At 42.9% G+C, this 60,948-nt stretch overlaps 2 protein-coding genes across 2 annotated transcripts; both read left to right on the plus strand.

Moving 5' to 3' along the window:
* Positions 1-19,533: 19,533 nt before the first annotated feature.
* On the plus strand, positions 19,534-29,303 carry LOC117272048 (armadillo repeat-containing protein 1-like). The gene is made up of 7 exons (XM_033650762.2): positions 19,534-19,797; positions 22,472-22,665; positions 22,750-22,841; positions 25,062-25,251; positions 25,502-25,618; positions 26,089-26,163; positions 28,435-29,303. The coding sequence occupies exons 2-7, from the start codon at positions 22,504-22,506 to the stop codon at positions 28,624-28,626; spliced, it is 828 nt and encodes a 275-aa protein (XP_033506653.1). The 5' UTR covers positions 19,534-19,797; positions 22,472-22,503; the 3' UTR covers positions 28,627-29,303.
* Positions 29,304-43,187: 13,884 nt separating this feature from the next.
* Positions 43,188-60,454, plus strand: cyp7b1 (cytochrome P450, family 7, subfamily B, polypeptide 1). The gene is made up of 6 exons (XM_033651449.2): positions 43,188-43,681; positions 53,007-53,143; positions 54,273-54,884; positions 55,314-55,520; positions 55,636-55,814; positions 57,551-60,454. Exons 1-6 carry the CDS (start codon positions 43,611-43,613, stop codon positions 57,842-57,844), a joined length of 1,500 nt encoding a protein of 499 aa, XP_033507340.1. The 5' UTR covers positions 43,188-43,610; the 3' UTR covers positions 57,845-60,454.
* Positions 60,455-60,948: the final 494 nt, after the last annotated feature.

Below are 60,948 nucleotides of genomic sequence, written 5' to 3' on the forward strand. Positions count from 1 at the left end.
GTATCTGTAGGACAGAGTAACAGTGCTGCCTTCTAAACTGTACTCTTCATTCTTGACTGGAGTGAGTTCTTCACAGCTGACACCTAAAGGAAGAGATAACTCTGTTATAACATGTTGTAAAAGTCATAATAAGTGAATGACATTCAGAAACGTTGACAGTGATCTTTTTGAAATGCAGAATGTAACATACCTGTTAGAATGTAAAGAAACAGCAGAGAAAAGACACAATACTGCAGTGACAGCATGTTGAATAAAGGTAATGTTGATGGTTTGTGTATTGAACTCTGTTGAATATACAAGTTTCTCTCTCTTCTATAGTTCAGTAACATCTTAGCTCCTCCCTGAGTCTCTCCGTCTCCTCTTAGATCTGTATTTTCACTTCTCTCACTTACACTTCCTCCTGGTTAACAGACTGGGAGCAGCATTGTGTACCAGCTGGAGGTGGGAAGTTGTTTCTCTTTTTTTCTTCTTCTGCTGATTCTTTTATAAATTAATTTTAAAAAAGCTAGAACATCAGCACTTCACAAACCACCTGCCATAATTACTTTTATTTGAATGAAATATATAATTATATATCTTGTCAGCCAAACAATGGAAATTAATGTTTTGCTTCAACATAATTTTCTCCAAAAGCAACAGGTAAATATAAAATGAGAGGACCTAGGATTGAACCCTGTGGTACACCACAAGAAATCACAGCCTGACAGAACAACAGAGAAACTTCTTTTATAAAGATCAGAAGAAAATCAAAACCTGAGTCTGTGATGACAGCCAGTTTATGAAGATACTTGATTGAAAATGTTTCAGTTGTCAGTGATGGAGCTACAGTAACAAGGTGGGCCAAGGCAGTTTCCCTCGGTAAACAGGGACAGTGGACACAATGGGAGAGTGTGGAGAGAAGGAGGTTCAGCTGGAGCGATTTGTGGAGCATGGAAGCGAAGCAACTCAGCTTTATCATCAGAGCTACGTATGATGTCCTTCCAACACCTAGCAATCTTCATCAGTGGTTTGGTGAAGATCCACAATGTGCCCTCTGCTCCAGACCAGCTTCCCTCAAACACATATTGACAGGGTGTAAAGTCAGCCTAACTCAGGGACGTTACACCTGGCGTCATAACCAAGTCCTTAAGGGCCTTGCCTCCACCTGGAAAATAAACAAACCGCTTCCAACTCCTTACCATCAGCAGCACTTAAACCCCCGCAGGTCACGTTTGTCCGTGAGGGGGCTAAAGTAGCCAGGAGCAGCCCCACACCCTTGGAGCATGACCAGCTTCAAGCAGCCTGCAACTGGAAGATGCTGGTGGACGTTGGCTGGCGGCTTGCTTTTCCTCCAGAGATAGCAACCACTACCCTCAGACCTGACATGGTACTCTGGTCCCCATCTCCGAAGAAGGTCTTCATCATTGAACTCACTGTACCTTGGGAGGACTCAGTGGATGAAGCTTATGAGCGGAAACGGCTACGCTATGCTGAGCTAGCTGCTGAAGCACAACATTGTGGCTGGAGCACTGAAGTCCATCCGGTGGAGGTGGGGTGCAGAGTGTTCGTGGCAGCATCTACCATCAGGCGACTAAGAGATCTGGGAATCAAAGGCCAGAGCTTGCGCCAAGCTATTAAGGCAGTGTCAGAGGCAGCTGAGAGAAGCAGTCAGTAGCTGTGGATGAAGAGGCAAGACTCCTGCTGGGCCCCCGGTTGAGAGGGTGATCTGGGAGACACACTGTGGGGACTTGATCACCCCCGTGGGGCCTTCCTCAGCCGAGGGTGTCTAGTAGTAATGGCCAGAACACCCAATGAGATCTGAAGATGTGTACCCTGGATCACCCTCCACAGGAGAGAGCCCACCGGAAAACTCCACTGTGTCAACATTGTCAAGTGTGTTCTCTGGGTACGTGCTCGCACTTAAAGGACTGTTTACATCTCGTCCTGTGTTTTGGAAACATAGTGAAACACTGTGACATATGATAATCACATAAATATACACTTCCAGTGTGTTGGTTGCATTTTTGAATTAGTCTCAGAATTAGACAGTTGTTCATATGTAAGAGCATTACTCATAAATAACTGACTTCTATAAGATTGAAGGGGATTTGCTGACACAATCAATTATAATGATTTATTGCTAATGTAAATATTATCCCTCAACACACATAATTATCATCAGTTAGTGCTGAAAACAACAACGCATTTGCTCAGACTGTTTAATCTTTAGTGCTTTATTTTGTGTTGTTTTTATCACCACTACAAATCATCTAAACTGCATCATCACAAACTACTGAAGTCTAACAGTGTGTGACTCCCTCTAGTGGATGTTGTGAAGTATTGTGTTGTCTTTGCTCATAATGTTTTTGTACAGAGTTTTGGTGTTTCCTGTCACTGTGGGCTGCAGAGCACAGTAGTACACAGCAGAGTCTGTCACTGCAGCAGAGGAGATGTTCATATTGATTTGTTCGCCCTCCACTTTAATCGTCAGTCTGGGGATTTGTTTATTTCCTTCTGTTCCTGTGTGTGAGTGTGAGATGATGAACTCTGGTGGTTTTCCTGGATATTGTCGATACCAGAAGAAATAATCTAGGTTCGTTGCTTGTTTGGAGTATCTGTAGGACAGAGTAACAGTGCTGCCTTCTAAACTGTACTCTTCATTCTTGACTGGAGTGAGTTCTTCACAGCTGACACCTAAAGGAAGAGATAACTCTGTTATAACATGTTGTAAAAGTCATAATAAGTGAATGACATTCAGAAACGTTGACAGTGATCTTTTTGAAATGCAGAATGTAACATACCTGTTAGAATGTAAAGAAACAGCAGAGAAAAGACACAATACTGCAGTGACAGCATGTTGAATAAAGGTAATGTTGATGGTTTGTGTATTGAACTCTGTTGAATATACAAGTTTCTCTCTCTTCTATAGTTCAGTAACATCTTAGCTCCTCCCTGAGTCTCTCCGTCTCCTCTTAGATCTGTATTTTCACTTCTCTCACTTACACTTCCTCCTGGTTAACAGACTGGGAGCAGCATTGTGTACCAGCTGGAGGTGGGAAGGAAATGGAATATCAAATCACAGATTGTCAGCAAAACAATGGAAACCAATATTGTGTTTAAAGTAATTTGCTCTACAGGCACCATGTCATAAAAATGAGAGGACCTAGGATTGAACCCTGTGGTACACCTCAGTAAAATCACAGCCTGAGAGACTCCAGTCACAAACACAGTGTTCGTTAGTAGACATACTTCTCTACATGGGTGAACATCATTTTACCAGCTGGACATTTTTAAATATCAGACCAACAATGATGTGTTTATTCATTTAAAAATCAGTGAGGAACACAGTCAGCATACAGAGAAACATGTTATGTGTCAATAAAATCAATTAGTGATCCATATTTTAATCATTATTTGTCCAAACTGTCAGGTTGTGTGAACCAGTTTCAGCTTTAAGGATCAGTGTTGGAGCCTCTCTGTTAGCATGTCTGAGGATTTTCTCTGTGAAACTCTCATTAATTTAAACTTCTCATTATCATAAAAGACACAAACACATATTTGATGCAGTAGATTCAGTCTTCTGTGTTTTGTGGCTTTGTTGTAAGTAGTAAGACTGTTGTAACTGACTTGTTGTAAGACTGGAGACTTTATTTGGACCTCCTGTTAAAGTCTAACAGTGTGTGACTCCCTCTAGTGGATGTTGTGGAGTATTGTGTTGTCTTTGCTCATAATGTTTTTGTACAGAGTTTTGGTGTTTCCTGTCACTGTGGGCTGCACAGCACAGTAGTACACAGCAGAGTCAGACAGCTGAAGCTTCTGGATCTTCAGAGGAACTGATGTCTTGTTGAGTGTTGCATCAAATCTGTCTTCCTGAGAAACTTCAGCATCTTTTGCTCTAGAGTAGCCTCGTAGCATAAACTTTGGGTAATCATTTAGATCCTGTTTGTACCAGAACAAAGTGGGACCAGCTCTAGTTGTCTCAAATGTACAGCCAAGTGTAACTGTGTGTCCTTCAGTAGCGATGACATCTCCTGTTGGCTGGATCACTCTGTCTTCTCCTTTACACTCTGGGGAAGAAGAGAACATGCAGAGGAAGAGATGAATCAATAAAGATGATTGATTAAAGAAGAACAATCAGTAGGTTTAAAGAGTTACCTAGACAGAGAGTCAGAATCAGGATGTTTCTCAGCCAGTGTTTCATGTCTGCAGTGAGAGGGGAGGAGACAGAGGAAGAACATTGATACTCTGATGGATCTGGGCCTTCACATCATTGGTCCTTCATCTTCATCATCTGCTGAGGAACTCTCAACACTGACATCTCATCAGCCACCCTGGTACGATCATGAAATCAATGATGCTTGAGTCACAGCGCTGTTGTTGAATAAAAGGAGAAGCTGAAGTGTGTAAATGTTGAGTGAGGAGCTGTCAGGTTTTTGTACAGAGTTTTGGTGTTTCCTGTTACTGTGGGCCTCACAGCACAGTAGTACACAGCAGAGGAGATGTGCAGGTCATTGCCTTGATTTCATCCAGACAGTTTACATGGAAAGCTGGTGTCTAATCTCTGTGAGACTCTGTTGGTTCTGTACCGCTGAGCTGGAGGAGCTCAGGTGGTTTTTCAACAACACCAGAGGATCAATAATCACCACCAGTTGCTTGTTTGGAGTATCTGTAGGACAGAGTAACAGTGCTGCCTTCTAAACTGTACTCTTCATTCTTGACTGGAGTGAGTTCTTCACAGCTGACACCAGAAGTGATTCCTTCACTGCTGCAGACTTCTTTTTGTCAGCATTCTGGACCAGTTGCTCATGTGTCACATGTCATGTTGACCAACTCAAAATCAGTAATCAATGACTTGTCGTGTTCCATCACTTGTTTCCTTGCTTTCAGTACTCACCACAGCTACGTCCTTCAAACAACTCTAAATCCTCCACAGTCCACACGTCACGTCTTCAGTGTTGAACATATGTAGAAACAGACCTCAGCTGAAGGTTCACACACCCTCCTCCTCCTCAGTGGTGAAAGGTAGTTTTGAAGGGCCCCAGTACACACTAACACATATCATCTCACATGATCAGAGATCTGACGGTGGATAACATCAACACATGCATTACCCAGCAATCATCACTGTATATACTGCATGTATGTAACCAAAGACATAAGAATTAACAATTTTAATACTTTGTTTACAGTGAAAGAATAAGTATATAACTTTATTAAAGATGTCAATCAGTATTTCATAAAAAAAGAAAAATGAACATGATGGAGATGTGTTTCTCTTTTTCAACGGCAGTTACAGCCAATGTTTTTAATTTAATGAGAGTTCTTCTTTGAACACAGAAGGGCCCATTCTGCAGCCAATACATTGCCAGAGGGCCAACTCTCTCTATGGGCCCCCACCCAAAAATGAATAATGTAATACAGTGCAGGGAGAGGCAAAAACCCCACAGGCCTTGTTTAAAACCTCCTTCAAATAAAATGTTTACAAAGTTATTAAGAATTCAATCAATCAATCAATCAATCAGTTTTATTTATAAAGCCCAATATCACAAATCACAATTTGCCTCACAGGGCTTTACAGCATACGACATCCCTCTGTCCTTATGACCCTCACAGCTGATCAGGAAAAACTCTCCAAAAAACCCTTTAACGGGGAAAAAAACGGTAGAAACCTCAGGAAGAGCAACTGAGGAGGGATCCCTCTTCCAGGACGGACAGACGTGCAATAGATGTCGTACAGAACAGATCAACATAATAAATTAACAGTAATCTGTATGACACAATGAGACAGAGAGAGAGAGAGAGAGAGAGAGAGAGAGAGACAGAGAGAGAGACAGAGAGAGAGAGAGAGAGAGACGTATTATAGGGGGTCCTCCGGCAGACTAGGCCTAAGTCAGCCTAACTAGGGGCTGGTACAGGGCAAGCCTGAGCCAGCCCTAACTGAAGAATGAAGAAAGACCCCAAGCATGGGGAAGCTTAAACATTTATACCTGAGGATCGCCTCTTATGGTATGTTTCACACCCTTCTGTCTGCGGCAGGAAGCGGTGCCCCTACCCATTGTTTTCACACTCTTTCGTCTGCTGCAAGTATTGGCTCCGACCCCGTAGGGTGTGTTTCACACTTGGCGTATCCTGCAGGATTTTTCTATCTAGGTGGGAGGTTAAGAGGTCTAGACATCTGAGGTATTTGAAAACACAAAGAATACACAAAGAAAATGAAATTACAATTACAATTCCCCTCTTTTGATTATTGATTAATCACTAAAACAAAAAAAAAAGAAAAGCGAAAAATATGTATGCAAAAATTGAAGGAAAAGGAGAGAGAGAAATGACAAAAAAAAAGCAAAAACAAAAAAAAGAAAACATTATTTACAAAATGTCATCATCAGAGTCAGAGGCTGAGCTGGGGTAATGATGGGCATCAGGAATGTGAAATGAGGCTGAATTTTGATCGGCATTGTTAACATTCACATGAACATATGTGGAAGATTAGATTACCTTCTTAGTGAGTACGTTGGACAGCCATTTCAACACACACGGAATTAAGGTGCTGAGCAAAAAGAAAATAATTACAACTGGGATTATCATTGTTACAAACCATGATGACCATTGTTGGCCCCAAGACTTTAGCCAGGAGGCCCATGAGTCATTTGCTACTGGTGGGGGTCGAATGGCATCTTGCATATCTTTGATGATGTCGGTGATGTTCTCGTATTCATCAGGGACATAAAAACAAGAAACATTAAGTATTTTGCAAATACCTCCTTTTTCAGCTAAAATAATGTCGAGAGCAAGTCTGTGTTGGATAACTGCTGTTCTAATTGCAAACATTTCAGTATTGATTAAGGTAAGAGCCGCTTCAGTTTGGTTTGCTAAGGAAAGAACAGACCAAGCCAGTCCATTAATCTTGTTCAGGGCTGCAGCCGTTCCACCTCCTAGAAATAGAGACCAGCCAACATTGGTGTTGGGAGAAGTCCAGGGGTCAGCTAGTACATAACCATCATATTTGGAGGGAACACCAGTAATATCTCTGTGAACTCGAAAATGCGTGGTGGATTGAATGTTGGTGGTAGGAGCCTTCTTATGGAAGACTTTTGTATCAGTTGTAACAATTGATGAATGGCAACAACCAGACCACTGAAATAGAGGTGGCAAATCATGATAGGCCTTTCTACCGCAAGACCACATTATTTCTGGTTGGGATGAAAGCCGTTTGAATGGGCAGGCAAATCTTGTCAGGGTGTTATTAGGCCATCTGTGAGAACAACTGGTTGATGTTGTAGTATTCACAAATACTCTAGTTTCACAATTTGATCGGCCTAGGTAAGGACCTGATGATGATGTTCAACAAACACAAGTCTCTGCATGCTGTAGAGGAACTTCAAATGCCATGTTACTAGGGGTTGAATGGGAATCAATGCAGGTAATATTGGGATGTGGAGCAACTGAGACATTACTCCTGATTTGTTGGCCAGCAATCAGTAACATCATCATTCCCAGGGGGACACTGCATTTACCATGATCTTTCCTGCCCCAAGATTCTTTCACGTGGCCTTGTAACACAACATTTGCTGTCAGAGGTTTTGCTTGCCATCTAGCTGCTAAAGCATGACAAACCCAACAGTCACCAGGAATCTTCAACTCTTTTTTGTGTAAAAGAGCTAGAGCCACGGGCGATTCTAGGACCAGAGGTTTCGGGGTGCTGAGCACCCAGACAGCTGCCCGGCCAGCCAAGATAAATTTCACTGTTTTGTACATTTTAACTCAATTTCATTCCCACATTTGTGAAAGAAAAACACTTTTTGAGAACGTCTGTGACTAAACCATCAAATCTGATAAAGGTTATTTAAATGTTGAGCCACAGCAAAAGAGGAATGGAGTGGAATCATAAAAGAAACATATCGTAACCCTGATTTCTGGAGGAAGACAACTCATTTTGATACAGCAGCTCCTCAACATACACATAAACAGTATGTATGTTTCTGGGGTAAAGCAGCGCCCTATAGTGAGGACCAAAAATACCAAAAATGGACCTTGGACTTATTTTTTGGACTTCTATTTGAAATGCAATGCACAACATGTAACATTAACACATTAACAGTTATTGACTTTTTCAATGTTTGTCTCTGCCTTTTTCCTTCTTGTCTGTATTATATAATACAAATACATAAATAAAAACACACTTCAAAAAAGAAAAGTGCTTGAAATCTACAAAATAATAATAATAAATACACACAATAGGAGTTATAATGTTAATGGGCATCCAGTCAGTTAGCTAGTCAGTAGCACCTTGGCTTTAATATTAACACATGCACATGACACAACAGCTAATTCAAACAGAGGACAGTGGTACTGACCACCTGTAACGTTTCCTAGCTAGTAAAAACGTCAGCTAACTCCTACCTGAGAACATAAACAGTGACCTATGATTAAATGCAGCAAAAATGAGGACTGGTAATGATAATAATGTGTTGGTATGATAATAATGTGTTGGTATGATAATAATGTGTTGGTAATGATAATAATGTGTTGGTAATGATAATAATGTGTTGGTATGGTAATAATGTGTTGGTAATGATAATAATGTGTTGGTATGATAATAATGTGTTGGTATGATAATAATGTGTTGGTAATGATAATAATGTGTTGGTATGATAATAATGTGTTGGTAATGATAATAATGTGTTGGTATGATAATAATGTGTTGGTATGATAATAATGTGTTGGTAATGATAATAATGTGTTGGTATGATAATAATGTGTTGGTATGATAATAATGTGTTGGTAATGATAATAATGTGTTGGTATGATAATAATGTGTTGGTATGATAATAATGTGTTGGTATGATAATAATGTGTTGGTATGATAATAATGTGTTGGTAATGATAATAATGTGTTGGTAATGATAATAATGTGTTGGTATGATAATAATGTGTTGGTATGATAATAATGTGTTGGTAATGATAATAATGTGTTGGTATGATAATAATGTGTTGGTAATGATAATAATGTGTTGGTAATGATAATAATGTGTTGGTATGATAATAATGTGTTGGTAATGATAATAATGTGTTGGTATGATAATAATGTGTTGGTATGATAATAATGTGTTGGTATGATAATAATGTGTTGGTAATGATAATAATGTGTTGGTAATGATAATAATGTGTTGGTATGATAATAATGTGTTGGTATTGAGTGGTAGAAGTTAAGAAATGTGCCACATGTCACCCACTCTGGAAGGCAGCGCATTGCTCTGTGCAGGAAAGGTGGGAGGGATGGGGTGGATCAAACCATTTTTGAGGCAAGGGGGGGTGCTGTATTTTTGTTGTTAAAATATTACGTTTCAACCAAGTCCTGTATGGTTTTGACACTTTTCTAACTTGTTAAAAAGGGACATACAGTAATAATAATAATAAAAAAAAAATTTCTCAAATTTTAGGGGTGCTGGGATTCAATTTAGGGGTGCTTCAGCACCCCCAAAAACGGGCTAGAAACGCCTATGGCTAGAGCACATGCACTGTTGTCATTGCATTGTCTGAGGGCTTGTTGCACTGTGTCGCCTTTGTGATCAGCGATGTTTAAGTTGTCGAGGTGGTTGTCTTCTATCTCAGAGGTCGGCGAGGCAGTCTTAACATCTGACAGCATGTTAAGTGGGGCGTCATATGGGTCTGGTGGCCCATTGACTATGACTGTGAGTTGTCTGTACATATCAGAGCTTGGATATTCAATTCCACACCAATATGTGCCTGCATTGATTGATTGATTGATTGATTGATTGATTGAAGGCATTTACAAACAGCAATTGAGTTTGGGAGCAAAATGGAACAAAGGTATGCGCATTGGAGAGTCATCAATCAATCAATCAATCAATTTTATTTATAAAGCCCAATATCACAAATCACAATTTGCCTCACAGGGCTTTACAGCATTCGACATCCCTCTGTCCTTATGACCCTCACAGCGGATCAGGAAAAACTCCCCAAAAAAACCTTTAACGGGGAAAAAAAACGGTAGAAACCTCAGGAAGAGCAACTGAGGAGGGATCCCTCTTCCAGGACGGACAGACGTGCAATAGATGTCGTACAGAACAGATCAGCATAATAAATTAACAGTAATCCGTATGACACAATGAGACAGAGAGAGAGAGAGAGAGAGAGAGAGAGAGAAGGAGAGAAGGTGCCCGGTGTATTATAGGGGGGTCCTCCGGCAGACTAGGCCTAAGTCAGCTTAACTAGGGGCTGGTACAGGGCAAGCCTGAGCCAGCCCTAACTATAAGCTTTATCAAAGAGGAAAGTCTTAAGTCTAGTCTTAAATGTGGAGACGGTGTCTGCCTCCCGGACCGTAACAGGAAGATGATTCCACAGGAGAGGAGCCTGATAGCTGAAGGCTCTGGCTCCTGATCTACTTTTGGAGACTTTAGGGACCACGAGTAACCCTGCGTTCTCAGAGCGCAGTGTTCTGGTGGGGATGATTGTTCGACGGATCCCACTTCTGACACCAAATTGTTGTGGAAATTCTCTGCTGCTGGTGAATAATGAAATAGAGACTTCTGCCGGCCGACAAGGTTTTTATTTTCTTTGCAAAGAAAAGGTCAGTCATCACACGAGCAGTCAGAATGAAGAAAGACCCCAAGCATGGGGAAGCTTTAACATTTATACCTGAGGATCGCTTCTTAAGGTGTGTTTCACACCCTTCTGTCTGCGGCAGGGAGCGGCGCCCCTACCCATTGTTTTCACACTCTTTCGTCTGCTGCAAGTATTGGCTCCGACCCCGTAGGGTGTGTTTCACACCTGGTGTATCCTGCAGGATTTTTCTATCTAGGTGGGAGGTTAAGAGGTCTAGACATCTGAGGTATTTGAAAACACAAAGAATACACAAAGAAAATGAAATTACAATTACAACAGTAGGATTTTAAATTCAATTCTGGATTTTACAGGGAGCCAGTGTAGAGAACCTAAAACAGGAGAAATATGATGAATGAATGAATGAATGAATGAATGAATGAATGGTCTTACTAGAGCTACCTGATAATAGAGAGTTACAGTAATCCAGCCTAGAGGTAACAAAAGCGTGGACCAATTTTTCTGCATCTTTTCGGGTCAGGATAGGCCTAATTTTCACAATATTACGCAGAGAGAGTGAACTGGTCAGGCTCTGTCATATCTTAGAGAGCTCATAGTGCCATGTTATCCCACCACTGTACATTAATCTGAACAGCTGTTTGGTACAGCTCAGTTTGAGTCACTATATCTTAATGAAAAATGTGTTGAACTCAGCCTGATTTAATCGATGAAGATGATAATTATTGATTATTTACTCCATCGCTGTGTCATGATAAAAATATCCACTAGATGTCGCTGTGTCTTTAAACAATCTGCTGTTCCAGTCACTCCAGACACGAGAGCTGACTCAACAGATTTACTTTACACAAAATAATAATCATCATAATAATAATAATAACTAGAAAGGTCGAATAATGATTACAAAACATGCTCTACTAAATGCTTCATTTGTCATTTTATGGTAAAGGTAGTGAAGCTAATCTTACGTCACATTCCTTGTTAAACGATTTATGTAATGTTATCCAACACATATATACTGGAATAATTTTGTAAGTGTAATCTTTTACCAAACAGTTGACTTGTCTTTTTTCCAGTAAAGGTAGTGATGCTGAGATAATACATTTAGTTTTTATGAAATCAAAAAAGATGAATATTCACTGTTCTTAAATGTTATTTCACTTTATATTTGATGAAAATAAAAACTAGTATAATTCTTGACCTTTTCTGAGATGTTGTCAAAGTACAGTGATGATAAATATCTAGAGACATGGAAATAATTATTGTGCTGATAACACTACTGACTCCATGATGACATGTTGCTATGCTAACAGCATTATATCAGGATATGGTTTGTAATCTAGATTTTTATTTCCTTCTGTTTTTACCACTGACCATCTGCACCGTTTGGGAGATGCGTAAAGTTAAAAACAAACAAATAAACAAACAACACTGATTTTTGTTTATTGCCCAAAGGAAAAATACAAAGAAACTGTTCCCCATAGGTTTTTTTAAAGTGTGGACATTAAAGGGTTAAGTAGCCTGAAGTACTTGAGTAAATCGAGGGCTTGGAGCCAGAGGGGTGTAAGTGGCATTTTGGGCGAATATGGGTTCAATATATCAAAATAAAGGTCTCGATGAGCTCTATCCAATGGTGCCAAAAAGACCTATCTGAGATCAAACTGTATTGAATAAAGCAACAAAACAATAAAGACCTAACACAAAAGTGTGAGTAATGTTTGGAGCCAGAAGGGCGTAAGTCCACTTACACCCTTCTGGCTCTGAAAAATACATGTAGGACCCACATGTTTCAGAGCCAGAAGGGCCTAAGTGTAGTTGGTGCCCTTAAACAGCATTCAAAATGGCTGACACGGACATGGAACTGTCTGAGGCAGAAAAGATTTTGATTAATATTATGAAACAAACTGATGAATTCTATATTGAAGAAGTTGAAGGTGAGTCAGAGTGGCTTTTGAATGTATTTCCTCACAAGAGTGATGACAGTAAGACATTATCATGCTTTGAGAGCCTTACCTTGTTAGCCTAGCCTAGCATGGCTAATGTTAATCCCATTGTTTTGGTCTGATCTGGTTAACCGTGCCTGCTAGCTAGCCTAGTGTTCTGACAGAATATTCTTTTGAACTTTCTCATAATCTACTTTACCCTAGCTTCGAACTAATAGATTCAGGGCACTCATGTAGGATGTTATATTAATAAATATTAATGTGTTAATCATTAAGTGACACAGCCACATGAGGTGAGGAAGAGAGATCAACTTGAGGGACACATGGAGACAGCACAAGATGGAGGAAGTGAGTTCTGACTTGCATAGAAAATAAGTTTGAACATTCACCTTATCTAATCCTTACCCTGAATTATTAGTATCAGGGCATTCATGTAGGATATTAATAAATATTAATGATATCATTTAGGAACACAGCATGAGATGAGGGAGAGAGATGAGGAGATGGAAGAGAGAGAGGGACACATGGAGACAGCAGAAGATGGAGGAAGAGAGACAGACAGGGAGACAGATCATGCAATTGATGAGGGACACATGGAGACAGAAGAGGATCGAGGGACTGAGACAGTAGACATGAGGCCCGTTTCCACCGCAGGAACTTCGGGGTAATTTTACGGGGCCGGGGCCGTTGGTGCGTGTCTCCACCGCAGGAACCACCCCCGAAGGACAGAGTTCTGGAACTTTTACAGGGGCTAAACAAGTCCCTGCCTCGGGGTAGGTACTCAGAACGGCCCCGAAAGACTCCCGGCTGGGGCTTGGGGATTACTTGGTGCTGATTGGATATACTGAAGGCGGGATGTGACGTCAACAGAAAGCAACAAAATAGCCGGCATTTTTAAAACTCAGCAGACGAGAGGAGGCGGGAAGATGGCGGACTGAGCGGTCGTGTTAGTGAGCTACTCCTACTTAAACTTCCTCAAACAAGTGTTTTAACTTCTTATCCCCACCGTAAGACTATTCTAGAAGTTAATTAAGTACTTTTCCTCAAAATACACAACAAAATGAGCCAGTCTCGTCTGAAAAATAACAAGCGAGGGGGTGAACACGACTATGCTCGACAGGATCTTGTGGAGATGGAGACCGATTGCTCTGGCGAAAAGCAGGGTCTGGATGAAATATGTCAGTCAGCCCCATCAACACCATCCAAAGGAGAACATACCCGCAAGGTAGTGAAAGTTACTGACGATGAAGTGACAAATTCTACCATTCTAGCCGCTATTAACATGCTGGCTACGAGATTTGACCTGCAAGAAAAGAAGCTAGAAGACCTTAGCGTACAGATGAAGCAGAACTGTGCCCTGATAGCTAACCTCACTAAGGCATCTGAGTTCAACGCTATGGAGGTGAAGGACTGTAAAACTAAGGTATCGGTGATGGAGAAAGAGCTAAGTAGCCTGCGGGCAGAATATGTGGCTCTGAAGGAGAGGTCCAGAGAACAAGACCGATACAAACGCAGGTGGAACGTAAGGATTAAAGGAATGCCGGAAAAAATCAGTGAAGATACGAGAGGTGAAGTCATTCGCCTCCTCAGTAAGATAGCACCACACTGGGAGCAGAAAATGGATGATATCGTCGACACAGTGCATCGGATTGGACAAAGAACTGAGAACAGAACACGCTACATCATCATCCAATTCACACGGAGGCAGCATCGTGATGCATTTTGGAAGCTGACAAAGGACTCGAGAGTGTGCCAGGAAGCCGGAGTGAAGTTTGTGGAGGATCTCACACGCTGTGGCCACGGATCAGCCAGGCAAAGAAGGCGGGCGAGAAGGCTTATTTCAGAGGCCCATTTGCTTTCATTAACGGTCGCCGTATCCAAGAATGATTTGATTGTTGTTTGAAAGATGTGTCATTCTATTGGACACATACATATCTGAAAAGGTACGTGGGGGAATGTTTACAGAGGAAGTCTCTACTCGTTTTTTTCAGAGTAAAAGAAAAAAAAAACTCTTTTTCACTCTTTCCTTTATAACTGTTTGATTGTTGTTTGCTGCGAGGTTAACCAGCGAATGAATGTTTTGAAAGCCAATTTATCTTTTATTTCACTGAATACAAGGGGTCTCAAGGACAATGTAAAAAGAAAAGCTATTTTTTTATGCTGCAAAGGACAAAAAGCTCATTGTGTCTTCCTGCAAGAAACGCATTCATGTGCTTCTGACACCACCTTCTGGACGAGTCAGTGGGGAGACATGGTGCTGTTCAGTCATGGTTCCAACAAATCTGCAGGTGTTGCCATTTGTTTTAATAGATGTCCTGGAAACGTAATTACACATAAAGCTGATGAAAATGGTCATTGGTTGGCAGTTGTTTTAAACATTGAAGGTTCGTTTGTTATTCTAATTAACATTTATGGTTATAGTACCCTCAATCTAAATAAGCTTATGTTATCAGAAATCTCTGATATTCTCACTGAATACAGAAATGTTTACAGCACAAACCTGATCTTGTTCGGAGGAGATTTTAATTTAGCTCCTGATGACTGGCTTGATAGATGTCCATCTAAATTCAGTGATAATCATTATAATACAACTCTACTTGATTTCTGTAATACTCATGCACTTATTGACATATGGAGAAGTAGGAATATGAATATCAGTCAATTTTCATGGATAAAACCGAATGGAAATGCCAGATCTCGAATTGACTTATGGTTATCAACACTTGAACTAGTAGATTTTGTTTCAGATGTATCAATGTCAAGTGCACCCCTAACTGATCATTGCCTTTTATCTCTTGTGCTACAACCTTCACTACACAATAACAAAAGAAAAACACACTGGAAATTTAATGGTGACCTTCTGAAATGTGATGAATATTGTAATTTAATTAAAGATTTGATATTAGAGATAAAATTTGACTCAACAATAGGTAGCTATTGTAATAGGTGGGAGTTTTTTAAGTACAGGGTCAGACAAATCTCAATCAAATTTGGGAAAAAAAGAAGCAAAGCTCTCGGGGACCAGGAATTTAAGCTAGTACAAGATATTGATAACTGCTGTAAAAAGACACCTATGTCAGAGTCAGACAAAAATATATTCATAAACCTCCAATCGAAACTAGATGAAATGTACTTGAGGAAAGCACGAGGGGCTTATGTAAGATCCAGGGCCAAATGGTTAGAAGAGGGGGAGAAAAATACTGCGTACTTCTGTGGCTTAGAAAAAAAAAGACAAGAAAGAAATGCAATTAATGTGCTTATGATGAATGATGTCGAATGCACGGACTCTAAACAGCTGTCTAATGAAGTCCATAGATTTTACAAAGATTTATATTCCTCGTCTCATTCTAAAGAGAAATCTGATGCCCTTTTCCAAAGTATTAAACATCACATCCCCAAAATCAGCACTGATTTCAAGGAACTATGTGATGCTGAAATTGAAATGTATGAATTGGATAATGCAATCAAAAAACTTAGTTTAGGGAAAGCACCTGGACAAGATGGGTTATCGTCAAATTTTTATAAATTTTTTTGGAATGAAATAAAAGAACTGTTATTTTTTGCTATTTGTGAATGCTTCACGAACAAGTCCCTAATGCCCACAATGAAGCAAGGATTAACAACCCTTATCCCCAAACCTGGCAAGGATAAAAAATACTTGGAGAATCTGAGACCTATTACACTACTTAATGTCGATTATAAATTGTTTGCCCATGTTATTGCTGACAGATTAAAAGAAGGTATGGCACAAATTATCAGTGAAACACAATCTGGCTTCCTTAAAGAACGCTCCATCCATAACAATATCAGGCTAGTGTTGGATTTACTTGATTATAGTGACAGAATTGAGGATGATGGTTTTATTTTATTTTTAGATTTTTGCAAGGCATTCGATAGAGTGGAACACCCTTTTATTTTGGACACTTTGCAACACTTCGGTTTTGGTGATGGCTTCAGAGAGATCATCAATATGCTTTATAATGACATAAATAGTTCAGTATCAATACCATTTGGCACCTTCAGCAGATTTGAGGTGAGAAGGGGTATCCGTCAAGGTTGCCCTGCCTCTCCTCTACTCTTTATTATGGCGGCGGAGATTTTAGCTATTATGTTAAAAAATAGTGAGGATGTCAAGCAGCTAAATGTTATGGGTTGTCCCTTAGTTGTAAGCCAACTAGCGGACGATACAACTTTATTTCTAAAAAATGCCGCTCAAATACCGAAAGCTCTAAAAATTATCTCCTCCTTCTCAGAAGCTTCTGGTCTTAAGTTGAATTTAAATAAATGTGAATTGATGGCGATTCATGACCAACCTCTAACATCTATTGAAGGCATTCCAATCAAAAAAGAAGTCAAATATTTAGGAATTACAGTGTCTAAGGATTTGAAAGATAGAGAGAGGGCTAACTTTGAGAACATTCTGAAAAAAAGTAAAACAATTTTGAATACATGGTTACAAAGGGACCTATCTATTTTCGGAAGAATTTTGCTTTCAAAAATGGAAGGTCTATCGAGATTGATTTACCCAGCGTACTCTTTGAACGTCCCTGATCATATAATTAAGATTATTAATCAAAACAATTTTAATTTTATTTGGAAAAATAGACATCATTATATTAGGAAGAATGATGTCATTAAATCTTTGGAAGAAGGAGGTTTGAATGCAATTGATTTCGATCCCATGAATGGCTCACTAAAGCTGAAGTGGTTGCAGAGTTTTATCAAACAGTATGAAAATTTTTGGTTTAATCTTCCTACGAAGTTGTTTCTGGATTTTGGGGGTGTGGAATTTTTATTGAAGTGTGATTTTGAAATAAGTAAACTGCCAGTCAAACTTTCCAAATTTCACCAACAGGTCCTCCATTATTGGAAATTAATATTCAAACATAATTTCTCCCCCCACAATACTCCAATATGGAATAATAGATATATTTTGATAAAAAAGAAGTCCTTTTACTTCAAAGAATGGTCAGACCAGGGAATCTGGTCTATCCTACATTTATTGGATGACAGAGGCAATATATTGGAATTTACAGAATTCAGGAACAAGTACAACTTAAACTGTACCAGAGAATTATTTAGTGATGTGATTAAAGCAATACCTCAAGCTCTTATAGCTACAATCAAAGGATATTTATTTTATGAATCAACAATACCTCGAATGTACCCTTTATTCATTCAAGACTGTCTTTTTTCAGCTGATAAATGTAGCAAAAATCAATTTCTAAGATCTTTACTTTCCAAAGGATGTTTCCCATCGCCCTTAAAAAGAAGATCCATATTAGAAAGATACACTACTGCTGCATCCACCACTAAGAGAATTAGATGTAACTATTTGAAATTTTCTATTCCACCGAAAGCTAAAGAAGTGCACTTTAAGACAATGAATGAGATTTATCCATGTAAAGAACTATTGCGCCTTAGATTTAATGTTGATGTTAATGAATGTACATTCTGTGAAAATAACATTGAAACTCAGGAACACCTTTTCTTCTCATGTAACATCTCTGATAGGTTTTGGAAAGATCTTTATCAGTGGTTCTTGGAAAATAACTTGTCTTTGTCACCCCTAAGTTATGAAAATATTCAATTTGGTCTTGTCTTGGAGGACGCAAAAACTGAGTTTCTATTAAACAATATCATTATACTTGCAAAATACTTTATACATAAATGTAAATTCATGTCTGTCACACCTCATTTTCATGTTCTGTTGAAGGAGCTTGCTATCTTTTTGGACTCTTTGAAAGAAGTTGGATCTAAGAATGCTGAATGCCTTTACAGTGTGTTATCTGCTTTGTCTTTCAATCTGACCCCAGAAAGTGATAATTGAAATGTTTTTATTTTATTTTTATTTATTTATTTACTTATTTTTTACCCTTTAATTTTATGGCTTTCTCTTGTTATTTGGTTATGGTTTCCTAGTTATCTGTTTATGTTACACTCGTTTACGCTCAGTCTAAAACGTAACTGTGCATGTTCACTGCTTATCAGATTTGTTTTAACTAAAAAAGAAAAAAATTACAATGACCTCTGAGAAGGAATTTTATTGTTGTATTGAAATATCTGTATATTACTTATTGAAAGGTCATGTAATCTTTGGAATTTAAATAAAGTTAAGAAAAAAAATAAAAAAACTCAGCAGACGAGGGTTAGCTCGTTCATATAGCTTCCCCCGCCATGTAAAAAAAATCTCACTAAATGGCCTGTGAAAAAAATATTCCTTCCAGCGGATATCTTAGTTAGCTCAATCATGTTGTAACTAAGACATCCGCTGGAAAAAATATTTTTTTCACAGGCCATTTAGTGAGTTATTACAGACACCGCTATCGGCTAACGGCGCACACATCTTCTTCTTCTTCTTCTTCTTCTTCTTTTTGGTGTTTTTGGCGGGTGGCAACCAACGTTGAGGTGCATTACCGCCACCTACTGTGTTGGAGTGTGGACCAGAGTTATCGCTCTAAATTACATCCAGAGGCAGCCCGTAACTTTACAGGAACCTTCCTCCTACTCCACTCAGTGGAGACACTGGAGATCTGCATTGTTCAGCAGATAGGCCCCATATGTCCATAGAAGACTTGGAAATGTTTGGTGCCAAAAAGGCGTATCTGACATTTTTGCCATATTTTTTTTTTTATTTTAAAATGTTTTAGAACATGTTCATTGTGTTAATATGCCATAAGTTTATTACTTAAATACTCATTCATGTAAGTATGTCTGTGGTTGCAATGTTGTGGTTTAAGGTTAATAGATACAGTTGATTGAAGTGTGGTCAAAATTTTGTTTTGTCTCTCCTGTAAAGTTTGTCAAAAGCCACTTACGCCCCTCTGGCTCCAAGCCCTCGAAATGTACTTCGTTACTTTCCACGGCTGTTTGTTGTCTCCACCACTAAAACTGATCCTGCATCAGTTCTCCAGCACCCACAGGGCGTGGGCCCTTTAACTCTTAGAACACTGCAGCTGATTGGTCAGCAGAATCAGGTGGCGGCTCGCCATCCAATCACAGAGCTCAACATTGATACGTGTCCGCGCTGGGTTCTTTTCAGCAGGAAGAATCGCCTTCGTTTATTTACCGTCACAGTGAGCAGCACCTGACACACAACGTGTCTTTATTTAATTCACATATAAATGTTATAAATATTAACCTGTGAATGACGTCAGTCAGCTGCCGCCTCGGAGCCGTGACGTGTTTCCTGCTGTTCATGTCTGTTCACCGTGAGACTGACGGAGGAGAAGCTAACGCGACTGCTAGCCGCTAACGTTAGCCGTTAGCCGCTCGGAGCCGGTGACCGTCAGAGGTGAGCACTGTTAGCATTAGCATTCATCCACAGCCGGCGGGTCACACAGCTGCTCTGACCCCAAATACACCGCCTGAGAGCCGGACTGGCAGGGTGACAACACCCGCTCCCGGCGGCACATCACCGTGTGTGCGGTCTGTGAGGACACGCCGAACATAACGATGGACTCTGACGAGTTAACGAGTTTCTGTGAACCAGGACGAGTTCACGCGCCCCACAGACATGACGGGATATAAATCAGAGAATATTCTGGTGAACTCGACTTATGCTTCATCCACCAGGGAACAACAATGATAATAACAATAATAATAACAATAATAATAATACTAATAATGTTTGAAGTGTGTGTGTTTTAGTGTCATGGCTGTGCTGATAGCAGGTTGATCTATAACAGGCTCACACTTACATTATACTGAACTGGATGTCTGCAGAGGTGATCAGTGGCAGAGGCACTCAGGGGTTTGAAGTTAAAGTAGTGATAACCTGTAAAATACACAGATTCATACACGAGCATCAAACTGTATTTAAAGAAGCAAAACTAAAGGAAGTCAACAGTCTGTGTGTTCATGTGTGATCTGTAAATAAACAACAACCTCCACAAACACAAAACAAGATTTGGAAACTTACAGTTTTGTAAATTATAGAACAGACCTGCAGAAACACTAATAATGCCACACATTAAAACTAAAACTACAAATAAATAAGAAGTGTTTGTAGATGTTTTAGTGACATTTACAACTTTTAAACATTTGTTTGTGAATCCAGGTTTTAATTTTATTTTTGAATATTTGTTTTGCATTTTACTGAGTATAGCAGATTATTTATTATTGGGTATATTTTAAATAAAAACCTGACTGTGCAGATGAACCAGTGACTAAAGCTTTTAGAGTAAATGCAGTGCAGCAGAAGTTTGATGTGTGAGTGAGGGTTCTGTGTTATATTCCACCTCTGGGGTTATTATGGGCTGTCTCTGCTGTGAGAGACCTCCTCAGGTAACAGACACATGGCGCACACAGTGACGTTAACCTGACAGATTATTGGTTGAAGTTCAGTAAGGCAGAGTTTCATAAACAGTTTTCATGTTTGTTCTTTACAGTGAACACAGTAAGTAAACAACCACAGAGACAGTCACACACTGATCATTTATCAAAGCCACAGTACGTCACTGAAGATATGACAAGTTATTTTACATAGCTGACACTGTGTCCTGATCCTCCTCTGCCTCCTCACACTGCTCCTGATGGCATCTGCAAGGATCACATAATAACCAATCAGAGCTCAGGAGCCATGTTGGTCACTGCTGCTGAGCTGCAGTCAAACGTGGCAGCGCCGATCAAATCTGAATCACAAACATGTTTTAGTGAGTGTTCAGCTTCAGGACGTCCCAGTCAGGTCTCAAGGATCAATATGGGGACCGATCAAAGCATTTTTTAACTGATTGGTGCGTCACCTCAGCTGTCACACAGATGTTTTTACTGGCGAAGCTTTCATGCACAGAGACACGATCATATATATATATATATATATATATATATATATATATATATATATATATAATATATATATATATATATATATATATATTATATATATATATATATAATGTTATATGAGCTCTGTTCTCAGCTCAGTGTGAGACGCTCTTCTTTGCTGATGTCACTGACGCGTGATGTTTCAGTGCAGGCGTGCGAGCTGAGAGGTCTGCTGATATGTGGCCTTATACACCAGAGTCAGGCTGTGAATGTCTGTGACATCATCACCTCCTGAAGTCCAGTTCAGACCAAAGATTCACGACGAGATGAAACCGTTTTAGAACGTCACAGAGAAAAGTGTCAGCGGTGTGAACTGGCCGGTCTGAGCTCGACTCAAGCCGGCTGATGGTGTCACCTGACACTCAGCTGGTCAGATGGCCGGCGGCTGGTTTTAAAGCACGTCACCTGTTTCAACAGCCAATCAGCTTGTAGTGAAGTCAGCTGGTCAAGTCAAAATGACCACAGACGGCGTGTTGGCTTGCTGCAGCAGGTGCTCCGTCCCCACAGAGCCCTCTGTTTCTGTCCTCACGGTGTGCCGGTGTCAGACGGTGGGTCGCTGCTGCTGCTGGCTGTATGTGCTTATGCCCCGCCCACACACACACATACTCATTGGCGTATTGATTATGAATACAGTCCAACTGATGCTGGTTTTGTTTCATCACTGTAGCCAGTATCTCACTATCACTATCCTCATTCAGATTTTAAGAAGCTACAAATTATATTCAGCCACAAAATAAGTCTGAAAAGCTGCAAAGTCTGTGCGTCTCGTGTCTCGTGCGCTCTAGGCGCCTTGGCGTGTTTGCCGGAGTGCTCTGAACCCCTTGAGTTGAAAAACCTTCAGCTCAGAGCCTCACAGCGCCCCGCACCATCTTTGCTTTTTTCCCATTGTCCAATGGGATGATTTGAGGGGTGGGGTTTCTGTGGTGGTCACGACAAGAAGTTTACTGTTGGTATTATTTAATATTTGAGAAAGTTGGGCGCCGCCATGTTGGATCTCGCCTTGTACAGTAACGTCACATGGTACTCAGCGTGTGTTTGAGGCTGATGTTGGAGAGAACAGACGCACAGCAGAGACCCTGAACCTGTCGGAGCCTCGCACTCGTATCAGAGTTTGACTGAATGTTTGCTGCTGCCGTCCTCAGTTGGTCGTTGCATGGGTGAGTGACAGTCAACCATGAGTGCGGAGCCGGACGCCCTGGCCGTGGTCAACCAGCTGAGAGACCTGGCCGCCGACCCCATGAACCGCAGGGCCATCGTCCAGGACCAGGGCTGCCTGCCGGGACTCATCCTGTTCCTGGACAACCCCAACCCTCAGGTGGTCTACTCCGCCCTACTGGTGAGTGTGTTAGTGATGAGTACAGCTGGTTGGTGCCATCAACCTGCTGTCGTCAGTCTAACTGTGATTGGTTGTTGTTCCCAGGCGATCCGGTACCTGGCAGAATGCCGAGCCAACAGGGAGAAGCTGAAGGGGGAGCTGGGGATGATGCTGAGCCTCCAGAACGTCGTACAGAAGTGAGTCTGACGCAGCCGTACAGTCCGGATCTCTCGTTTGAATCCGGTGTAATGTTTGTTCCACAACGTGTCATCTGTGATCCAGCTGCAGACTGACACTGCTCATCTGGGATGTTTCTCATATAATAATGGAGGGTCTATGACGTGTTCCAAGATAAGATTAAGTGTCCCTGAGTCCAAGATCATGTCCTCACGTGTTTCATTTTGTCCGACCAAATGTCCAAAATAAAGAGATTCACTTTGATATTAAACAGAGAAAAAAAAAATCCTCAGAGGGACAGCAGTGACTGTTTTTCATTCATCGCTGACTCTAATCGATGTCTCCTCACACATCACCTTACAGAACAAAAGGACAGTGTGTTTGGTGTCATGTCTCCAGAGGCATTTTCAGAAACATATGCAGGTATTTTTGTAAACAGATATTTTTCCCCTCTGTTAAAAAAAAAGTTCTGTCCACATGACCTCCTTTTACAAAATGTCTCCGTCTGCACTAGAACGCCTCCAAACATTGACATGTGCAGCGTTCACACAGACAGTGTTGCTGCTGCTGTAACTTCTGTATTTCCACAGCTCTGCACAGATTATGGAGCCGTGCAGCTGCTGCATCATCACCAACATGCTCCTGCAAATATTTCACAATAAAAGCCTGGTGTTCACAAGTGAGGGGATTCTGTCTTCAGAAGCGTTGTTTGGGGACTTTTATTTTGAAACGGAAAAAGGAAGTGTTGAGTTGAAAGTAAATACTTTTTTTATGACTGACAGATATAAACATTGAAACTGTAGGTATGATGTCATGTGATCATTAAAACAACATTGTCACTTCCTGTCTGTTGCTGAAAATGCATCATGTGAAAAAAAGAACAGGCGAGCTGCGAGACTCCTCTTCTCTAGACGTGCTGGGCAGCGTTACCTGCGGCCGGGCGTTAGTGTTCAGGCTGATGTTACCCTCTTTAAAACGTTTGATTCGTTCAGTTCAGAGACGAAGGAGCTCACTGAAACACACGATTGACGCTCTGAAAGTTTCCCTTCCACTCCTCATCAACAACAGTCCCAGTCTGGAAAGTGTCCCACCGTCTGCTGGTTCCACTGGTCCTGATCCAAAACTGTCAGTTCAGGTGGACTTTAAACCGCAGACGCCTCTGTTCATCTGTGAAGTGTTGAGTTTAAAGTCGTCATTAGACCAGGCGGTGCCGACACAACGTTAGCTCATCACACAAAGCATCAATGGGCATGTGTGATTTGAAAAGATGACATCATCATTTTCCAAATGCTGCATTTAAAATGTCCACACAGAACAACAGTAACCTCAGAGGGCGTTCTCTGTTTTAGTGAGCTGAAACTGTCTGTGTGGACGAGAGCCCCAAACACAGAGCAAAACATCTGTTTATAAAATCATCTGCAGATAGAACCTTTGTTTGAAGATGTGCCTTGTGTCACTGCAGAGGGACAGCTGACCCACATGTTGGTGACAGAAGAGCATCACGCTAACGTCAAGTAGAGCTCAGTTTGTCCCCAGAGGGACAGTTGGTCCTACAGCATTGACACAGTAAAACACACACGAGACAGTAAAGGTTCGAAACAGAGAGGAAAGAATATTAAGTTTACAGAGTGTGGTTGGTCAAATGAAGTTACAGGGTTCATGGCTGGAGTCCTCCACGTCAGTGACCAATGTGACCACGGGGTCAAAGGTTACACTTGGGTCACTGGCTTTCAAAATAAAAGAAACTGTCAGAATATTACACAGATACTGCACATCTGTTTACTGCGTTTTATTCTGAAAAATAAAAAAAGACTGTTCTCACCTGGAGTTCATTTTTACCTGTGAGTTTCTACATAAACATATTTTTACCCGTCACACAGCTGTTTGCGAGGTACCTGTTGGGTACCTGACCCGGTGCAGGACCCTCAGCTGCACTAACGTAACAGAAGCTAGCAGCAGTGGCACATAGGGCCAAAAAAACCTGGAGCGCTTGAGACCATCAGTGTCGTGGCACGTTTAGATGCACATAAAACACATCTGAAGTAAAGTCACAGTGATTGGACTAAATAGCAGGGTCGCTCAGAATCCACAGGGATTGGCTGAACTGCGTCACTCTTTGTGATGGCAGCGTTCTGCAGAGTGCGTGTCCGTGCTGCACTGACAGGGACTATAAACTCTACATTAAACATCAGAGGTCGTTGTTGGTTCATTAAGAGTTTCTTCTTGTTCTGTCATCATAGAGCGACGACTCCTGGAGAGACGAAGCTGCTGGCGTCTGAGATCTACGAGCTCCTGCAGGCGTCCAGCAGCGCCGACTCTGAGCCGGCCGAGGAGGCCGTCAGCAGCCGCCGCAAAGCCCAGTTCTTCCTGGGCTCCAGCAACAAGAGGGCCAAGACCGTCATCCTCCACATCGACGGACTGGACGACTCGGTGAGCAGGAAGCCCTCGATGATGACATCATTCATTCATTCATTCATCAGTGTGTCACTGTCTGAAAGTTACAGGCTGAGAAATCAAAGACAGAACAGACCTTTCAGATCAGCTGAAAAACTTTAGAGTCTCTTCATCTCCAAATGTTCCTCACTGTGTTCGCTCCAGTTCACCACAGCTGAGGGCGACCAGTACGTAAGGAATATTCAAACAGTAATCATCATCATCTTCTTCTTCTCCTGTCGCTCAGAGTCGGAGGAGTCTGTGTGAGGAGGCTCTGCTGAAGATCAGAGGAGTCATCAGCTTCACCTTCCAGATGACCGTGAAGAGATGCATCGTCCGAATCCGATCAGACCTGAAGGCCGAGGTGAGACGACGCCCAGCGCTCCTCTTCATCAACACTCTGAAAACAGGATGTTGTTTCTGTTCAAATCATCACCTCTCTGTGATCAAATAATTCAGTCTATAAATGAGACGTAACAAGTTTTTCCGTCTGACCACCTGCTCACAGTAACAGTCTGACTGCTCTGTGTGCTGTCGTTCAAACTATCATCATACATCATATTTAACAAGCTCGTCTCATGAATCTGTCAGATTAATGTCCAGGAGACACAGTACAGCATCACCCTCTGACGTGTACTGTAAAAAAAACAGTCATTCCCAGGAATCCTGGAAAACCTGGAATTCTTTAAAACACCCGGCAAGTAGACGAACATATCCTGTTACCATGGTAACTGGTAACTTAACACCATGTGTGTTTATTTGTGGTATTTAACAGACCTGGTCAGTGAATGCAACAGAACATGTGATGGCTGACTGTAACTGATCCTTTTTCAGGCTCTGGCGTCTGCGATCGCCTCCACTCAGGTGATGAAGGCTCAGCAGGTGGTGAAAGGAGAGAACGGAGACGAGGTCAGTTTCAGTTTTCACGTTTGATTTGACTCCACACGTTTGTCGGGGTGAATTTAAATCTAGCTGAAGGTGTAAAACATGTCGATTTATGGAGTTTGTGCCTCACTGAAAAACCTGCCAGATAAACGATGAAGAACAGAAGCTCTGCTCCTTCACCAGGAAGTTAATCGTGTCAAACACTCGGTTTCCTGCATTCTGGTGATTACTGATGCACCAAGTTATGGTGGAAACGTCTGTTATTTATGTTCAGAAAATACAAAATTCAGGCGACGATTCAAAATATTAAAATCATTTATCAGTATAAAAAAAGATAAATGACTGCTAACACTGTGATGGAGTGTTCAGTGTTTGTCAACATTTATAACCCTATGAAAACATTTTATATCATCACAGTTGTGTTTTTTATTCTTATTATTATATTATTGTTTGATTAATGATCTGTTTCTCTTCAGTGTGTCCACAGGAGGACGTAGAGATGTTAACTAAGACTTTAACACTTCAGTCTGCTCACAGCTGCATTATAAGCCCTTTTTAGACAGGAGTTGTGCAAATTAGCAGGAAAGCCCAGTCAGTCTTTTTTCAGCATTGGCAGTATAAAAACAAACTCGGGGGGTGCAGCAAAATGCCGCCTACCTACTTTTGTTTATACAGAATGTGCCTTTTTTCGGGGCAATGGGAGGCGTGAGCAAGTAACAAAACGTGTAGCTCAGCGTGTGACGTAAACAGTGACTAAAAGGGTTCCTCCAATATATCTACCCTACGAGGCAGAAAATTGGGCACCTCGGATCAACTCGCCAATCCGGCTCTGTGTGTCTAAACGCTCGCAGCTTGCCAGCAAAATGACCCAACATTCGCCGAAAATCTGGCAGTGTAAAAGGGGCTATAGTCTGTTATAAACCATTTATCACTTACACACATTCCTGTTTCCAACGAAGGCGACCGTCCTCTCAGCCTCCACTTCCTAAAATGTTTGGATCCAATATGAACACATGGCTGATGTATCTGTTGGGGTTAAATGAGGTTAAGTCTTTACACCAGGAGGGGGCAGCAGAGTCAAAGTGACCCTGAATGAAGAGTCCATTGTTCTCAGCTAAATGTTTGTCTTTGTTTATTTTGGAAATAACTTTAAAAGCCGTCGACTCACAGCAACCACCTCACCGCCCTGATGAGATACACTGATTCACACTGTGTTCCAGATTATTATGTGAGTGACACATCAGCAGGATTTCAGTTTCACACTTAAGTTGTAGTTTGGTCTTCATAAAAGCGAAACTTACTGAAAGAGGCCATCCCACATTATAAAGCTCGTCACACTAGAACCAGTTAGAACCACCCACAACTTTTCACTGTGGGAACAGACAAAGAGCGCACTGTACTGCACCAAACTAAACTGCTTGGTGAAAACAGCTAAAATGACCTCCATAAAATATGTAGAATTCCTAACTGATCATTTCCTGCCATGGTTGCTGTGGGCAAAAGGTGAGAAAAATAATGGTGTGGCCCCGATCACAACCTGACCCCAACCCCACTGAGACCCTGCAGAACCTCCTTAACAGAAGGTCTGTGAGTGTGGGTGGCAGGAACCTCAAAACAGCAGCTCTGAGAGGCAAAAGTGTCATCCTCAAATAAAATACAGTCAAACTAAACATGGTCCTACAGGGTCGATGTAAGAGAGTCAGTAAAGTGATGTCAAATATTAATGTATAACTTTATCTGTAAGCATGTTGTTTTTGGTGTTTCAAAAAAACAATTTGACCATGTGTTTAGAATTCATTTTGAATGTTCTTAGACTGCGTCATAATTTGGAACAGTGTATTTTGAATACTTTTATATTAATATTAAAAAAGCTGTTGTCATCATCAGTAGTTTTACTTGTAATAACATTCACATTATAATCTAATTGTTGAGGATAAAAAAACAACCTTCATTCTATTGAATGTTTGGGAAAAATGAACAGAAACAGTTTGTGCAGAATCATTTGGAACACAGTTTACCAGTTTTAATTAAGATGTCTGTCTGAGTCCAGACTTAGAAAAGCAGAGCTTCTGTTCACCTGTGGTATCATCCAACACATTCTAATTTTCTGACACGTTAGTAAAGAACAGTTGTCTCCATAAAAAGGACGGCAGTAGAGCAGGAAAGCCTCCGACCATTGGGAAACGCTATAAACAAAGGAGGACCCAGCAGATGACCCTGTGGGACTCCACAAGCATTAGATCATTCACACTATCACTTACTTTAAGCAAGTCCAACAAAAGTTTTTGTCTCCAGGTTTTGATCCCGCTGGCGGAGGACGGTTCGGTGGAGGTGGAGCAGAATGTGGACCTGCCGGACTACCTGCCGGAGGACGAGAGCCCGTCTCAGGAACCCGACAAGGCGGTGAGCCGGGTGGGATCCAGCCAGGAAGGGAACAGCTGGCTGGGCGCCGCCACCAACTTCCTGTCCCGGTCCTTCTACTGGTGACCCTGTGGGGCCACCGCCCCCTCAGTCAATCATCCCGCCTCCTCTCAGAACCAAAATCTACCTGTTGCCAAATTTCACCGCTGTCTGTCTCAGTCAGAGAGACAAAGACCTAGACAGATCCTCTAACAATGAGTGTAAAAACAGAGCGTGCAGCACTTTACCGCTGCGGTGAAAACAGGCTGCTGTTCCAGGCGAGAGGAGCCCATCCAATAAAAACACAGGACTGGGGTTTCAGTTTGAGGTGAGACGACGTCCTCTCTGCAAACGGGTCCATCTGTTCCAAACCAAATTGTCTTAATGGACAGGAAGTGTCCTGCAGCGACATGAACAAACACCAAGTTAGAATAAAGAGGACCAAACGGGACGTCCCTCTCTTCCCTTTTATTATTTATTTATTTGACCAACAGACTGAGCGACTCTTCTTCTGCAGTTTGACGTGATTTTAAGGACAAGCAGTTGGAGTTCAGTCAGCGGTGCCTTCAGTCCCTCTGATCCTCCGTCACCTCAGGCTGCAGCTAACTGTTGTTCATTATGATTCAGTCACGGGTTCATCGACTGTCTGAAATCAATGGTGACAAACACTCAGAGCGACGTGTTCAAATGATCCGCCTCAGTACACTCTTATCATGCCCCATCAATGATCAAAACAAGAATAATAAAATCCTCCTCACCCTTAATACTGAACTTTTTCAAAGCAGCTTCTTTATCACTGTAACTGTGATTAAACCTCAGGAGTCGTATTCACAAGCATTCAGAGAAAACTCACAGAGCTCTGAAGCCTAGATATTTTCAGTAAGGAGTCAGAGGTCAGGATTATTTAGGGAAGTTCTCAGAGGGACAGAAACTGTGACCTCAGTGAGGAGGTGTGGTCGACCCTGTCGTTAAGGGTGACACATTCCTTTAACAGATGTGATTGGTTGTCAGTGACACACCCCTCTGTGAGTCTGTAAGGTGTGAGGACACCCAGTGGACACGAGATGAACTGCAGACTGTGAAAGTGTTGCCAACATCTGTGTCTCAGTTCAGGGCCGCATCTGATACACCGGAGACGCCGCCATCTGATACATTTCAGGCTGATGGCGTGTTTTCAGGTAAACTTATTAAATTAAGATTGTTTAAGCTGTGTGCTTTCAGCTAACGTAATGTTAACAACAGTTAACCGTTAGCTAGTTAACAACTGTTTGTTAACTTACAATTACAATTGTCACCAGCGTGCGACGCATCTTGGGATAGGCTGGACCGCAAAGGATTCATCCTCTGCATCCGCGTGGGACGCGTCGATGTGACACAGTTGGCCTTCAAATGCAGCCTTTGGAGGCTGCGGCCCTGAACTGAGACACTGCTAACGTTCACTGCTGAACCCAAAAAATCTTGTCTTGTTGTGATTTTATTTCGGGCGTTACAGCATTATTCCATTGGCTGTGAAATGTGTGCGTACGCCTTCTGAGTCTGACCACACATATTCTCCCTGCACCCTCTAGTCGGTAGCATTTCATTTCCTCACTGTCCTCCAGTGTTTGGAGAATTTATCCGACCTCTTTGTGTTTCCACCATTTTCTCCTCTGATTCATAAACTCATAAAGTCCTCCTCTCTGCTCCGAACAGTGTTTCACCTCAGGAGCTCCTTAACGGTCTGAGACACTTTGTGAATAACTTTTATCTTCACAAGACCTCGTCTTAACTTTGAGGGGAAATTCTAAGAAAACGTCACAGTTCCAATAATTTTCTTTCTTTCTTCACTCTTTCACGCTTTCTGTCAAGCAACTCTTCATACTAGGAGTCTTTGTGAATACGGCCCCAGATGTTTGAGGTGTCCTAATAAATGTTTTTAAATGGCGTCTGCCAACCATCCCAGAGTATTTCCTGGATATCCTGTGGATGCAGGCGCCTCAGGTTCAGATTTTTACAGGTTCATGTAAATTCGAAGCTCTTTGAACAGCGCCAGGCATGTAAACCAATATTACATTGTGGCCAGAAGTGGAATTACACCATTCGGGTCCGTCACCTGACGCCCCCCAGACCATAAACACCCATTTTTCCCGCAGACTTACGTTGTGAAGGAGACGACTGTAAATCAGTGGATAAATTATTCTGAGCATCACAGCCTCAGAGAAATGACTTGTTTCACTATCAGAATTTGATCCATTCACTCCAATAACATTTGAGAAGTCTATCAAATCAAATCAAATCATTTTATAGCCATTCTAGTTAGCTGTTCAGCTGCTGTTCAGTCTCCAGTGCGCTGGCTCTGTGGGCTGCACACTGTGGACGATACAGGTCATTTCATACCGAGGAAATCGAGCTTTTTGGCTTCATGCACCGCTGAGCAACTTTAACGGGAATGAACAGGCCCCGCCTCCAACGCTGTGTCCAGGTGTCTTTAAACATCCACTCTGGATGAACATCGTTCTGAGTGTTTGTCATCATTTCTGACAGAGTGGAATCTAAAGCAGACTGACGGCGAGCTGCAGCCTTCCTCGGTGGAGTTAAAGGACAGTGAACAGATCTGAGGTCAGAGGGACGGACTCGTTACTGAAAGGTCACAGGTTTGATTCCTTGTTACTGCTGAGAGAACAGTGCTTTACTTTTATTTCCAGTGTTTACACCAGTGTCCCCGAATGAACGCCTTCACACTGAACTTTATTTAAAATGTCCCCGTGGATCAAACTCCTGCTTCACGTTTAAACATGGTGGTGTTTTATGGAGCAATGTTACCGAACTGTATTCTTATTTATTGTTGGTGATGTGACAGGGAATCATTTCTGCACGGTTTAATCTGAGTGTGTTTTTAACTGAGACTTTGAAAAGAAACAACAACCCCAGAGATCATCTGTACCATAGGCTGTACGTAAAGATGGACGACGCGTCTCCACTTCCTCCCACTGTACAAAAATGAAGCCAGAATGTCCTGATACTGCCGCTGCCATCTTGTTCTGGTGACGTCATTTGGAGCCAGAGTCTGCGCTGTACAGATCTCTGTGATACCAAGTTTTCGCCCATGCACCCGGCACGCACACTGCTTGGCTCACACAGCCATCAATCATGATGTCACATCCTCCTTTTTACAACCTTAAATAACCAATTAAACCCAAACTGACTGAAACACAAAAAGAGTCTTTGGGAAAAATTAATCTGACATGCTCTTTGAGTTTTCAGTTTGGCTCCCATCCGCTAACATGGAGGGGGCGGGGTTTATGACCTGTACTGCAGCCAGCCACATTCAGATGTTTTGGCTTCAATTTTAGGGAACTATCATGTTGTCCATCTTTATACACAGTCTGTGGTTTGCGCAAGGAGCTTTTTTTGACCCATATTTACCGCTATTGTTAGGTGGCGACATCTAGTGGCCGTAGTCATTATGACAGGAGATAAGACAGGAAGTCAGCTGATGCAGAATAAAGAGCGACAAAGTGTGTGTACACAGGAAGTGGATGAAACACATGACTTTGACCTAGGAGGTCACCGTGTCCCGTCTGAAACCAAAAGTCAGCGTTTTTTAACCGACGTACGTAAGTTAACCTACGTCAGGTACACACAGGGCTGAGCAGCGTTTACAACATTAACATACCAGAACTCTTAAAGTGATACTCAAACCAATAAAGAACGTCATTTGATACCTTTTTCTACATCATTTCGATAATTATGTGAATGGAAGCTTTAAGTTGCCTAAATCGTCACCAAACTTTCTAACGCTTCGGTGGCGTGTCGGCACACTGACCACCGCGCTCGTCTTCATCGCACCAGACTGTTTGGGTTTTGTGGGCCAATGACACGTCACATTAAATCAAAGAACGCACTGATTGGCTTCGAGCAAAACCATAAAGGATCAAATGCAGGTATGATCTGACTGAAGGAGATTTGATCCTACCTGGTACTGAGTTATTCAGTCGATAAGAGTTCAGATACTCAGCCCTACGTACGGAACATATTTTGAGCTCCAGTGTGTTGGATTTAAATCTAATCTAATGGTTGTGTTCTCGTTACCTCAGAATGAGACGAACTCTGTAGACAAGGACCTGCTCCCTATGTAGACATAAACATCTCATTCTGAGGGAACGAGAACACAACCATGAGATCAAGGTTTGGATTGGACACACTGGAGCTTTAAGTTCTGTCATTAAGGTGTGAGGAAGTGTCGATCTGTAATTTCAGAAGCGCTCCTGTGGGTGGTGTTAAAGAGGAGGAACAAACCGCCTGTGAGGTCGGACATGTTGGAGGACCTTTAGTTTTCAGACAGAGCAGAAAATATTGGAGCAGGTTAGAATGATGTCAGGTGTGTTTAAGAAGCATCTCCAAGCTTTTGACATTAAAGGCCTTCGCACATTGAGTCTGTTTTGTCGCATGTCCATAAATAAGTACGACCTCACGTTGTGTCATGTTCACACACTGAGCCCAACAGTTTCACCCGTCAATAAACATCGTGGAACAGCTTCAGTTTCCTGCGTTTTTTGCTTCCGTCAGAGTCTTTAGAGACGTCTGACCTCTAATCAGTGAAGACAATGTCAGATAGTGACATTCAGGATGATGATGATGACGAGGAGGAGGATGTGGACCACACGTAGCTCCGCCCCTTCATGCAGCTGTGGTGACAAATGAAAGATGGGGAGGAAGTGATGTCAGATAGGTAACTCCAGTGACGAGAGAGACAAAGGAGGAAATGTGTCTTTTCATTTTGTCACGTGTTGTGAATTTTCACTTGAGAAGAATAAAACACATCTCAGTCTGTGTGTAACGAATTCTTCTGGATGACGGATTTTTAAAAAAAAACAGACTCAGTGTGCGAAGGCCTTCAGTGTAACCAGGAAGTGACCGCGCTCTGAGCTTCACACAGTTTTTACGACATGATTCACATCAACAGTTTTTATTAAATGACTCTTTGCTTCTGAAATCACGTCGGTGTTAATTAATAATTCACCGGACAGAAACATGTCTGAAAACACTGCGATGATTTTAAATGAAACAGAAACTGTTGTTTGATTTCCAGGAGACGTCGATGACATCATCAGTTTTTATAATTTTAATGGATCATGACGACGAGGAGGTGAAACGACCTTTAATGACCCTGTACAGATTTCTACTGTCCTGTTATGATGCTGTTGTGTCTGTGTGTTTGTGTGTTCATGTACCTGCCAGGTGTGCTCATAGCTCCGCCCACAACACACACTGTCCAATCACATTCTGAGAAGCCTGTTGTCAGATGTTAGCATGAGCTTGGATCTAAATTACAGTATTGGCCTGAATATGAGACAACTGATTAAAATGAGAGAAAACCAGACTCGTACTCAACAGTTTTTATTTAAACGATAATTAAAGGTTTTTAACTGGTGCGTCGCTGCCACCAGCTGTCGCTCAGTGGAAACGTGACGTCAGTTCTGCTTAACATGATTGGTTATGTCCTTTAGTCATGGCGTCTCCTTTGGGAGAAAATAGCCTCTTGTTTTAGGGTCAGATTATTTGTTTTCTGTAAAAGTTCTCATGACGAAAACAAGAGTCTGAAAACAACATAAATAAACATGAAAGTTCATTGAACAAAAGAAACCATTAAACACTCCTGCATGTTAAACTGGTCTCACTGGACACCAGTAAACTGACTGCTGATGGTCAGGTAGAAACTAACTAGCCTAGCAACATCAAGCTACAAACAACCCATAATGCAACACTGTAATGCAGGTTAAAGCTATAGTGCGTAACTTCTGTTGCCTCCCATAGGATAATGCGTTATTACAACTAATAAGCCGGCAGCACTTCCATGTACACAGAGTAACACTTGCCTTTGTGGTAGGATCCACTTCTGAACCGTGTCTCGGCCGCTTCTCCGCCATGTTGCTTTCACTTTCTACCTGCGCTCTACTGCTATGACACACTCTGCTCTTCCTCCCCCTCCCTTTTTGTTGTGAGGAAGCATTTCCTGTGCGCCAGTGCAGGAATGGCGCCGGTCGACAGGCATACTAAAAATGATATATATTGAAAAATACCGCGAGACGTTAGAGGAGCCGATCGGCTTAATCAGCATTGTGTCATCTCCTCTAGTAGTGGCTTGGGTGAAACGGACATTTACGGACCTGTAGAAGTTACGCACTATAGCTTTAACAGTGAACTGAGTTTACATGTGCAACTGCAGAGTCGTGATCATGTGACTGAACTCCTGCAGCTAAATCTCTCCCTCGCTGTCGTCTTCTGTTCGTATCAGGTATCTTTACGAGCTGTTACATCAGGAGAAGTGGAATTAACCAATCAGTGGACGACGTTTGTTCCACCTGTGTGTTCTCACAGGTAATATAATCCATCATCATCATCATCATCATCATCATCATCATCATCAACAACAACAGTCACCTGTCAGAGCGAGTTTCTACCTGAAACCTGCCAACAGTGGTCCACATGACCCTTCCTCCTTCTCCTGCTCCTCCGCCTCCTCTTTCTCCTGCTCCTTTCCCAATTGACCTATGGCTAAGCCACGCCCCCTCCACTAACTCGGACAAACTATCAACATTCAGTGAGCGGCGCTATGGCAGGTGTCACAGTACACGGCATTTCACAGGAGGCAACTGATGATTTTTGGAGACATAACGATCAGATGTCATTGAGAAGTAACCAAAAGGGCCTAAACTACGCATTGGAGGGATATATTCATCATTTTATTGTTGAGAAGGTCGATGAAAAGCTTAAATTACAAGCCAAAATTTACAGGTCACAGTGTACGCTTGTGAACCGCATCTGGTTGCCGTCACCATCAAAGACAACAAGTTAAAGTGCCACTGAAGTTAAGGTTTTTGGCTCAGAATATGAGAAAAGGATAACGGCCTTTTTACCATCTTTACCAAGAGTGTCTCTCCGTTAGTTTGGTGCTACAGTATTTACACTGAATCATTCAGCATAACGTTTGCCAACCTTTGTTATCTCTGCCATTACAGATAAGTTAATGAAGCTAAGCTCCAGAAGTTAACGTTAGCTTAACTAGAGCCCTTTGGACAACAGCTAACAATGATGTACGATCACCAAAGTACAAAACTAGAACAAAATAGGCTAATGAACTCCCAGCAAACAAGGTGACATGATGAACAACGCAGCTAGGAGCTAACGTTAGGCTAACTTTAGCTAACGTTAGCTAGAGATGTTAAAGATAACTTTATATTTCTTTCCAGCAAAGTGACAATATGTTGCCTCAAACACAATGTTGACTTACCTTAGAACAGATGTAGACATCAGTTAATCTTATTCACGTTGAGTTGATGTTGTGGTCTAACGTTACCACACAACTTTATCCAAAGGAGACACTTTTCTCGGTTGAGATGTGGTTTAAAGTGTAAAAAATACACCTGGTCGCCCAGCCTCTCAGGATACCTTGTGTCAGAGTTGCATGTACCCCATGCACACCGTTTGACCATTTTTAAACTTCAAATCTCAGAAAAAGCTCATAAAACCAAACAAAACTGACTTTCTGTAATGCATTTCAATGGACGTCCAGGCAGAGAATGTCCCAGTGTATGGGAATGGCTATACGCACTGTGATTGGCTCATCGCGTTTGAGGGCGGGGCTTAGTCATAGGTCAATTCAGGGTCTGCAAACTTTCGAAGGGCGAATTTGAAGGCCGATAACGTCACAACGCTGCACGAAGGTTGTCCCATTTCGTCCAAATTCGAACACTCCTCCAAATGTGACTGAGATAATAAGAATAAAATAGGATAGAATAACGTGATGACATCACACGTTGTGAAAGATGACCAATGATTTTATGACTCCTCGATCACCTGGGGCCTCATGTACAAAGGGTGCATACGCACAAAAACGTGGCGTACGTCCTTTTCCACAGCAAGAGTGTGTTAAGAGTGAAATGACCGTGGAAATGTGCGGTGCCTCACGCCTGCTTCATGGCTGGCGTACGCACGTTTCTACAGCTGCTGATCCTTCGGTGACACTTACAGGTGATGCTGGGAAACTGTTATAATAAATAACTGTGAAAACAATTAGAGTGATGTGCACATCAGAGACACATGAACAATTAATACTGATGAACAATTAACACACCCACGTGTCTGCAGTTAGATGAGTGGATATAAAGCATGCGCAACATGGTGCAGAAAATACCGTTAAAAACAGCGGCTGCTTTAGCAGCATTAGAAGACATTGTAAGTGGTGCAATATGAAGAGAGCGTGTGATCAGAGACAGAGAGGATTTACTGGCACATGATGACAACTGGCTCATCAGCCGCTTTAGGTTCCCGAGGGCAATCCCCCTGGAACTGTGCAGAGCACTGCGGCTGGCCTTGAAGCGCGACACGGCGAGGAGCCATGCGCTGCCTGTATTTACAGGCTACTCCAACATGTGCGCTCAATTCAATGTTGATTGGGATGTACAAAGGAAATGTGCGTGGGTTCATGTGTACGCACAGATTCATACATCTGGATGTTTTTATGCGTATGACATTTTCTGGATTTACGCGTACGCCATGTTTCAGTAGGAAATCCACGTATGTCTTTGTACATGAGGCCCCTGATCTGACACAGACTGTAGGTACAGACAAACGTGGCGTGAAGTCTGGACCTGATGTCAGAGCTCGTCTGATCCTTCTGATTTTCAACAAACCAGCACAAATCATCTGAAACTGCAGAAACACGTCGACGCAAACATGTTTAACAGCTGCATATGAAATGATTCCATAGTTCCAATACCAAAACAATATAGATTGTATTATATTGACATCTTATTTTGAAGTTATAACTTTATTTATATTGAACCTTTAAACTGTTAAAGGGTTTTTTTGGGGAGTTTTTCCTGATCAGCTGTGAGGGTCATAAGGACAGAGGGATGTCGTATGCTGTAAAGCCCTGTGAGGCAAATTGTGATTTGTGATATTGGGCTTTATAAATAAAATTGATTGATTGATTGATTGATTGATTGATTGATTTAAACACAGAGACCTTTGACATCCAAGTCAAAGCAGAAGCAACAAACCTGTAAATAACAACAGAAACCAAACAATGTCAAACTGAGGCCGGACGCAAACCAAAGAAGATCAGGAGTATGTTAGAGAGAAGACGGATGATAATGAGACTGAGAGATAAAAACACACCAATAAAATAGAAAAATTATAATAATTAGGATTAAGACAGAATAAAAAGATGACATCACATAAAAGTCTAAAAAACCTGTTTGACAGAGTCAACAAGGAGTTAAATGTGTGACGACTGATGAACAGAGTTCAATCAGGAACTCTCTGATCAAACAATAAATCAATAAGATGATTAATCTGACGAGGCGTTTGATGTCATGTTTCATGACTCGGCATTATGGCGCTCAGCTCTGTGGACGTATTTTGGTCGAATAGGAAAAGTGTTAAAGTTTGGAGGACGAACAAAACCAGTTTGGACAGTCTGATGCTGAGGGACTGAGGGGTCGTAGAATGACAATGTGACGTCCTGCAGTGCGTGAAGAGTTTCTGTGACTCTGATCCTGAACACCACACACGCTGAACGGAGGGTTTTGTTTGGGACTGAAAGCCGAGCCGGACGTGTTATTGGGACGGACAAAGAGTTGTTGTTGACGCCTGAATGCAGCTCGTCACTGAGAGGTTACTGCAGTTCATCCAGAGAACACTGAGGAAAACACGGAGGCAGTGAACGCCTCATCCAACACTGTAAACATTTTAAAACTGACATGATAATCAATATAACATGCTGATACAAGAAAGAAATACAACAACCTGCACCCTGAAAATAAAGATTCAGATCGTGCAGTTTTTTAATCTGGAACGAATCAAAAAACTTGTCGATCTGTTATAATGGAGCAGCTCTTGTGTGACAGTGTGCTACTGTCTTCACACATTCACACACTGCAGCTGCACCAGGTGCCGCCTGCTCCTCAGTGACCTTTCATTCACACATGGATCAAACAGCCTCCTGAAACATTTGGGGTTCAGGACACTTCAACGTGCAGACTGGATCGAACTGCTGATCTTCTGACTGGAGGACGACCCGCTCTTCCTCTGAGCTACAGCCGATCTGTTTCTGACAGTCAGAGTTGATTTGCCACATCTTTGGAAACGTCTTCAGTCAGACACCTGAATTTGATCCTTTTTGAGCCGAGGGTCTGATCTCAGGCCGTCTCGACTCCGATCAGAAAAGTTTATGTTGCTGCTGTGAGTAAAGCTGCTCTCCTGCAGACAGTCTGCCCTGTTAGCACAAGCTAACGCAGCAGCGCTAACATCAACTCTGAGCTGCTAAACAGTCCCAACAAACTCATACAGACACAAAACGACTTCACTCTGTCGTTGAATAGTCAGTAACCGTCAGCTAACATTAGCTTTGTGATGCTGACAGTAGCCCTGTCATGTGATAAGACCAAAGGACTGGACGGAGGCCATCATCAAAAATGCTCACATGTGCAGCGCACACTTCATATCAGGTTAGGGAAAAAGTATTTCCTGTTGTAGGGATGAATAAGGTTATGTGTATTAAGGGTTATCATGTCCACCTCATCAGAAACTGGGGAGGGATTAAGAGGAAGATTGGATTTCTCTGCAACGCTAACTTTTTAGCACATTAGCTAACGTTAGCTTCCATAGCAAAACAAACAAGTGTGGTCCTCCTTTGTAAGATTGGCTTCCTGTGACATCATCCATCCACTGAGTGAGAGCATACGGGTCGGCCAGTCTGGTCCCGTTGGTCAGTGTTTACTTATTCAAGTAACACTGGCGGTCCCGGAGAGTGAGTGACCTGACATGGTGCGTTGGTAAATTCAGTCTGACGCTCTACACTAAAATGAGAGCCCTGTTGGTGGAAGAAACGCAGCGTTATATTTCTACATGAATGAACCAACGGTTAAGTTAATCACACATTCACTGCGCTCGGCGCTCTGCTGCTCCGTCTCCACAGACAGAGTGTCCAGAGTGCGCTCTGCCACTCTGAGAGTGCGCTGCTCTGGATAACCCAACGCTACATTCAGACAGCGCTCCCAATTTATCAACGCTCCAGTTTGTGTCAGAGTGCGCTCCCACACTCACAATGAGTGTTTCTGAACGCACCACTCACATCATCTTCCTCCATCGTCTAAAACAAGACAACACAACTTGTTAGCTAGCGCTAGCTAATGTCTGTGGAGAACTGTTTTGCCTCCAGCTAAGCCCCGCCCACCAACACACATCACACTGTGTACTGACAGTAAAGGGTCTGTAGCAGAATGATAATGTGGTGATTCCAAATGTTTCTGTAGCGCTGACACGGTGCTGTGGAAACACGTCTGATGACACCAGACTGTCTGCTGTGGTTCTGATTTGATTAATTTTCCATTAAATTTTGATAAAAAGATATAGTGCGGCTCCTCAGAGGTGTGTGTGTGTGTGTGTGTGTGTGTGTGTGTGACTGAACAGTTTGAGCTGAGTCATCCATCAGCTGTTGAGTCATCAAGCGCAACATGAAAAAACACGACACGTAGTCTCAACAGATGTTTATCTTATTGAGAAACCCAGCCGCAGCTTCCTGCCGTGATGTCATGATGATGTCATGATGACATGAATCACAGGTTCTTTGAATCAGCTGAAATAAAATGATCATCAAACACTCCTGCATCCTTTACTTCAACAAAATAAAAGACAAACTGTGTGACATGACTTGGACTCGAGTCACATTCACTTGGATTTGAGCCTGTTGACTCGAGGCACTTGACACCTTCTCCCAAAGCTCACAGATTTAGTTCATGTACAGAAACTACGTGCTGCTCAACAACAAGACAAATCACAATTTGCAAAACCTGCAGATCAGAAATTACAGACAGCGACGCAGCGACTCAGAGCAGAGTCTCTTCTTGTCTTTGGACCAGTGTGAGGAAATGATTTGAAGAGTAAGAAGGTACTGACAGAGAGCCACAAGCCGCTGCGTCCATCATGCCGCCATCTTGCCAAGTTCTAACATCATTCGACATTTGAAGTCACACAAAGAACAGTAAGTCAAAGTGAACTGTAACCAGGCCTCTGGGAACGCCGCTCAGTCTACTGCGATGTTTCCCAGCAGCCACTCGCAGTGTTACACTGACAAAACCTCCATTTTCCCCAGAGACCTTCATTTTAACAGAGACGTCTGTAAACTGCTGACAGGACACGTCCGACTGCAGACAAGCTCAGACATGACTTTCTAATATCAGGTAGAGATCCATGCAGGTTTGATATGTGCAACACCTCCCTGCAACTGAGAAAACAGAAAAGTGATTTAAAAGTCTGTGATGTCATCACAATGTAAAGACAGTATGAGGACAGTGTTGCTTATGAGGACAGTAGGAGGACAGTGTTGCTTATGAGGACAGTATAAAGACATTGCTGTTTATGAGGACAGTATAAAGACATTGCTGTTTATGAGGACAGTATGAGGACATGACTTCCTGCAGTTGGCGTGTCTCTGTGTTCATGTTCAGACAGAGTTCAGATGTTTCAGTCTTGACTCAGATATAGGACTGTTGATCAGCTCTGTCCTCAGAGACAAAGGACACGTCTACCTGTCCTACAAGTCCTCAGGTCAGAGACACAGGACATGTCTTATTATTATTATGCTACAATAATAATAATAATAATAATAATAATTGTTGTTGTTGTTTCCAAAAAGACAGAACACAAATAATCAGCAAAGAATTGAAATGAAAATAATAAAATTAAAATTAATCAAAACAAAACATGAGGATCAATAAAGCCTGTAATGACGTCACATTCATCATCAGCTCCATGTTTTGGGTCGGTGTCGGACGGAGACATCTCGAATCTGCGCAGAGAGGAGGGTCTGCTGCCAGACTCACCCGTGGGGACCGGAAGTCAATGTGCGTGGCCTTCACAATAAAAGCTCACAAACAAAAGAACATCAGAATAAAGTGTCTGAGAGGACACACATACAGAGGACACACACACTGAGGACACACACACTGAGGACACACACTGAGAGGACAGACACACACACACAGAGGACACACACACTGAGAGGACAGACACACACACTGAGAGGACAGACACACACATACAGAGGACACACACACTGAGGACACACACTGAGAGGACAGACACACACATACAGAGGACACACACACTGAGAGGACAGACACACACATACAGAGGACACACACACTGAGGACACACACTGAGAGGACAGACACACACATACAGAGGACACACACACTGAGAGGACAGACACACACATACAGAGGACACACACACTGAGGACACACACTGAGAGGACAGACACACACACACAGAGGACACACTCACAGAGGACGCACACACTGAGAGGACAGACACACACACTGAGAGGACAGACACACACACTGAGAGGACAGACACACACACACAGAGGACACACACACAGAGGACACAGAGAGACAGACTGGGGACATCTTACAGACTGAATTCAGTTAAACTCAAACTGTAGTTTTTATGAACAGTCTGTTTGGAGTCTAGTTGATGAATAAATGAACAGTGTTAAAGATTTAATGTGAAGCAGTGCTGCTTCCGGTCAGAGCAGCCTCAACAGATGTTTCATCATTTCATCAGCAGCTCCTTCCTGTGACTGTGTCAGTTAGGGCTGCCACCTTGGATTTGTGAAAAAAAGGAACACTAAACCAAATGTTTGAGGCGGAGGGCTCGGCCATTATTACCAGTTCAGACTGACCAATGAACATGAAATTCAGACACAGGAGACCAGATTTGCCATCACTTCATGTCCTTCTATGTGCCTGTATTTTATATTAATTTTTATATCAATGAAAAAAAAACAAATCCGTGTTACTAAATTCTTACATGTTTACATGTATCTCACCATAGCAAGTTGGAAGTTGACATATTCTGCCATATATGAAGAGGGGAGACTCTCTGGAATCTGGCAATATAAGAACCATGATGGTGGGACAGTCTGTCACTTCACAGCTGTCCAAAACATGTGGTTTGTGCCAGGCAGACATGATTGCCAGTATTTTTTCATTATTGCAAGAAATTCCATTGATTCATTCACAAGTCAAAAATGTGTTTTATCTGAAAGAAACATGCAATATTTACATCTAAGATCATAGAAAAATAGTCAACCAAGTGCAATGATGTCCTCCAAGATAATATTTGTTTTTCAGTTTCAGTTATATATTGGGGAGACATTTTGGGCATTGGTGGGGGGGCACGTGTCCCCCTCAATGTATATGGTGACTACGGCCCTGTCATGCATGCATAATTAGGCTGCAGTTGTCTGGGTGCGCAAAGGTGAAGTGGCTGGTCTTGTCATACAAAGTTTGATGGAGTGTCAACTGGACAATATGGAGATATTTGCATCTTGAAAGCCGGACTACAAATGTGGATAGACAGGGAGAAACACACGCAAGCCTAAGACGTGGTAAGATACGATATTCCTCACTATATGAAGTGACTGATAACAAGATCTGTATAATGGACTGTAAAGAAATTCATCAAGTTTTTATTTTGTAGACACTTGATCTGTATTTATAGCGTGATGGGATGACAGCACAGTGATGTGTGTGTTATCAGTGGAAAGCTCAGCTCCTGTGCTTTCATGTGATATGCGTGGCATTTCTGTGCGATGCTGCGTTCGCGAGTAATCCATCCAAGAGAGAGCTGTATGAAAGCTCTGTTACACATCATTTTAGTGTAACTTTATCATTTTCTTTCGCTGTGAAAACATTCGGAAAGCTACGATTCCGCTGTTTCACGTGATATGTGTGGCTTCTCGCTATGACGCACGGTCGCGGAGAAAAACCATAGAGAAGAACAGATGTGAATTTGGACGCACTATGCGTCGTGCTGGATGGACTCCTTGGCCTGCTGCTGCTGCATTTTCCCCAAAAAACGGGACGGGTGGCAACTGTAGTGTCAGTCCTACTGCAGCAGCGCGGACTTTATTTTGAAGGTCACAGTCGGATGCAGTGTGTGTGTGTGTGTGGGTGTGTGTCCTGAGCTCCACAGTGAATGTTGAGTGTCGGTGAGTGTGAGCGGACAGAAACAGAGAGATGTCCCCGCTGCTGCTGCTCCTGCTCGGCCTGCTGGCCCTGATCCTCTGCGTCCTCCGCTCCAGGACCAGGTCAGTACTGTCTCCGTCTGTACCGCGGTACTCAAGTACTCGGATACTTAATCTGAGCACACTGCGGTCAAATCTTTACTCAAGTATAAATGTCTGAGGGTTACCAGAGGTGGAGGCTCAAATACCGCAGTGTGTGACACAGGTAGGCTCAGCGCAGGGGCGATTCTAGGATCAGAGGTTTCGGGGTGCTGAGCACCCAGACAGCTGCCCGGCCAGCCAAGATAAATTTCACTGTTTTGTACATTTTAACTCAATTTCATTCCCACATTTGTGAAAGAAAAACACTTTTTGGGAAAGTCTGTGACTAAACCATCAAATGTGATAAAGGTTATTTAAATGCTGAGTCACAGGAAAAGAGGAATGGAGTGGAATCATAAAAGAAACATATCGTAACTCTGATTTCTGGAGGAAGATACAGCAGCTCCTCAACATACACATAAACAGTATGTACTAGTGTTGTCACGATACCAAAATCTTTGTTTCGGTACCAATACCAATATGAATTTCAATACTTTTCGATACTCTTCGGTACTTTTCCTAAGGAAAAGTCCTTTTGGATACAAACCTTTAGAACAATAAATAGTAGGGGTGTAACACTACCAAAAAATCATGGTTCTGTCAGTACCTCGGTACGGACGTCACGGTTTGGTAACTCAAATGTTTCACCAAGTTTGTGTTGTCTCTTGTTGTCTCCCTTTGCGAGGCAGACTTTCTCTTGTCTTTTTTCACGTGTGCCAGCTGTGGATGTTGATACAGATGATGTCATACACACCACTTGCGCAATCTGTGCTCCAATAGGAACAAGAAAGGTGTTTGTGTGCATAAATGAATTAAATAAATGAATGAATTGAATCAATTTAAAAAGTACTGGTATTTTCCAAATGCAGTATAGTACTGTTTGGAATACTCTAGTACCACGGTGCTATTTTAGTACCGCTATACCGTGCAACACTAGTATGTATGTTTCTGGAGTAAAGCAGCCCCCTATAGTGAGGACCAAAAATACCAAAAATGGACCTTGGACTTATTTTTTGGACTTCTATTTGAAATGCAATGCACAACATGTAACATTAACACATTAACAGTTATTGACTTTTTCAATGTTTGTCTCTGCCTTTTTCCTTCTTGTCTGTATTATATAATACAAATACATAAATAAAAATACACTTCAAAAAAGAAAAGTGCTTGAAATCTACAAAATAATAATAATAAATACACACAATAGGAGTTATAATGTTAATGGGCATCCAGTCAGTTAGCTAGTCAGTAGCACCTTGGCTTCAATATTAATATTTTTGTTGTTAAAATATTACGTTTCAACCAAGTACTGTGTGGTTTTGACACTTTTGTATCTTGTTAAAAAGGACATACAGTAAAAAAAAAAATAAAAATAAATAAAAACCTCTCAAATTTTAGGGGTGCTGGGATTCAATTTAGGGGTGCTTCAGCACCCCCACAAATGGGCTAGAAACGCCTATGGCTCAGCGTCATGTATCCCACAGCTCACACACACAGTTATGACACAAAACGATAAAATATTATAAATATAAATATAACCAGAACAGAACAAAAGTAAATATAAAAAAGAATAAAAATGAACGGGAGAAATAAAAGAAGTTAAACTCCAGAGTGATGTCACTGCACATTAAAGCCAGTTTATACAGACAGGTCTTTAGTTTTCTTACATTACACTGGAAGTACTGGGAGCATGTTAGCCTGGCTAATAACAACAGTTTAGGGGCAGCGCTCTCAGCAGGACTTTCATTGGACACATAGGAACATTTTAAAATCAAGCAGTGAAGGAGCTCAGTGTGATAACATGACCTCTGACCTATGGAGGGGTGGAGTCACTACGGCTTTATAAACAAGTCAAACAACTTTAAAATCACCTCTAGAAGATACAGGCAAAGACGGTGGATAAACCAAGACGGTCCACTGCGGGTCAGTTTCCTGTATCAGTGTCACGTGGGGTTGGCGACCAGCACGCCCCTTTAGGAGACTAACAGCAGGTCCTGAGTCCATTGACTTCAGTGGGAGAAATGAACGTGATTACAGATTAGGGCCGATTCTTTCGCCCCATAGTCATGGAAGCAGATATTGGACCCATTTACCACAAGCCACATATCTTCAGAACATCCTGACACCAAAATGGCAAATTTCAGACGGACAAATTGTTCAAGACCTGTCTCTGTCTCAACAACACACTCTCGCGAGATCTGACAACAGATATCTCCTCTCTGGTGCTGAAATCAGTGCAGTTTCACCAAAGATACTGGATTACTAAAAATATCTTTTCCAGCGGATATCTTAGTTACAACATGATTGAGCTAGCAAAGCAGTTTTGTGTTGCTATGTGTGGTATTTATTCAGTTTTGGGAAATCACGATGTCTAGAAAGCATCAGTGGCTGCAGCTGACAGGGACAGCTAACAGCAGCAGCAAAGCTAACATCAGGACGTCATCTGTTAAAAGCCTCCCGTTGTCGGATACGACATGAAACTACTCCAGTTAGCTCAATCATGTTGTAACTAAGACATCCGCTGGAAAAAATATTTTTTTCACGGGCCATTTATTTATTTAGCTTACGGCCAGTAAGGGTACACACATGCTGACAGAAGCGAGGTTGGGGATACTCGTCTTTGATTGGGCTACGGGGGACAACGCCTACTTAGGAGACCGGAAATGTAAACCATGTCATACAATGGGAGGATATTGTAGGCGGGCCATCTTGAAGTAATCCAGTATCTTTGATACAGGGCGCTGGTGTAGTGACGTCACAGTGATGTCATGTGATCCATTGTCCTTGTTTTAGCTGACACTGATGTAGCGTCCTGGACTTACAGGAAGTTTATATTTCTGTGTTGAATCAATGCTGTCAGGCTACACCGTAGGCTCTATACGTTGACGTAGAGCCTGCGCTGTAGCCTGACGTGCACCTCCCCAGAAATGTAACTCCACAGTGTCACAGTGACGCAGACCTCCTGTCTGTCTCTGTGAGCTGAAACCATTTCCCTCAGTGGAAACAAAGCTTTGATTTACTTTAATTTCACAGATAAGAAACAATAAATTGTGAAGACAATAAAGCCTCCACACACTGTGTGTGATTTATCCTGGCTGAAATATGAGCAGAGGAAATCTCTGCTAGCTGCTAGGCTAATTTATACAATGTAAAATGCCATAGGCTTGTGCTAACAACGTTAGCATGTTGTATTTGTGGGGAAAATGTGTCCAGATAAAGACAAGTGTTTGTCTGTGAATGCTGCAAGTTATAGTGAAGCTGATTTGTGTTTGAAACTGTCTCTATTAAGCCATGTTTAATGTGTGTTTACTGTGTGTTTAATGTGTGTTTAATGTGTGTTTAATGTGTATTTAATGTGTGTTTTGAATCAACTAAACTTTACAGCACTTCACAGAAACCTCTGCCACCACCTAGTGTTTTGGTGGTGTAACTGCAGAGTGACACAGACACACCACCACACGTGTAAATTCTCACAATGACGTAGATTATGGCGTAGGGTTTGCATACGTCAATAAATCCGGCTTAATTGTAGTTTTCTTATTGACATTTTGGGTTGTTTGGTAATAAAAGCATGAGTGAGTGTTTCAGCATCTTTCTGGGTTTAAAAAGGTCGGACCTTAGCGATGTTCTGAAGATGATAAAGGGATGTTTTGATGAATGTGTTAAAATGAGAATTAAAATTTAAATCAGAGTCTGAAACCACTCCTGAGTTATTATTATCAGTTTGAATGTGCTCGCTGAGGTCACAAAACTCTGAGTGCAGGTTTTCTCTCGCTGCTGCTTTTTGGTCCAATTAAAAGAATCTGAGTTTTTCTTTTTCAGTATCTAACGCTGCACTGAAGTCTAACAGAAGAAGAACAGCCACATTGTTTTCATCCACAATAATTCAGAGATCATTTACAACCTTGAGTCGGGCCGTCTCTGTGCTGAGGTCCGCTCCGTACCCAGACTGTGACCTTTCTGTTAGGGATGTGTGCGATTAGACGTCTAATCGATTAATCATCCGCCCCCTCGCTAGTCGGCACCAGAGATATCAGTCAGTTAAACCAATTAGTGTTTTATTCATGTACAAGGCTGCTTAACTGTCATGCAGCCGCCCGCCACTAGTGGGAGCTACAGAGCCGTTAGACAGCAGTCCCCCTCCCCGCGGTAATGCTCCAGTAGACTGGAGTTTTAAACTGGAGAGACGTCCTCTCATAAACCAGCACGGTTTGATCTAGAACATGAATTCAGCAGCAATGAATCTTTTTGAGACGTTATATTATTTGTTTAAGAGTTGTTGTCAGATAATGTGCAGGTTCACATTCATACTGCACGCAGCAACATGCCTCATTTCAGCTGAAGTTTAATTATAATTTACATGTTGTTTTATTAACTCTAAAGTGAAGTGCATCATTTCTGTCAGATAATCTGCAGGGTTCAATGTGCCCCAAACTTCACAGGCACTTTATTTATTTCAGATGTTATTCATGTCTGTAATTGTTTCAGTCTGAGTGATCTGAGTTTGAGACGAGGTTTCACCACTGAGGTCTGAACGCTGTGGGAAATGTGCCTGAACTGAGTGAGGAGTTTATTATACGTGTCTCTGTAAGCAGGATTTGAACAGCTTGGTTGGGACGGGGTCTAGAGCACATGTAGCGGACTTCAGTCTGTTAATCACCTGGCACACGGTGTCTTCTGACATCATGTTAAAGGACGACATTATGGACCAGGGCCCCGGGAGGTCCCAGGAAGTTTGACAGTCCACATGTCCAATCCTGGCTCTGATAACAGCTATCTTCTCTTTAAAACATGAGGCGAATTTATTGCATTTTAGAGGTGATGAAGAGTGATGAAGATCAAGAGCTGGTGATGGATTCAGACTGTCAGTTGTGGAAAAAAGCACCTTGGGATTATTTTGGTGACCTGAAATAATCTTTGGGAAACAGACTCGTCTGTGTCTCCAGACTGAAGTGTTGTAAACTGGCACTCAGTGAACATGTAAAGTCAAAGTATCTGAGGATTATCAGCAGTAACAGGACTAATACCTGTTTAGACTCACCGGTGCAGTGATGACATCATCTGTGATCAGGATCAGGTCAGAGTCATGCTGCGTTCGTTTTGTACTCGGAGGTCGGAAGCCGGAATGACGTCACCTCCGAGTTGACAAGTTTTTGCATTCTAGTTGACAACGGTGGACAAGTCGGAAAAAAACATGGACGCCTGCAAGAAAGCCTTTGTTGCCCTCACACGTTGGGAGTATAGACAGCTTCAAAACCATCGTGCACTCCAACTGATGAACGCCGCAGATGAGGCTGACCTGATGTGAAACAGAGGAGATAAAGTTGCTATAAACAGTACTGTAGCAGAGTGTTTACTCACTGTGTATGTAGTTTCGCTCACCAGACCTTCCTCAAGAAAAGAAAGGTCTGGCTGGGCCGACTCTCACTTTAAGATTGGAGAAAAAAACACCCCAGGCTTTTTTTTATTTCTTTCAACCAATCACAGTCGTTCTGGGCGGTGCCACAGCAACGGTGCGCTTGCAAAAATATTGCCAGGGGGAAACAGGTTTTGGTGTAACACGCCCACAAAAATATCACCTACAGGACGCGAACCATGGCAGAAAAATGGCTACATCCCCGCAAGATCAAACACGCAAAAGTTAGTGAAGGACGTGTTGAAAACTGCTACACAACCGGAGGTGGTTGGGTTCCGCCCAATGAGAGGCTGATCTATGCAGCGAACTTCCGCCCACTCAGACTACTATATATGTGACCGGCAGCCATCTTGAATTCGTAAGTTGGGGTTGATGCGGTCGGAAATCTGATCTCAGGGTGCGTTCAAGTTTAAACTTCCGACTGGGAACTGGGAATTTCCGATCTCAGAGTACAAAACGAACGCAGCATCAGTCTCAGCTCTGATAATCATTTACGGACCAAAGCTCACCAGGGGTCCTGAGCCATGTGTTGGGAACAGCCATGTTAACCCTTAAAAGTCCGTCTCCATGACAACGGTTGTGAATCATCAGTTTGGGGGATTTTTCCTGATTTCAGATCAGCTGAACTCGAGCGGGGTTTTCCGCTCGTAATGTCTCCCAGCTGTCTTCCTCTGTGGTTTCTGTTTTCATTCTGTCTGTCTTCCTCTTCTGCCCTCGTGTATTTAGATTCATCACACTGTTACACACACACACACACACACACACACACACACAGACACAGACACAGACAGACAGACACACACACACACCCCCACACACAAACACACACACAGACACACACACACACCCCCACACACAAACACACACACACACACACACACACACACACACACACAGGTCCTGTTTATACGACAATGATTTCAACTGAAAACAGCAAACTTTAGTTGCGTTTTGGCTGCCTGAAAACACAACGATTTGAAAACAGGTTCCACAGTGCAACTTTTTGCAAACGGCAGCGTCTCCGTTGTCATGTAAACATGCAATATGCAGTTCCTCTGAAAACGGAGACTTTTCACACACGTGCATTATGGTTCCAGTCACTAGGCACGCCGACCGTCACAACAACAATGCCGAGCTGTGTTTGTGCTGTTCAACCTGTTGCTTTGAAGTGACAGACTTTTCTGTTTTTAGAGAAACTGTTGTCGTGTAAACAGAGCCTGAGTCTATCCTCCTGTTTCAGTCTGTGTGTATTATAGTGAAGGAATGTGATTATCAGACTTGTATCCTGCTGGGAGGACGTCCTGCTACTGCTGACCCACTTCTTAAACAACACACACACACACACACACACACAGTGACTTGTCATTAGGTGTGGTCACTTTCAGCAGAAACACGTAAAACAAGATAACAAAGTTAATCATCAGTGAAACTGCAGCTCAGTGATTAGAACAGTGTTTCAGACTTTATTTATTAGTCTGTGAAATAAACGAACCTGAAACTGGAAGAGAAACAATAACAGCTGATTAATCTGATCGACTGATCGTTCAGTTCAGATCAAAGACAAAGAGTCTATATCACAGATGATCTGTGTGTGTGTGTGTGTGTGTGTGTGTGTGTGTTTGTGTGTGTGTGATTGTGTGTGTGTGTGTGTGTGTGTGTCTGTCTGTGTGTGTGTGTCTGTGTGTGTGTTTGTGTGTGTCTGTGTGTGTCTGTGTGTGTGTGTGTGTCTGTGTGTGTGTTTGTGTGTGTGTGTGAGTGTGTGTGTGTGTGTGTGTGTGTGTGTGTGTGTGTGTGTGTCTGTCTGTGTGTGTGTGTGTGTGTGTGTGTGTCTGTGTGTGTGTGTGTGTGTGTGTGTGTGTGTGTGTGTGTCTGTCTGTGTGTGTGTGTGTGTGTGTGTGTGTCTGTGTGTGTGTGTGTGTGTGTGTGTGTGTGCCTGCTACATAGTGAGGACTAAACCATTTAGCAACAGTGTGAGGACATTTTGGCCGGTCCTCCTTCTTCATCGGCCTGTTTGAGGGTTAAAGCCTGGCTTTAGGGTTCAACTTACAGTTACATGTAGGTCACGGTGACAGTTGAGACATGGTACCTAGACCCTCGGTGTGTTCAGACAGTCCTCTTAAATGTGGGCGGGGTTGTTGTCACTCACTGCTCCGTCCAGCACTCGCTGTATTTCCTCATCAGCGGTGACACAGATGGAAGTCTGCACCTGGTTTATCGTCCACAGAACGAGGCTGCACGCCCACATTTTCACAACAAAATAGAACAGGCTGCAGTGAGAGTCTCTCTCCATGGGATATTTAAAAATAGCAGCTTTGTGCATTTAGTCCTTCTCAGGCAAGCTCAGGGGTTTAGTGTTGCTGTAGCCCACAGGAAGTGAGGATTAGAATATATGACCTTCACATAATCCGCTCCAAATTCATCTATATTTTTAAAGTCATTACTAAAAGTGTGTGTCATATAAAAACTAAAGTGATGGTCAAAGTTGTCACAGTGAAATTTAAGGTGTGCTGATGGATTCACGTCATCAACTCATGCATTGAGTAACATTACAAGTTAACGTTCCACCTTAAAAGTTGCCGGCAGTCGGCCCAGTGAATGAAGTGATTTTTTTCTCTTTCATTTTATAGTTGTAGTTTACTGATGTATGAACAGAGGTTACATAAAACCAGAGTGAGCGTCCTCTACTGACCAATCAGACTGCAGTGTTCACAGCTCCACCTTTTAGTACCAGATCTGTGTGCTAGGTACCCCAACAGAGGGGGGACCAAACATGGGGACGCTAAGGAACGCTTCTGTTGGGACCATCCACAACTTTCACTGTGGAGACAGAAACTATGAACAGCTGGGAGGAGGCGGGGCTTCAGTCATGATGGTTAAAGTTAGGGACTGTTATCAGAGGAGGGGGGTTGCTGTGGTGCTGTGTGAAACTCCCTCCACCATAAATGAGTTGTTAGATTTTTAAAACTTTGATGTTTGCGGCCATGATTAGTGTCTCTGTGCTGTCTGTCAGTCCAGCATTCTCCAGCCACTGGTAGGTCTTCTTGATATCAGCCACTTCCTCTACCTGACGGTGGTATGCACCATGTAGGGACTTGTCCCTCCATGTTGTTTGCTGCTCCACCTCTTTGCCCTCATCAGGTTTCTGTTACCTGAAGCATTCACTTAGCAGCTCGTCCTTTGGGGCCGTCTTCCTGACGTATTCCTGGATTTTGGATGTTTGATCCTGGATAGTGGTTCTGATGCTCACTAGTCCTCGGCCTCCCTCTTTCCTCTTAGTGTATCAGGGTGCTGGACTTGGGCTGGAACCCTCCATGCATGGTGCTGTCTTGTCTTGATATCTGTGGCTTCTGTCTCTCTCTGTATACATACACATATATATATTTATTTATATATATATATATGTGTGCACACATATGTATAATGGGAGCAGCTGTACTGTGAGAACATGGGGAACAAAGAAGTTGACCTCTGCCTGTGTTGAGACAGAAACGTGGGAGAGAGCTGAGGGTTCATTGATATGTGACACTGCAGAGAGGAGGGCTGGTGTTTGTTTCAGATCTCAGGTCAGTTAAAGACGAGGGCGTGTGTACAGTCTGAGGTTACTTCTTGTTCCAGCTTGTTTGGTTTCAATTCAATTATTTTCATTGTAAATGAACACAATGGAATTCAATGCACAGAATAAAACAGAACTCATTTAACCACAGAACATGAAACATGGAGTCCATGGGCAGATTCACAGACGCTGCCGGACACAAACAGCACGTGGTTACTGTTCAGTAATTAAATCAAAAGTCCACAAACATCCTGAGAAAAGTTCAGGTTCAGAAGGTTGAAGTCAAACAGCTCATGAAGCAGGCTGTGAAACACATTGTGTCTCTGTGTGTTCTGCAGAAGAGACGGTGAACCTCCGCTCATTAAAGGCTGGATTCCTTTCATTGGGAAGGCTCTGGAGTTCGGACAAGATGCCCACACATTTCTGGAAGAACAGAAGAAGAAGTGCGGAGACATTTTCACAGTACAGATCGCAGGTTGGTATTTAACCTCTGACACGTACTGTCACAACAGGCTGCTTCACCGGAGGCCGACTGCCAGGTCAAAGCAGAGGTCAGATTGTTTTAGGGGCTGTACGAGGTGAGACGCTCAGCGACCTACTGCTGCGGCAACTAAACATATGTTAGCCACCTAAAAACAAAACTAGTTCAGATACACACTGTATTTAGAATATTTTCACTGCTTCACCTGAATCATGTCAGACTGACTTACAACAGGAAACTGAAGCCATTACATCACTCTCTCCTCACAGCCAGACTCCACTGAGAAAACCAGTGATTTAACATGAGTGAACACAGAGCTGCTGGTCTGCTGCTGCCTCCATCTGTTAGTGTGTGTTACTGTGTGACTTTGGTGTTTAAAGGGTTAATTCAGATTCACCACAGTCACACAGTGACACAAACTGACTAACAGCTAAAATTACTGTTTTTGTCAGTGGAGTCTGGCTGTGATGAGAGTGTAGATGGAGACAGAGGTCATAAACAGCTCCTCTGACAGAAAGATAAAGCAGCGAAAATACTCCAAAGACAGCGTACGCTTAAACTGGAATTGATTTAATTTTGGCACTGCCCGTCCACATTACCAAGCTTCTGTGTCAGACTCCAGTCTGCCGACTGGTGTCTGCTGTTTGTAACACGCTCACTATAAATAGGAACCTCACACAGCCCGACTTCAAAAACCCAAAGTGTCCCTTTAACTAGCCGGACGGTCCACTCACTGACTGAAGTAACGTTCACACAGTGAAACATGTTTGTAGAGCAGAGTTACTCTCAGAGGTCAACAACATGACATCATCAAGGTCACCAAATCTGGGCTGTGAGAAACTCAAAGTTTAAAAACATGACGGTGACAGAGCTCCTGTCCTCAACACAGCAGATAAATACCAAAATTAAACCGTTGATAAAAACATGATGAAGTTTTATTCCATAATTATAAATATAAACATGATTAAACAACATGAAGTCAGATCAGAGAGTCAGAGTCTCTCTGTGGGAGTGAAGAGAGTCCAGATTCATTCGTCTCACACACACACACACACACACACACACACACTTTTGTCATGAAGACATTTTGTCCGTCCTCACTCAGGTGTCGTCTCCCCTGCAGGTAAATACATGACCTTCATCATGGACCCTCTGCTGTATCCAAACATCATCAAACATGGTCGACAGCTGGACTTCCACGAGTTCTCCGGTAAGGTGGCGCCCGTCACCTTCGGCTACCCGCCCGTCATCAGCAGGAAGTACCCCGGCCTGCAGGAGAAGATCAGCCGCTCCTTCCAGCTCCTCCAGGGAGACAACCTGTCCGCCCTGACAGAGAGCATGATGAGTAACCTGATGCTGGTGCTGCGTCAGGACCACCTGAGCGAGCAGCCGCATGGCGAGGGCGGCTGGAGGAGCAGCAACATGTACGAGTTCTGCAACTCCATCATGTTCGAGGCCACTTTCCTCACCATGTACGGCAGGCCGGCGTCCGCCAGCCGCCACAGCGGGATGGGCGTGCTGAGGGAGGACTTTGTCCGGTTTGACAACATGTTCCCGCTGCTCATCGCTCAGATCCCCATCTGGCTGCTGGGACAGACCAAGGCCATCCGAGAGAAGCTCATCAACTACTTCCTGCCCCACAGGATGTCGTACTGGTCCAACATGTCGCAGTTCATCAGGACGCGGTCGGAGGTGTTTGAGCAGTACGACGCGCTGAGGGACGTCGATAAAGCAGGTGTGGTCATGTGACTCATTTCTACTGCAGATAGTTCACCCTCAGTGTAGGCAGGATTTTCAGCTGATCGTCATGGCAACAGCCGTGACGTCATGTTCAAGGAGATTCTCGATCCTTCCAATCAGCAACAGTGTCTTTGCGAACAGTGTGTGCACTTTGTCTGCCGCACGTTAAGGAAGATGAATGAATGAATATTTGATACGATACTCTGGTACAGCTGAAACATCAGTTCTGTTTGTGATGTCACCAACACGTCTTTGAGTTTTATTAACGCACACAAAAAGTACAAACATCCAGATTTCTTCAGTTTTCAGTCTCTGTCATGATGAAGTCAAAAAATATTCCCAGCATTCATGTTTGTGCGCTTCTGGAGCGTTTGTTTTGTGTCTCCTCCGAGCTCTGACCGTCTCCTCTCCTCCTGACGTTCAGCTCATCACTTCGCCATCCTGTGGGCGTCTGTGGGGAACACCGTCCCCGCCACCTTCTGGGCCATGTACTACCTGGTGAGTCACCCCGAGGCTCTGCAGGTCGTCCGCCAGGAGATCCACGACGTCCTGAGGCTCAGCGGAGTCGAGTTCAGCAGCGACAGAGATGTGATGTTTGGCAGAGAGCAGCTGGAGGAGCTGGTTTATCTCGGTACGTCACTTTCCTCCGAAGCTTCTGCTCAGTCTCACCTGTGTTCGGTGGTACAGGTGAAGCTTGAGGAACATGTCTGATTTCCTGTTCTGAGAAACATGACTTTCTTTCACAGAGAGCGCCATCAACGAGAGCCTCCGCCTGTCCTCGGCCTCCATAAACATCCGTGTTGCTCAGGAGGACTTCAGCCTGAAGCTGGACGGCAAGCGCTCGGTGGCGGTCAGGAAAGGAGACTTCATCGCCCTCTACCCTCAGACTATGCACATGGACCCCGAGATCTACGAGGAGCCGCAGGTACGACTGATCGATCGTTAATCAATGATGAACTTTGATACACTGTCAGACCGAAACTCTCCCTTTACTCATCAAACATGATGAAGGTCGGCTGCTTTAAGGGGAATTTACACGGAGGTGTGTGTGTGTGTGTGTGAGTTAACTGAACAGTTAATGGACTTTTTGAGGGTATAAATTGGAGAAAACAAATGAAACCCGTCCTTTAATTAAAAAAGGGATACATTTTTATTTAAGATGATAAGGTAAGATATTTTTCATTTATTTGGTCAATTTTAAGAGTAAGGTATATTGTTATCCGTCAGTTTTTCCAGGAATTAACTTCATATTTTCAACTTAAATTTAAAGGGATAGTGCACCCAAAAATGTAAATTCAGCCATTATCTACTCACCCATATGCCGATGGAGGCCCTGGTGAAGTTTTAGAGTCCTCACATCACTTGCAGAGATCGGCGGGGGCAGCAGCTAGCACACCTAATGGCAGACGGCGCCCCAGACTAACGTCCAAGAACACAAAATTGAAACCACAAAATATCTCCATACTGCTCATCCATAGTGATCCAAGTGTGCTGCAGCCCCGACATAAAAAGTTGTTTCAATAAACGTCATATGAACTCTGTTTTTAGCCTCATTGTAGCCTGTAGCTCTGACTGCTTCTCTGTGCTCCGCCCTCACGTGTGCGCGCTCAGGGTGATCGGTGATGCACGGTCTCTGAAGAGCAGCAGTCTCGTCAGTACTGATGTCCAGATTCTCAAGTGCAGGCATCGCCAATTCCCAGTCTGAGCAGCAAAGACTTTCCTCATCCGTTGGCATTGCTTTGCATTTGAAACAACTACACCACCAGGTTTCCAGTGCTCGACTCCGGTATTCTGCGGCTGGCTGAGGCTCATGAGCTGCGGCGGCTGCTTCGTCCAGTAGCCTGAGTTCCGTCCGTATACTCGGGCTCAAACAAACACGGCTCAACAAAGAAATGCTGTTCCTCTTCAGTTTCAAAGTCTTCAGACATGTTGGGCTGTCCTTTGCTAAAAGACCGTAGTACAAATTATCTTTGCACTACGGCTTTCGCTGGTCTCGCGCAGGCGCGCACACGTGAGCGCGGAGCACAGAGAAGCAGTCAGAGCTACAGGCTACAGTGAGGCTAAAAACAGAGTTCATATGATGTTTTTCCAAACAACTTTTTATGTCGGGGCTTCAGGACACTTGGATCACTATGGATGAGCAGTATGGAGATATTTTGTGGATTCAATTTTGTGTTCTTGGACGTTAGTCTGGGGCGCCGTCTGCCATTAGGTGTGCTAGCCTAAATTATATAATGAATGTTTCTAATAATTTGTCCATTAATTCACCTCATAGTTACACCCCCAATCTGAAACCTTAATGGGAAAACTTAAGGTGCAAATAAGGGGACCTGAAATATTATTTTGTACAGTTTTAAGGGGTTTTCTCCTCTTATAAAAACTCCTTAATGTAGAAATTAAATCATGATTGTTTCCATTAATTTGGACTGAACCTGTTAAATATCTGAACACTGAACAAAATTTGATTTGATGCTAAAAAATATTTAAACTAAAATCCACGCACCTTAAAAACACCTTAAACTCATCATTCATCTTTTCAGTCATGTGACATCATTCTGTCCTCTGTCCTCTGAGACGGGGCTCTGTCTGTCCTCTGTCCTCACAGCTTGTCTTCACTGCCACAGTTTAACGAACTGTCTGTCCCCCTTTTGTCTCTGTCAGTCGTTCCGGTTCGACCGCTACATGCAGGACGGCCGGCTGAAGACAGACTTCTACAAAGACGGTCAGAGGCTGAAGTATTACCTCATGCCGTTTGGCTCCGGCTCGTCCATGTGTCCCGGACGATACTTCGCCATCAACGAGATCAAACAGTTCCTGTGTCTCCTGCTGCTCTACTTCGACCTGCAGCTGGAGGCGGGGCAGGACAGAGTCACTCTGGATGCCAGCAGAGCCGGACTGGGCATCCTGCTGCCCTCCAAGGACGTCCTCTTCCGCTACAGACTGCAGAGCGTCTGACCTGGTGTGTGTGTGTGTGTGTGTGTGCGTGTGTGTGTGTGTGTGTGCGTGCGTGTGTGTGCATGTGTGTGTGTGCGTGCGTGTCTGTGTGTGTGTGTGCGCGCGTGTGTGTGTGTGCGTGTGTGTGTGCGTGCGTGTGTGTGCATGTGTGTGCGTGTGTGCGTGTGTGTGTGTGTGCGCGTGTGTGTGTGTGTGTGTGCATGTGTGTGCATGTGTGTGTGTGTGTGTGTGTGTGTGTGTGTGTGTGTTTACTGCGGCGAGCTTCAGATTCTATTTTTATAACCCTGACACAGATTATAAGAGTGTACTTATAGTTATACAGTGGAAACACTGTGACAGCATGAGGGAGTCTCTCATGTCGACATGACCTGATCGAACTCGACCTGACTTGAATTGACAGGACTCAATGTGACCAGAAGGGACTTGATCTGATGCAACGCGACTCAACCATATTCAACTTAATTCGACCTGAAGGGATTTGGCAAGATTTGAACAGACATGTCACAACTCAGCCTGACTTAACTCAACTTGACTTGAAGAGACTCGATCTGATTCAAATTGACATGACTTTACTCAACCAAACTTGACTCAACTTGAACTGAAGGGACCTGTAATAACATGACTCAACCATGCTCAAGTCAACTCTTCCTGACTCTTCCTTGAACTGGAGGGACTCGACCTGAAGGGACTCGACCTGACTCAAATTGACATGACTCGACTAAACCTGGTTTGACTCAACACCCTAGCATAGATTCGACCAACTTGAACTGAAGGGACTTGACCTGACTCAAATTGACATGAAATGACTCGACCTGAAGGGACTCAAGCCGATGCGACACGACTCAACCATGCTCTTCCTGACGCAACTCGACCTGACTCAAATGTGAATCAACTCAACCTGACGTGACTTGACCCTGATGCAACCTTCACAAAGAAGGAACTCGAATTGACATGACTCAGCTCAACCATACTCAACTCAAGTCTTCTTGACACCACTTGACCTGAAGGGACTTGACCTGACACAGACTGACATGACTCGACTCAACCTGGCATGTCTCAACGTGACACAACAAGAACCAACCACGTTCGACTCAACTTGAACTGAAAGGACTTATTCTGACTCTGATAGACATGAAATGACTCGACCTGATGTGACTCGACCTGATGTAACTCGACCTGATGTGACTCGACCGGACTTTAGGATCACAGTGTGTAAATGAAAACACTTGGTGAAGCCCACAGGTCAGTGTTTCGATAATAACACGAACGTGTCCCATGTCAGCAGTCACTTCCTGTTTGTCCTCACAAACTCAGACTTGAGACAGACTAAATCATGTGGACGTATGGACCAAAGACTCGAGACACTGAGGACATGAGGACCTGAGGACCTGAGGACAGACTGTCTTTAACGGTCTTCATCAATGTACCTTGTTTCGTTAATCAGTGTCCTAACTGTGAGTCGTCCCTCTGACTGTGTACAGAGACATTTAGACTGTCTGTCCTCTGGGGACAGACGATTGTCCTGAACAGTGATCTCAGCTGATAGAGACACTAAACTGCAGTAACTCTAAAGGAACATTACAAAGTTTTATCTTCATGTTTTTAATCACGTCTTTAGTTTTTACAGATAGGAGCAGTCCAAGATTTCACTGAGACACGTCTCAGTCACGTTTCATCCGTCTCTGAATTTAGCCTAGCTTAGCATAAGACTGAAAGCAGGGGGAAACTGTTAGCCTAGCTTAGCACAGTGGCTGAAAGCAGGGGGAAACTGTTAGCCTAGCTTAGCATAAGACTGAAAGCAGGGGGAAACTGTTAGCCAAGGTTAGCACAGAGGCTGAAAGCAGGGGGAAACTGTTAGCCTAGCTTAGCACAGAGGCTGAAAGCAGGGGGAAACTGTTAGCCTAGCTTAGCACAGAGACTGAAAGCAAGAGGAAACTGTTAGCCTAGCTTAGCACAGAGACTGAAAGCAAGAGGAAACTGTTAGCCTAGCTTAGCACAGAGACTGAAAGCAAGAGAAAACTGTTAGCCTAGCTTAGCACAGAGACTGAAAGCAAGAGGAAACTCTTAGCCTAGCTTAGCACAGAGACTGAATGCAAGAGGAAACTGTTAGCCTAGCTTAGCACAGAGACTGAATGCAAGAGGAAACTGTTAGCCTAGCTTAGCACAGAGACTGAAGGCGGGGTCAGCCCTATGTTTCCAATAGGCATCCTCCTTCCTTAATGTTTCCTCTATGAGCCTATGACGCCTCCAGAGGGCTGGAAAGTGACTCCAAGCATCCCAGGAGCCCCCCTCTCTATGCCAACCCGGCTTCCCAGAGGTATTGATGCACTGCAAACTATGGTTTGCGTCCAGCTGCTGCGCTTCATTCGACTGATCTGACCGGAAGCTAGTCAATGCGAGGCCTCTGTGCTACTTAGTTTAGTTTGTTTATTTAAAAGGACAGTGTGCACTTACATTAAATGTTTGCAATAAACAAAGAGATGGACGCACCAGATTTAGCTAAAAGCTACATTCCGTCTGTAGTCCATTGCTACTGGATAATAGGTTGGGTGTAACTGGCTACCAAAGTGGGAGAAAGGGTGATAAAATCTTATACAAATTTATGAAAAAGGAAATGTGGGAACATAGAACTGTGGGAACACAAAGCTGTGGGAACATAGGCACACTCCCCTGAAAGCAGGGGGAAACTGTTAGCTTAGCTTAGCACAAAGACTGAATTTCAGAGGAAACTGTTAGCCTAGGTTAGCACAGAGACTGAAAGCAGGGGGAAACTGTTAGCTTAGCTTAGCACAAAGACTGAATTTCAGAGGAAACTGTTAGCCTAGGTTAGCACAGAGACTGAAAGCAGGGGGAAACTGTTAGCTTAGCTTAGCACAAAGACTGAATTTCAGAGGAAACTGTTAGCCTAGGTTAGCACAGAGACTGAAAGCAGGGGGAAACTGTTAGCCTAGCTTAGCACAAAGACTGAATTTCAGAGGAAACTGTTAGCCTAGGTTAGCACAGAGACTGAAAGCGGGGGAAACGGTTAGCCTGGCTCCCTCCAAACATTTCAGATCTCCATGAGCAGCGTGACTGAAAAACTCCAGGGGTCGTATTCACAAAGC

Source organism: Epinephelus lanceolatus, chromosome 12 (genome assembly GCF_041903045.1).
Source record: "Epinephelus lanceolatus isolate andai-2023 chromosome 12, ASM4190304v1, whole genome shotgun sequence".
In the NCBI taxonomy this organism is placed as follows: Eukaryota; Metazoa; Chordata; class Actinopteri; order Perciformes; family Serranidae; genus Epinephelus; species Epinephelus lanceolatus.

Coding starts and splice junctions, on each gene's coding strand:
- LOC117272048 (XM_033650762.2), top strand. CDS start 22,504: ATGAGTGCGGAGCCGGACGCCCTGGCCGTGGTCAACCAGCTGAGAGAC. Junction 22,842..25,061: donor CTCCAGAACGTCGTACAGAA/GTGAGTCTGACG, acceptor CTGTCATCATAG/AGCGACGACTCCTGGAGAGA. Junction 25,619..26,088: donor GATCAGACCTGAAGGCCGAG/GTGAGACGACGC, acceptor ATCCTTTTTCAG/GCTCTGGCGTCTGCGATCGC.
- cyp7b1 (XM_033651449.2), top strand. CDS start 43,611: ATGTCCCCGCTGCTGCTGCTCCTGCTCGGCCTGCTGGCCCTGATCCTC. Junction 54,885..55,313: donor GAGGGACGTCGATAAAGCAG/GTGTGGTCATGT, acceptor CCTGACGTTCAG/CTCATCACTTCGCCATCCTG. Junction 55,815..57,550: donor AGATCTACGAGGAGCCGCAG/GTACGACTGATC, acceptor TGTCTCTGTCAG/TCGTTCCGGTTCGACCGCTA.